General features: G+C 37.5%; 2 protein-coding genes and 1 pseudogene across 2 annotated transcripts; 1 reads left to right on the top strand and 2 right to left on the bottom strand.

Annotated features, from left to right (window-relative positions):
* Nucleotides 1-15,647: 15,647 nt before the first annotated feature.
* Nucleotides 15,648-16,573, top strand: LOC149254222 (alpha-mannosidase I MNS5 pseudogene; annotated as a pseudogene).
* Nucleotides 16,574-24,770: 8,197 nt separating this feature from the next.
* LOC149254223 (uncharacterized) lies at nt 24,771-25,247 on the bottom strand. Its single transcript, XM_089454725.1, has one exon. It carries the CDS (start codon nt 25,245-25,247, stop codon nt 24,771-24,773), a length of 477 nt encoding a protein of 158 aa, XP_089310851.1.
* A 2,326-nt stretch (nt 25,248-27,573) lies between these two features.
* On the bottom strand, nt 27,574-28,335 carry LOC149254224 (uncharacterized). Its single transcript, XM_089454726.1, has one exon. The coding sequence runs from the start codon at nt 28,333-28,335 to the stop codon at nt 27,574-27,576; it is 762 nt and encodes a 253-aa protein (XP_089310852.1).
* Between the last annotated feature and the right edge of the window lie 43,754 nt (nt 28,336-72,089).

Here is a 72,089-nt window from a genome sequence, read left to right on the forward strand (position 1 = left end):
CTTCACCAAAATCTTCATTCCTGAATTGTCGAGTCAGAGCTTCAACTGAGAATAAGGTGGCAGGAGGCACATACCCTTTATTAGGAGGCTTCTTTGATTCAGCAGGTCCTTGCTTCAAATGTTCTGTTAACAGAGATTTGTACATATTCTTTATCTGAGGCTCAGTATCATTTATCATTTGTGAAAATGTATTCCTGTTGGTCTCATCATAGTCAGACTTCATCATTCTGACTGCATTACATTTACAGACATCAAGGTCACTGCAATCACAATCCCTACATTATGTGCAATGAGGGTCTCTGCAATATTCATCTTCAGAAGTATCTTCAGAATCAACAAAATTTAAATCATTTTTTGATTCTGAATCAAAAGATATTAGTTCATCATAGCTACTTGGTAAATCAAAGAAATTTATTTTTCCTTTTTTATTTCTATATTAGACTTTCTTCTTTGATTTGTCTTCCTTCTTGTTTGGAAAATTTGGAGCTGTGTGGCCTTTCTTGTTACAATTGTAACAAATGATTTCTTTGTTTTTAGAAAACATCTTTGTATGCTTGTAAGGTTTAGCTTTGTGATGTTTTCTTTTTGGTTCTTCTTGGGAAAACTGGGAATTCTTTTTGAAATTCCTTTTCTTTCTGCGTTTATGCCCCTCATAATTGGCAGCTTTGCCAAGGTGCCATTTCTTACAGAGCTGCTGATAGCCATGCGGCTTCTTAGGATTAGTAACTGCTCTAGCAATCTTCATTTGTGAGCATAATTCAACAATGATGGCTTTTACAGCTTGCCAGATTATACCAAATTTGTAATCACCAACCTTCCCTGGTAATTTATTAACAATGGCAGAAGAGACCCACTGGGGAAGAGATGCTACAAAAATTTCCTTCCATTTTGGCTCAAGGATGGGATCTGGGGTCAAAGTGTGGAGCCTGTGGAGAAACTCATTGAAGTATTCTTCAAAATGCTGCATATTATGTAGTTTCATGGCAAGCAAAGTAATTGCTGTAATGTCATTGGTTATTTGGGGAAAACCAATGAAATTGACTGTAATGCCATAGAGGAGACTTCCTATCATATTGCTGACAGGCATATGGGTGACGGGATCCATGTGGGTAGTTCCATCTTCATTAAGGACAACAGTTTGTTCCCAAGATGTCAAAAGATTTGGGTGTTTGAGGGTTTCTGCTTTTAACCAAGAATCCAAAGTGACCTCAAATCCTCCAATAATCCTCCTTGTGGCATTAATGGGACCTATATCATCTGCAAGATAGGTCCTATAACAAACAAGCATGGAATGCAGAACAGACATAATTTCAGCTTCAGTGCAATTATCTATATTCCATGAATATGTAGCATTAGCAAACCAATCCTTATGATATTCAAATTTCATAAGATCTCTGCGATCAGGAGCAGGATTCCAGGTGGTATCCCACCGCGATCTGGAGGAGGTAGCATTTACCTGGTCTTCATTATCATCAGACTGTTCTTTGTCTGAGATAGAAAAATTGTTGATACAGGCTTCAAGGTCTTCAATTTCTGGTTCAACATCTATTTTATGAATACTTGTATCAAAGTCTTCTTTTTCTTCTTCATTTTTAGAAGATGAACCAAATATAAAATCAGAGGTTTCTTTGTTGGTTTCTTCAGGTTCTTTAATTTTGGAGATGACTTGGCTAGGACTGAAGAAACTGGGATTAGCAAATAAAGAATAGGGATGAGTAGAAGTAGGGGGTGGAAAGGTTATGGAACTGGGCGTCCTTATCAGGCTTTCCACAGAAGGAGTAATAGAATAAGGAATGGAAGTCTTGGGTTCGGAGAACAAGGTTGCAGACTTGTATGCTTCTACCCGGGGCTTCTTTTTCAGAGATTCTACTCCTTTAGATACTTCCCATACCTATTTCTTAACAATATCCAATGAAGTGCTGATTTTGTCTATTTCTTTTCCATGAGCAGAGGCAGCCTCATGGATCTTCCTTTCTGTTTGTAAAGACAATCTATCAAGACTCTGAGCAAGAGCCTTATCATTTTCTGCTAGAGTGGTTACACTGCTATTCAAACAAACTGTGTTATAATCTTGCTTTCGCAAAATACTTTCAAGCATAATCTTCATTTCAGAATTAGCAGTTTCAATACTCTCAAATTTAGTTCTAACAAATTTTTCAAGACTGGACAGAGCTAGATTAGTCCAGTTGGTAGCAGCAATTGAATCTCTTGCTGCTAATGTAGGATCATCAGAATGTGATGGAAGTAATTTGTACAATTTTCCATCTTGTCCTCTTATCACAAAATTTTTCCAAGGGGGAAATTCTGTGTCTGTCTCCAAGAGATTACCATCAAGGAGTTCCCACTTGTGTTTATTTGAAGTCCCAGTCCGCATCATATTTACATGGAGCTGGGAACAAATCTTTCTTAGTAATTTCTCACCTTCTGTTTGAACAGCAATCAGAGACCTGGGAACATTTGGCTTATTCATCATACTCTGAATTTTTGGTTGGAAAACATGAGCTTTCAAAGGTGGAGGAATTACTACCGGATTTTCTTTTAATTTTTCTTCTACAAATTTTTCTGGATCCTTGATTCTCTTTTGCTTGGCTTGGTTTCTGAATTGCTTCATCAAGGATTGTTCTACTATATTTTCAGAAGGATAATACCATTCATAGAATGATATCCATTGGTTTTCTGCCTTCATCCACTCTTTCCAATTTTCAACATTCTATTTGTTGAAGGCAGGGCGATCATATTTTGGAATAAGTCTCACTTCTTCGAGGTACAAATGTTCCTTTTCATGCATGAACATGTCCCAATTGAACATTTTCTTTTTCCATTGATCATCTGGATCATATGGACTAATACCTTTGGAGATTTTCAAAAAAGCAACTATCTCTGAATCAAAAGGAATTTCTACATGCTTTGGAATTTTGTCAATAGGATTCCTTCTATATTCAGGAATAGGTGAAGAGTCAACATAGCCTAAACCACAAGTAGAAGAACCAGAGACTGTATGTACAAGCAGTTCTTCTTGCGGATTGAAAGATACAGCTTTTTTATAACTTTCTTCAGAGGAGTCAGACGAAGGAGTAAATCTGATCATGTTGATTCTATGACGGTCTGATGACTCACCATGTGGTGTTGGTGGTTCTGAAGAAAATTGGCAGAATGTTTTAGAGCAGTGTGGATGGTCACAGACTGAACTGAAAGGCTGAGAAGGGCCTGGCTGTGAAAATAATCTTCTGATAGAATCATACACTGCTTGGTCAATTACAAACTGCGGAGGAGCTTGGGCTTGGGCAGGATGTAATTGGTTGATTGTCGTAGGGACTGAAGTTACTGTGGAGGAGGATCCACCACGCTGAACTGTGCTTACTCTGGGGAATCTGGTGATAACTTTACCATCTGTTTCAGTAATGATAGACTGGGCAGCAGCAACAGACCTTTTTGTAGGTTTTCCCTAGTTAGTAACCCAATCATCTGGGGGACACAGATCTTTTCTAGACACATAAACTGGGGCCACGAGATTACAGGAAGAGTCATAGGAGGATTATTGGAGGATTTGAGGGCACTTTGGATTCTTGGTTAAAAGCAGAAACCCTCAAACACCCAAATCTTTTGACATCTTGGGAACAAACTGTTGTCCTTAATGAAGATGGAACTACCCACATGGATCCCGTCACCCATATGCCTGTCAGCAATATGATAGGAAGTCTCCTCTATGGCATTATAGTCAATTTCATTGGTTTCCCCAAATAACCAATGACATTACAACAATTACTTTGCTTGCCATGAAACTACATAATATGCAGCATTTTGAAGAATACTTCAATGAGTTTCTCCACAAGCTCCACACTTTGACCCTAGATCTCATCCTTGAGCCAAAATGGAAGGAAATTTTTGTAGCATCTCTTCCCCAGTGGGTCTCTTCTGCTATTGTTAATAAATTACCAGGGAAGGTTGGTGATTACAAATTTGGTATAATCCGGCAAGCTGTAAAAGCCATCATTGTTGAATTATGCTCACAAATGAAGATTGCTAGAGCAGCTACTAATCCTAAGAAGCCGCATGGCTATCAGCAGCTCTGTAAGCAATGGCACCTTGGCAAAGCTGGCAATTCTGAGGGGCATAAACGCAGAAAGAAAAGGCATTTCAAAAAGAATTCCCAGTTTTCCCAAGAAGAACCAAAAAGAAAACATCACAAAGCTAAACCTTACAAGCATACAAAGATGTTTTCTAAAAACAAAGAAATCATTTGTTACAATTGTAACAAGAAAGGCCACACAGCTCCAAATTGTCCAAACAAGAAGGAAGACAAATCAAAGAAGAAAGTCCAGTATAGAAATAAAAAAGGAAAAATAAATTTCTTTGATTTACCAAGTAGCTGTGATGAACTAATATCTTCTGATTCAGAATCAGAAAATGATTTAAATTTTGTTGATTCTGAAGATACTTCTGAAGATGAATATTGCAGAGACCCTCATTGCACAAAATGTAGGGATTGTGATTGCAGTGACCCTGATGTCTGTAAATGTAATGTAGTCAGAATGATGAAGTCTAACTATGATGAGACCAGCAGGAATATATTTGCACAAATGATAAATGCTACTGAGCCTCAGATAAAGAATATGTACAAATCTCTGTTAACAGAACATTTGAGGCAAGGACTTGCTGAATCAAAGAAGTCTCATAATAAAGGGTATGTGCCTCCTGCCACCTTATTCTCAGTTGAAGCTCTAACTCGGCAATTCAGGAATGAAGATTTTGGTGAAGACCTGCCGCAAACATTGCCCGCAGTTCATCAGGCAATAAAGGAACTGAGAAGAACAATAAAAGAAAACAGAAGATTGTGCATAGAAAAACATGAAGAATTGAATGTGAGATTGTTGAATGCTCAATGGGCTTCTGCCTCGACTTCACAAGGTCCTGAACTTTCAGGGAAAACAGAGAACTAGACTTTTCATTTAGAACCAGTTATCACAAAAATTCAACAGCAAAATAGTCTAGAGGAAGAAGAGGGAGAGAAAAATAGAACAGATTTTGGATGCAATTCCATGAGCCGAGATGTAATGTAATGTGTCAAAATGAAAGTAAAAATTGGTGGATAGTTTGAGTATTGGAAAGTATTGTTGGACACTGGCTCCAGATTAAATATCGTCAACGATACTGTGGTCAGCATGCATCTACGAAGACCGACTGCCTGCCCCAGAGTCATTACTGCAAGTGGTGAAATTGCCACTAAACATGAAGCAGAGATAGGTGTATTCTTAACTGAAAATGTTGGAGTACATCTAGTTTGTCCAGTAGTTCCAGGTATAGATTGTGCTATGTATCTAGGAACTCCCTTTTTCGAGAACTTCAAGAAGCATGGTGCAAAGCTTGATGAAAATAGCCAAAGGTATGGTTATTTTTTCCGCCTAGAAAATAAAGAAATTTTCTTTCCATTCATAAACTCCAATTCGCCTAATAGAATAAAAAGAATTGAAAGACTGGAAAACCTCTTGGCGAAAATGGAAGTGAAAAAGGAAATTTTAAAGACAAAAGAACATTTGGATAATGGAAAATATGCTTCTGAAATAGCAGTTCTCACTGTTATATTCAAAGAGTGTTGTTCAGATGACCCAAATGCCTTCTGGCATATCAAGACGCAGGAAGTGGAACTTCCTCTAAAGAAGGATTTCAGTGGAAAGCTGAGGAGATCAAAAGTAGTGGCAATGAACGAAGACCAGATGAAAATGTGCAAGGCAGAAATCAAGGATCTCCTAGGAAAAGGACTCATCAGAAAGAGTAAAAGCCCAATAGCTTGTTTCGCATTTTATGTTAATAAACATGCTGAGATTGCCAGAGGTAAGCCAAGGCTGGTTGTTAACTACAAGCCTCTTAATAGTATTCTGGATTATGACGCCTATCCCCTCCCTAAGCCATCTTCCATACTTGCCCAAATATCCAAATCCAAAGTATTTTCCAAATTTGATTTGAAGTCTGGTTTTTGGCAAGTAGGAATCAAAGTAGAAGATAAATGGAAAACAACATTCTCTGTGCTTGAAGGACATTATGAATGGAATATCATGCCATTCAGTCTAATCAATGCCCCTTCAGCCTTTCAGAGAATAATGGATGAGACTTTTGAAGGAATGGAGGAATTCCTGAAAAAGTACATTGATGATTTATTAATTCATTCTGATAATATTGCTGACCATATCAAACATCTGAAAATCTTTCTATGCAGAGTCAAAGAAATGGGCATAGTATTATCAGGATCCAAAATGAAGTTGTTCTGGCCAATAATAGATTTCTTGGGTTACAACATACAACATGGATCTTATACTGTAATCCAAAGAAGTCTAAATTTTGTTGATCACTTCCCTGATGAAATTAAGGATAAAACTCAGTTGCAGAGATTTTTGGGAAGTTTGAATTATATTTCTAAGTTTCTGAAGCATTGTGCACAAGAAAGAAAGTTGTTAAATAAACGACTTCAGAAGGATCCAATTCCATGGAATAATGACTGCACTCAAGCAGTCAAGATAATAAAAGAAAAGGTCAGAAGCATCCAGCCACTCTCCCCTATTAGAGAAGAATGGGAGAAGATCATAATGACAGATGCTAGCCATGAAGGATGGGGAGCAGTTTTGTGTCAAAAGAACCCCAACAGCAAAAATGAGACAGAAGTCTGCCAGTACGCATCTGGACTTTGGGCCAAGAATCAACTGAATTGGTCCAGCCTGAAAAAAGAACTTAGAGCAATTTGTTTGGGAATAGCAAAATTCAGAGATTTTGTCATCTACACCAAGTTCACTGTTAGAACAGATTGCCAAGCATTAAAATTTGCTATCCATAAGTGTGACTTTGAAGACGCTGCTATGGTTAGATGGATTATGCAGCTCAGCCAGTATAACTTTGATATAGAATTTGTGAAAGGAGATAAAAACAGTTTTGCTGATATGCTCAGTAGGGAATTTCTAGCTACACACTCAATACTAAGTCTTCAATGCAATTATCTCAGGAGAAGAGAAAGCACTGTTGAAATTGAAACACCAAATGGATGGGTAAGCTATGAGATTGAAATTCCAGTACTTGTTCATGATGTAGACTGGTATCCAATCAAAGAAATCAGACACCGTGAAGATATTCCCAATCTATGGACAGAAACAATGCAAGATGAAATGAATCAAGAGTCAGTTGAAGCTTTAGAATACTTGGAACACATTGGCAGCATAATTTATACTCTTGAAAGAGATGATGACAGAATGACAAGCTGCCACATCACACTCCGGAGGTTTGATAACCATCTTCATAGAGAAGATTATAACCCTGACAGACAAAAAGAATCCTTCTTTATGGCTATGAACCTTCAAAACTGTTCAGCCAACCTATTCTACTCAATACAATCCTCATTTATATTTGAAGGAATGATAGCAAAAGCCTTAGAAAGAGAAGACCCCACACCAGACTGGTTCATTGAATGGTGGCAAATATATGGACTCTCAGCTTTGGTCATCAAGCCGTATACTCTGCATATGCTAAAAATTCCCGGTTTCAGCGAACCAAGAGCCCATATGAATGGTATAGTGTATAAGACTGTTGAAGATATTGCTGACATAGATGGTTTTTCTTTCTTGCAAGGAATCTGACGCTGTGGTCACGTCAGATGGTTTGTCACAAACCACTATAAGGCAAGGACAATATCTTCCAGTACTAATTATGAAGATTTCCACCACCAAGTTGACATCTCATCGAATCCTTTCCAGCCCATCAACTTTTTGGAACCTCCTGACAGAAACAGTTCGCAAATGTGGGAATCAAAAAAGGAAATAAGAGTGCAGTACTTTAACAATTACCTGGTTGAACAGTTCAGGTATCAGCATTACACACATCCACAGATAGAATATTATACAATGGATTAAGTGTTGTCTTTCCAACCAACGATGGTGTTGGACAAGCTTTCGTGGATTCCCTTGATCTGGTAATATCCACCTTGTAATTTGAACAATAAAGGAGATTTGCATATCTCCCTCATGAAGCTTTTGTGGGTTCCTTCACTTGGAATCTCCACTTTGTAGTACCAATTAGTAAGTTAGTACTCTATGATTCGGTCCCCACATGCCTCTGGCTATCCGTAAAAGGAGAAGGGACGAGATAAATTGGGACAGTCCTCCCATGCCCGAATCTAGCTCTCGGTGATCTGATCAGATTTGATCAGAATCCTTCTTTTGAGTCATCAGTCTGTACAAAGACCATTCACGGATGTTTGTTCCCTTCGAACCCTATAAATTTTGGGGGTTGCGAAGGAAGGCCCATTCGTGTTTTGGGAAAGGTTAGAGAGTCTAGAGCTCTGGTTCGAGTTTTTCTCCTGCTCTGCATCTGCGGACTTTTAGTCTAAACTGCTTGCACCACGGGAAGAGCTAAAGTCTTTGGGAGAATTGAGAAGCCTGTGCATTGGTGCTTGACGCCAGTGTGAACCTAAAGTGGTCGTTTCTTAGTTTGTCTTGTGATTCTGTAAGTCTGTTTTAATCTTGAGACTCAGTCTGCTTGCATGCCAGGTAGCCTGTAGATCTGTTATGCTTCAGCTAACTCATATCTACTAAACGCTGCAGCAGTCCATCTGAGGAAGAGATTTTCCCTCTGTAATATCCGCATCCATAATAATAAAGAAAAAATCTTGTTCGAATTTCCACAACCTTTTATCATATCTGTGTTAAAGGTCCTATAAAAATTCAACCACAGGGGATAATTCAGAGTTTTTGGAGTAAAATGGTAAAATCATAAAAAAAAAAAAAAAAATTAAAAAACTACTTTTTCAACTAGTACTTTCAACTTATCTCTCTATGTTTTTTCTCAAATTTCAAGAAAGAGTACTCATTCGATGTAGAATTTGATTTTTCATCCAAGGAGTACCCATGTTGAATACTTTCAATGGAGCTCACTACATGAAAAATGAGAAATACATGAAAAATGTGATTGCAATATTGATTACACCTCTACAACCATGTCACTGATCAAACCAATATACCGATGCAAACCCTTTCAATAACATTGTTAATGCCAAGCCAAATTAAATCAATCCTATCAAAAATCAAGTTAGCTAAGCCATAACATTGTCAAGCACCATGTCAAACCCTAACTGACCAACACTGTCAAATGCAAGGTTTCAATAACATATCCCAAGTGATTATCTTTCATCAGACCATAAAAATCCTTTGTTCATCATCATTGTCAATACTGAACCAAATACCAAGTAGAACACTCTTGATCACTAAGACAAATCCTTCTCTCAAAATTACCAAGCCAATATGATGCTTATCAAACCAAATCTACTTGTTTTCTCATCAATCGTTAGCATACTCATCAAGCAACAAAACATCTCAAATCTGTAGGTTTTAACCTCGTACAAAAATCACTTGCATATGAATTCTAAAAACATAAAATAAATAATAGCGAGATCATAGAACATAAAATAGATATACACATAGATTTTCCCCCGGATCCCAAAGCCAGTACTACCAAATTGATTTTTCATTATATTCCTTTCAATGTTACAATACATATATATACATGACAAGGCATCCATAAACCCCAATCCATTAACCCTGGATTAGAACATAATCGTAGTTCTCTTGACCAGATCTACAGAATACCATGGACAGAAAACCATCATGTCTAATACCATGTGTGAAATCCATGCACAAAACCATAAGTAGGTCCTCCCACCTAACGAGGGGGCAGCTGCCATAATGTACAAGGGGGCTACCACCCCCCCCGGCGCATGGGGTAGTCGTGGAAAGAATATAACAGCAACATTCTCCCACTTGTTGTTTTCTTTCCAAATGGGGCCAAAGGAGAGCTTAGTCATTGATCCACCCCTACAATGCCCATTATTTCTCTACACCAAGAGAAGTTCTTAGTGCTCACAGACTTTGTCAATGCATCTGCAGTATTCTTCAAAGTGTCCACCTTTACCAGCAACACCTTTTTGTCCTCAACCATATCTCTCACAAAGTGATACTAAACATTAATGTGATTTGTCTTTGAATGATAAGCAGGGTTCTTTGCCAAGAAAATTTCACTTTGGCTGTCACAGTATATCCTTATATCTTGTTGTACTAACCCCATACTTGAAAAAAATCTCTGCAACTAAACTTCTTCCTTGCTTGCATGAGTGGCTTCCATGTATTCTGCCTCTATAGTTAAAAGGGCCACTACAAACTGTCTCTTACTCATCCAACTAACTGCACCTCCAAATAGGTTAAGCACATACCCACTTGTAGATCTTCTCCGATCCATATCTCCAGTCCAATTTGCATCAACAAAGCCACAAATGTTCAAAAATATGTCCAATTCTGATCTTCCTTGGTAGCACAAACCGTAATCACTAATGCCATGCAAATACTTGAAAACCCACTTCAATGTTGTCCAATGCTCCTTCCTTGGTTTTGACATAAACCTTCTCAATACTCTCACTGCATGTGCAATGTTTGGTCTAGTACAGACCATTTCATACATCAAGCTACTGACTTCACTTGCATATGGAACACGAGACATGTCCTATTCCTCTTCTTGTGTCTTGGGACACTATTCAACAGATAACTTTACACCTACAGGAATAGGAACCTTCACCGTTTACTATCCTGCATGTTAAATCTCTACAGTATTGTCTCGACATACTTCCTTTGGTTTAACTAGAGCTTCCTCTTTTCCTAATCTCATTTAATTTCCATGCCCAAAATATAGTTTGCAGCACCAATATCTTTCATGTCGAATTTGGAGGACAATTGGGTCCTCAAATCTTGGATAATTTCTTTTTCATTTCCAACCAGTAGCATATCATCCACATACATGACCAAATAAATAACATGGTCACCAATTAATTTAAAATACACACAATGATCTTCTTTTCTTTTGGTGAAGCCAAGTCCCTGTATAAATGTATCAAATTTCTGATACCAAGTCCTTGGTCACCGTTTTAACCCATACAGAGTCTTCTTTAAATTTCATACCAGTTATTTCTTACCCTCCATGTAGATCTCTTATTCCAGATCCTCGTGAAGAAATGTTATCTTCACATCCATCTGTTCTACCTCTAAATCAAAAGCAGTAGCAATAAATAAAAGTAATCTAATAGAAGCTACCTTGCCAACAGGAGAAAAAATATCACCAGAATCAATTCCTAACACCTGGGAATAACCTTTTTCTACCAACTGAGCTTTGTATTTGTCCACCTTGCCTTCTGCATTATTCTTCTTCTTAAACACTCATTGTATTCCAATGGGTTTCCTTCCATCTGACAACTCCACCAAATCCCAAGCCTCATTTTCGTGAAAAGATGTCATTTCATCAACCATGGCCTCTTTCCATAGTTTTCCATCCTTTGAATCTACTACCTCCTTGACATTTTTGGGATTATGATGAGTAATAGATAAAGAAAAATTTGAACAGAAAGCAGATGGACTATACCTTTTTGGTTGCCTTCTTTCTCGAACTGATCTTCTCACAGCTGGAGTTTGTGGCTCCTCATCTTCTGATTCCTCTTCTGCTGTAGAGTTTCGTTCTTCCTCCTTTAGCTCAAACTCTGTCTTCTCGGGTTCCTTTGGTAGGAGTTCATGTTTAATAACATATTTCACCTCTCTAAACACCACATCTCGATTATACACAACCTTCCTTGTTTTTGGGTTCCAAAGCTTATAACCTTTTAAACCATCCTTATACCCAATTAAGATGCACCTTTCATATTTACTATCCAACTTTTTTCTTTTCTCCTTTGGAACATGTACATATGCATCACATCCAAATGCCTTTAGATGTGAAAGAGAAGGCTTCTTACCAGTCCAAATACCCCTGCATACCCCATGACAGGGGGAAACCACCCCCTCTGTGACCCCCCTGCTGCGCCCGATGTAACGTACAGGGGGGGCTACCGCCCCTATATGATACCCCCGTGCATGGGGTAGTTGTGGAAAGAATATAACACACACCCAACAATTGTTTCAAAATAAACAACTCAAATATGAGAAAAGAAGAAACAATTAAGTTCATAAATGATCCTTGTCCCAACCTATGTCACTATAGCATAAAAAATTTATGAATGCAAGTTGTTAGTCAAAACTCTATCTCTTATATCTTGGCCAACAACATTAACAACATGTGAAAAAAACCAAGCCATACAAAAATATAAAGTCTCTACAAAATCAAGTTCATAGAAAAACTCTATCACTTATCTAAGGTGAAGATCGTGATAAGAGGTCACTATTAACATACTCAATGTAATGAAAAACTTCCAGCCTCCTTTAACTGTGAGATCTAAGTGTAGTCCCGCAACAAACTCAATCTTGGAGGACAAGCAACAATTTCAACAAGAGACAAGCAACATCACTTATTAACATACACAACCTCTACAAATTTAGACCTTTACATACAACCTATGGAACTGTGCGTTGAACACAATATTTACGCACTAAATACCACCTTTGAAGGCACAATATAAACTCAATTCACCATAGATATTCAACCAAGACAATAAGATATTTTTCACCCTCAAATTGACCATGACCTCTTCATAAAAAAAAAAAAAAAAAAAAAATTCATTCTTTGCATACATTTATTCTGCAAACCAATTTTTGCAACATTAGTCAACATAAGCATAGAACTTCTACATTTGAGCAATCAAAGGAAAATCCAAATGGTAATTTATTGCTATTCCAATGAAACTATTCATGCTATTCTCTGCATACTACAAACCAATGATATATTACAACCTTTGATAAAATATAAACAAATCAATCAAAATAGATCCATTGTTCCAAATAGACCTCTTTGTCTCTACAAAACTATTTCAAATGTCACATTACGCAATTCATCAAGCTACATCAAAAAAATTATTACTTTGGAGCATCAATTAGTGAACAAAAACACTACCATTTCTAAAGAAAATAGGAAACTATATTGATATTTGAATGTGAGTGAAACAAGGTTCTTCAAGCAGACTAGTCATAAATAGAATGAAAATCTTATTTTTGGAAGAGTCACAATCTTAAGAATGAATCACAATAACCCACGTAGCTTGGCTATGCAATAACCATTTCATATCTATTCATATACATAATATTTACCAATCGTTTTGTCTATGGATTCACCATTCAAGAGATACTTTGATCAAAAGGAAAATAACTCATTACCCTGACCCATGTAACTTATGACCAGAGAAAATAATGCTTACCATTACCAAGTCCATTGGCCTCACTTGACCCTTCATTCACTAATGCAAGTAATTATTCATAGGAGATACAACATATCCAAATCACATACGAAACTGACTAACTTCAATTTATTTTTATAGCCCCTGCATCCGTCAATATCATAGACAAAAACAATGGTTTTAATTTACTATACGATTGACCGTATCAATCCCATCCGTGTGCACAAATTCCATGGGTGAAACCTTGTTTTCTTTTGTGGTTTTTATTTTTTACCACGTACAAGCATGGCCACAAGAACAGTGAATATACTTCTCGGTTGCATCTTCTATGTTAATATAGGCTTCCCTTCCGTTGAAGGCTAAAACCGCACTATTGAGGTATTCCTCCCAACAATTGTGGCTTGATGTAAGGAAAGCATTGCTCCCATCAATCCAACACTTCACATACTTCATATTCATGGTTTTCAACACCTGTATGGTTGATTGTAGCCTCTACAATCAATCATAAAACCTCTTCCTACACTACAATTGATGGCCAACAATCAATTCAAGTAGTCATACTGAGATCAAGTCATACAAACAATTCATGTAGACAGTAGGCATACTGAGATGGAATCCATGTATACAAACAAATAACCTTCCATGTAGACATACTAAGACATCAACATCCAAATCCAACATCCAAGTCAAACATCCAAGTTGAAATCAAGGCCAACACATTAGCCATAATTACAACAAAAAAATCCCATACCTATCACATTTACAATCCCATAGGTTGAAAACTAAATGCTAAGAAGAAAATATCAACATTTTAGATTAGTGTATGGTGTTCATATGCAAGTGTTCAAATTCATTTTCACACTAACATGGCCAAGGTTCATGGATATTTGGTATAAAAATTGTATTTCCATTTGATATTTTTTTGAAGTAAGTATTCTCATGCTTTTGTTATTTGAACACAAGTTTTGACTATATGGATTTCTTGGAAACTGTGAACATATAAGGGGCATAGTATATCAATCAACTTAATTTGTGGCCTTTTTAAACAAAAAAAGCTCATATCATTTAACATTTTTTGTTTTGTGCAAAAGGAAGCCTTTTTTCCGTTATTAATTCTTTTGAAGTTAATTGATGGCTTTTCCACATTCAATTAAAATTCTTCATTCCTTAGAAAAATTGTTTAACTGTTTGTTATGATGGTGTGCATCTTAATAAATTTTAGCACTACTAGTTTTGTATTAATTTCCAACCTAATTATCCATGCTATAAAATGGTCATGTGATGGTTTTTGGAATAAAACCTATTATGTAATTACTTGAGGGGGGCATGCTATTATTTTCTACATTTTTGCAGTTGCTACAACACCCCCCCCCCCCCCCCCCCAAAAGTTTCATTATGTACATCTAAAATTTTGGGTCCCCCCTTTCTTCTTCAAGTTTGCATGAATGTTCCATTGCATTTCTTAGGCATACTCTTCACAATGTCCATTGAATGCTTCTCACAAAATCAATCATGGTCACAATGATTTCCTCTGTCTATCTAGATTTTGTACACTATATTTCAATGCAAGTTCTTTAAGTCAACAAAACATGTGAACCTAATACTTATTCATATCTTTATATGCCTAGGGTTTGGTTGGACGAGAAGACTTACCACCATTAGAACATTTCGTAAAATAAAGTTGATACTATCAATGGGATCTTAATGGAAGAATACTATGGTGGAGAACAACCTTCAAGATTGGAAGATATATCATGGTTCATTGGTGATTCAAAGACAACATATTGGTATTCCAAGTGTCCCTGACAAGATAAGTCTTTGCACTGGCCTCACCATTGTTCTTAGTGTTACATATCAAAGGCTTTATATTCTCCATATCAGAAGTAGGGATCTACTTGGATTCATCCATATTTGGTTTTATCTTAACAATTATGCTGACAAATAAATTCTACATCAATATTTATTTGATGTCCCTTGGTGGTTGAGAGGATTGTGTTTCATTCTCTACAGGATGTGGGTGTTGTTATTTTGGTGGTATGGCAATTTTGTTGTAGGAATTATGGGAGCTCAAAACTTCTAAGTACCAAAATAAAGGTGATGATAGATACAAATCGAAACAACTTGTGCTATTGGGATGCCTACAACTTAGAAAAGGGGGCAACCCTCAAGCATACAATGATGAAAAAATTGCTAGACCCCTACAAACAAGCTTGGACATTGGCCCCCCTCCACGTTCAAATTAGATTCATATTTATCCTTCAATATATGTTTATTATATATGACACAATAAATGATCCATACCATAAATCGTGTTGCAAATAACTAGACTACCATTAGAGAAGTGATGTATGTAACCATCTTATACCAACAAAATGAGATGGCCTAATTGAGTAGAGTCTATTCATTTTGGGGACAAAGGCCCTTGTTCTTCACATAAACATGAAAGGACTCCTTGATGTTATAGTTGTGAATGTATGGAATCATGGAGAATGAGACAACAAAGACAACCATATATTTTTGTAGTAAGGCTCACTCATACTCAAAATGAGGGTTCTCTCACAATCGACAGGAAATCCTGAGTTTGAGGTAGAAACGTTGCATGATTTCTATAAACTATAAAGAATGGGGAGTCCTTTGTATCTGATGGGAACCATGTTGGATATACTAACTAGGGAATGGATTGAACATTCATCTGGAATTGGCGCTGGTGTTGATTTGTTTTATGAATACCTCCTAAATGCATACATATTTTTTTAAAGGAACGAGTATTGGGATATGTTCCACTCAGCATATGTTGTTGCATAGAATAATTTTTGACATGGTCCATGGTATCATGAAGTAGATATGAGGATAGGGAAAGAAACTTAGTGGCGGCTCACAAGTCTCCAGTTGATCTGGCTTGGTCTACAAATTTTAGTTGGTGATATTTTAGTAGCAAATTCATCACATCGTGATTTTTTAATGTTTGGAAGAAATATGGAGTGATACCAAAAAGATACTCATTGGATATGAACATATTTCAACCCACAAAGAAATAATACCCATTGTGTCTTGAACTAGTAGAGTCTACTTTATCTCTATGTCAGGAAACCAAATATATATGATACCTTGAGGCTGGTTAGATAAATGTTAACTCATTGAATATTTACGTCCATGTAAATGATGGTTTTTCTAGTGTGATAGATGTGACTATAACATAATTGGAAGATCATCAACATAGATTCTTTCTTTTTGAAACATGAAAATATCTCTATATACTTGTGGATAATACATTTCTATTAGAAAAAAAACTATATTTTCACAACTGAGGGTCATCCTTTTCAAGTACAAAATTATTGGCATGAGTGGGTTCCATCAATCTATACGGGAGGTGATGCATTTTCATACAATAAATGAAATAAATGCTTAGATCAAAGTGCATTATCATCAATGTTGTTCCATGGTGTAATCATCTCAATAATTAAAGGCAAACTCTTGGTTGAGAGTATGCTTGGTGGAAAAAAATCAAACCAAAAATGCCAATCAAATAATGAATGTGGAGTGGATGCAAAAACATGCATGTGGAGAAATTGTAGCATTGTTGGATGAGGTTGTAGATGAACACATCGTTGATGTTCATGCCATTATAATCACATGAGCTAAGAAGAGTCATTTCCACAAAATTAATAAGTGCCATGATAAAAACATAATATCTAACAGAGAGATTTGGAGTTCTATTTTTCCCAAAATATTGGTTATCTAAAGGATAAAGAACACGCAACAATGAAGGGAAAATGTGAACTATGAGATCAAGATGCACTACAACACAAACATAAAAGTAAAGACGTGCAGTTGCGACGCAATTCATGGTAACAATGCACATGAAAGTGTTGTAAATCCCTCCTCCACTCTAGTCATTTACTCCTCATCCATCATCGATCCCATCATTAGCTCATAGAACTTGTCTTTACTTTCATAGTACCTCTCTGACAAATATTTCTTCCTAAAAAGTCTCTTGAATTCATGCCAACTCAACTCTTTTGTCATGATATCTCTAACCCGCTTCAAATATTCCCACTAGATGTTTACTTTCCTTTTGAGGCTAAATATAGCTATTTTGGCCTTCATGTTCTCTATGTAATCATGCATCTCAAAGAACTTCTTCATCCCAAGTAACCATGCCTCTACATCTTTTATTTTCTTCAAATATCCATCAAAGGTAGGTGGCTTTGATTTCATGAACTCATCTAGAAAATATGCCATGTCATTCCTCCTGTAAGGATGGTAACGATGATGACCATGATACCTGTCAGAACCAGAACTAGAATAGAACTTGTGTCCATCACCTCTCCTATCTGGTGTGTCCAAGAACCTGCCATCTCTGATCGTGTCATCTATATCTGACATGTGCCCACCATGATACCTACTGCCATATGCCCCATTAGTCCTATCCTCCTTTCCATGACTAATCCTAAGCAGTCCCTTTCTCTACATATATGACAAATTTCGAAGGATAACCGCATTAACCGCTACTTGTTTCTCTTGTGCCTGAATGATTCTGTCATTATATGCTTTGCAACTTCTTATTGATTCCTTCAAAATTCTCAATGTTTATGCTATGTCAAGAGAGTACCTATCAACATGCTTCTCATCAGATTTATAGGGAGAATCTCATAAACTGTATTTTACCATCTTGCTAGTCATCTTTGATCTTCTTCCTACAAGTATAGTATGTCAGCTAAACCAAAATATAAACATAATCAACTTACCTCAGTATAGTTCAGGGGAGGATATGTTGTCTACAAGATCAATTAGATTAACAAAATACATGTATAAACATAATCATATTAGTATATAGACATATTTTAAACCATTATCCAATTATCATACATGACTATACCATAACCATTACAATGCATGCATACTGACATATAGACACTGACATGCATAACATATGCATAACTGACATGCACTCATGATGATCTCATCCAAAAACAATCACCATCATCTTCCACATGGCAACACAATTACAATAATGACCACCACCATGCATACACAATAATCACATAGACCACAAGCATAAAGAACACATGTACAACTGACATGTATTCATGATAAACACATTCTGCCCATCCAGTCCAAGGGGTGAACCATGCTCTGATACCACTCTATAACACCCTCCTCCCACATTTATCCAAGCTAACTGGTCCATTGAGGTAAACATGTGATGAAGAGTTACTATGATATGATCAACTCACCAAGTATAGTTGAGGAAGTGGAATTGACAAACCAAAACCAAACTGACCTTCCTCAAGAGCTTCAGAACCTCTAGGAACCAACCAACCCCTCTAGGTGTCCAACCCCTAAGAGAACTTGCATCTTGATAGAACTAGACCCCTAGACACTCCCATGAAAATCCCTCCATGTGACTGAGACCCTCCAGTTGTTTCCATGGCAAGGCCTCCATGCGACTGTGGCCTTTTTCAGTCAGTTTTGTGCCAGTGACACCGTATTCTGAGCCACTTTTTCAAGGCCAGGACTCAGGCCTCTACCCAAAACTTCATGAAACTTACAAAAATAATAAATAATAAGATGACAATGCCTCTAATGCAAAACTAACAAGGACCTGAACTGTCAAGTCCTAGCCATGACATACATTTCGTCAAACACAACATGAACATGTAATCTATAGGTCATATAAACACATATGAGCATAGGGACTTCATTCTTATCTAATATTTTTCAAGAAGGTCTTATGCCCTCTCATAATAGTTGCATTATCATCTGTTAGGTCATACATTTATCATTCATTCATTTACTAATCAAAACATGATGAGAGGCATGACTAAGATTTGTCATAAAACCAAGCCTATAACCAGCATATATCCAATAGAACAACAATGATATAACAACCATTATCATCACATAATAACAAACATATTCACACATAATACACAAGAGGAATTGACAAACCAAAACCAAACTGACCTTCCTCAAGAGCTTCAGAACCTCTAGGAACCAACCAACCCCTCTAGGTGTCCAACCCCTAAGAGAACTTGCGTCTTGACAGAACTAGACCCCTAGACACTCCCATGAAAATCCCTCCATGTGATTGAGACCCTCCAGTTGTTGCCATGGCAAGGCCTCCATGCGACTGTGGCCTTTTTCAGTCAGTTTTGTGCCAGTGAAACCGTATTCTGAGCCACTTTTTCAAGGCCAGGACTCAGGCCTCTACCCAAAACTTCATGAAACCTACAAAAATAATAAATAATAAGATGACAATGCCTCTAATGCAAAACTTGAACAAGGACCTGAACTGTCAAGTCCTAGCCATGACATACATTTCGTCAAACACAACATGAACATGTAATCTATAGGTCATATAAACACATCTAAGCATAGGGACTTCATATTTATCTAATATTTTTCAAGAAGGTCTTATGCCCTCTCATAATAGTTGCATTATCATCTGTTAGGTCATACATTTATCATTCATTCATTTACTAATCAAAACATGATGAGAGGCATGACTAAGATTTGTCATAAAACCAAGCCTATAACCAGCATATATCCAATAGAACAACAATGATATAACAACCATTATCATCACATAATAACAAACATATTCACACATAATACACAAGAGGAATTGACAAACCAAAACCAAACTGACCTTCCTCAAGAGCTTCAGAACCTCTAGGAACCAACCAACCCCTCTAGGTGTCCAACCCCTAAGAGAACTTGCGTCTTGACAGAACTAGACCCCTAGACACTCCCATGAAAATCCCTCCATGTGACTGAGACCCTCCAGTTGTTGCCATGGCAAGGCCTCCATGCGACTGTGGCCTTTTGCAGTCAGTTTTGTGCCAGTGACACCGTATTCTGAGCCACTTTTTCAAGGCCAGGACTCAAGCCTCTACCCAAAACTTCATGAAACTTACAAAAATAATAAATAATAAGATGACAATGCCTCTAATGCAAAACTTGAACAAGGACCTGAACTGTCAAGTCCTAGCCATGACATACATTTCGTCAAACACAATATGAACATGTAATCTATAGGTCATATAAACACATCTGAGCATAGGGACTTCATACTTATCTAATATTTTTCAAGAAGGTCTTATGCCCTCTCATAATAGTTGCATTATCATCTGTTAGGTCATACATTTATCATTCATTCATTTACTAATCAAAACATTATGAGAGGCATGACTAAGATTTGTCATAAAACCAAGCCTATAACCAGCATATATCCAATAGAACAACAATGATATAACAACCATTATCATCACATAATAACAAACATATTCACACATAATACACAAGAGGAATAGAGCTCTTATTAACATATGCAAAATCCAACCAAGCCAGGGACTTCCACATACCACCCGACCATAAATTGGGTTGAACCAAATCTTTCTTTCATGCGATCACTCCTGTGCCATATTCCAAGCATGAATGTGGGACTCATAATAGAACCAATTATGACTTCCTTAGGCTTTACTGTGTATCCCACCAAGGTATTCCTAGGCCTAAACAATAAACATACAATATAGGCTTTACCGCAATCCTGCCATGCACCAATCAAGGGATCGCCAGGCCCTAAATAAGCATGGATGCCTTGGAATTTCTCCACCTAAACCATGAGGAATTTTTCTATCTCCACCCTCTAGGATTTACTATGTATCCTGCCATTACCGGTCAAGGGATTCCTAAGCCCAACGAGGGTATACACTTCTATGATTTACCATGTATCTCGCCATTATCGGTCAAGGGATTCCTAGGACTAATGAGGGTATTCATAACCAATATTTATCGTGTATCCCTCCATTACCAATCAAGGGATTCCTAGTCCTTGTGATTTTTTCTGAGATCACCCCACTCAGTTTCGAAACCATCTGACAATCCAACTCAACCAAGTAAAAGAACCCCATCACACCATGGCTATTTGGATATGGCAAGGCAAGGCTGAAATCCATTGTCACACCTAGAAAGGCCCATGCCAATGACAGAAAGAGAACCAAGTACACACGCATGTACCATGCATGCCAAAACTAGTAAGGAAATTATACATCCAACTTGATACCTGCAGGTAATCTCGTTGTAGTTGCTTGACCCTACTCTTCCTTGCTTGATCTTTGCTTCCCTTTTTCTTTCTTGTCTTTCATTTGCCTTCCTTCTTCCAATGCTAGAGTGCTCCAAGAATACTAGTGTGCAAAAGTATGAGCGAGAGAGAAGAGAGAGAGAGCTCCAATATTGAACCGACAAAAGGTTGTGAATTGATCCTCATAAGCCTTTTTATTAATGAGGCCTCTATTTTCTTCATTTTCCATTATTTTCCTTCATTTTCATCCTCAAATGCAACCTGTGACCTTTCACCTTCCTTTTCTCCTATTTTCCTTTATTTTCATAAATAGAATGCTAATTAATGTCACTTTGCCTTTTCAATGCTTTTGTCATTGCCTTTGCCAATTTTCTTAGCCATAATAAACCAAATGAACACCCACACTAGGATGTTTTTCCTTACATTCAGCTTGTAATAAGTGTCCCATGACCTTGGCCTTATTTTGCCTTTATTAACTTTATTACATTGATTTTTAACCCGAGCTTGTTACATGAGTGAGCGACCATTGTAGATTATAATTCTCGTCCATGATGAAAAGGTGATACAGGGCATACATCCAGTTGCAGGAAGAGAAATCTCATTTCACTTGAACCTTAATTGCCATGTCCTGTCGAAATGAAGAAGGTAATTGGCGAGCCAGATGCTGATCCCTCCACCTTTCTGCCATCATTATTATGAGTCATAGAGAATAATCATCTGTCAGGTGGAATTTCATGCTCTTTAATTTACTTTACCTAATTTAATAGTTTTTTGATTTTAAATTTACAAAAAAAATTATAATAATATATTATAAATATTTTTAAATTAAAAATACAAAATTATTAAAAAACAAAAAAAAATTATAAATAAAAATGAAAATAAAATAAGGTATACTATAAAAATAAACTGAGTAATAAAAATTTAATATATAATTTATATAATATAAAAAAAAACAACTTTATATATATTTAAAAATTACAATCTTAGAAATTTTAAGTTATACAAATTTTTATTTTTATTTTTATGTTTTTGACTAAAGGAATGGGATACTCGGTCGGTCTCATACTCATGTGACATAGGATCTATTCCAATCGTTATTTCTTATACTCATGTGAGATGGAGTCAATTCTGTTTGTTATGGGCTCGTACTCATGTGACATGTGGTCGATTAAGTATGCTACCACTATAACCCCTACGTAAACCATGTGGCCCCATGCACGTGGCCATGGGTAAGCTCGAAAGATTTGAACCTAAAATCTCACGTTACATACACTTTATTATCATGATGACCATCAACTAAACTACCTTGAGAAATTGTACAAATTTTTAATATTATCTTAATTAATACATTTAATTCGCTAATAAAATTCAGATTTACCGTTATTTAAAAATTATTTTTCTTATATTTATAATTTTAAAAATATCTAAAAATATATTAAAAACTTATGATTTTTTTTAAATCAACTAAATTACTTACATTATTATATATATTTAAAAATACATATTTTATATATATCTTAAAATTTTAAAAATTAAAAAAAAATGATATTATTTTAGTTAATAAATTTAATTTATTAATCAATTTCGAATTTAACATTATTTAAAATTTATTTATTTCATATTTATAATTTTAAAATTATTTAAAATATATTAAAACTTAAATCCCTAAAACCATTCAAATTATAAATTAATTATAAAGGAATTTTCTTTTTTAATCACTATATACGATTTTTTTGGGAAACAGCTTCTTACATACACATTAAACATACTTCTCACTTTAGCTTTATATATAATATAGTAGAAGAGATTAGTTGGTTTATAGCATATATTAAACATATCTATATAATAATTGGTTTGCAATATGTACTAAGAAGATTTTGCTCCGTATAGTTTTACATAGGGTATTTTTATGAAGCATTTAATATATATATATATAATTTTAAGGTTATTGTTAAGCTAAATACTATATTAGTAGATGAGATCTTTTTATTTGTTATATATTAAATAAATTATTAGTATTATAAATATTGAATATTGAAGTGATTGTTATTTTTAGTAAACAAAAGATTGCATAATTATATAGGAAAACATTATATTAGTGTATGAAACCTCTTTGTTTATTATAAACTAAATATTTATATTAAAGTGATTGTTAAATCAACTACCATTATAAATATTAAATATTAAAGTGATTGCTATTTTTAGTAAACAATAAATTGCACAATTATACAGTGACTTTTTCTCTCTTTTTTTTTTGGATATCATCACCAGCCCTATAAAGAAAGATCATTGATATGAGCGAGGGGAGCAATGGGTAGTTATGCGTTAGTTGTTTTGGATATTGAAGTTGTTTGGGTAGTTGGTGTCTCCCTGGTGTGTCAAGGATATGTTAGATTGTTTCATACAAAATCCTTTACATGCATTAGAATAATAGAAATAATGATAATCTAATGTCCAACATGGAATATTTTTGGGGCCTTGTGATCTTCTATATCTATACATATAAAGGGTACAAGTGGATAGATTTTTTGGGGCCTTGTGATCCTCTATAAATAATAAAGGGTTCAAATGGATAAATGTGATTTGTTTAAAGTAAGATCTAAAGAATCTATGCAAATTGTGCAACTTTTATCCAGGGAATTTGAGCTGGCCCTCTAAGGGGATTAATTATAAAGTGTATTAGTTATACTTCCAGCCTAATTATAAAGTGTATTAGTTTTACTTACCTTAATTAAGTGAAGCATATTATTACTTGATAAAAAGAAATTAGCAAATAGTTGATGCGAAATAAATAATAAATAAACATTGTAAAGCATTGGGTGTAGTTCACTGAAAAGAGTGAACTACAAATAATGACATTATAATACATATTTAATGAGAGATAAAAATTGCAAATTCAACGAAAAAGATAACAAAGTCATACATCTCTTGGAAATTAGTGTTTTTTAAATTAGCATTTTATTTTATTAAAGTTGGCATGGACTTGGTTAACTTCTATCATTGGAAATGGTGGGTATGTTAGAGTATGAGAACAGTTTTGTTAGAAGAAATTATGAAAATGGGATTTACTTAACTAAATAATTTGTTCCGATATAAAAATGAGATTTATTTAATTAAATAATTTGTTATGATTATTTTAATAAGGTTGGTTTTCAAAACTAAATAATAGCTGTTTTTCTGTTTTGTTTTGTTTTTTAAGTACGAAAAAAACATGATTTATATTAATATGAAAGATAATTACATATGAGAGGTACTATAAAGAGCAATAACATATTTCTGTAGTTGGAATATTTTGCTGAGAGATAAAAACCAATCAAGGCCATATAAGCATAGGAAACAAAATTCTCTGGATCAAGATTTGGATCAAAAAAATAGACAGATAGCGAGGAACCAAAAAACACATATATATACTGGACCCATCACTCATAAGGGTCAGGGGATAAACAACATACCTATATGTGAAAGCAGAAGGCGATGATTCAAAAGAAAGCAGAAACCAGTAGAAAACTAGGTACCTGGAAGGGTGAAATCTTCTATCAGATATATTGAGTCTTGTATTTGTACCTCCATTTTCCATATACCAAGATATATTGCAAGGCCCTTCTTTGACAAGATGTCCGCCTGAGAATTCAAAGACCTGTCCACATGGCTGATTGTGAAAGACAGATTACTGTTCCATAGCATTTTTATCCTATTAATCCATCCAGTAAGTATGGGATTCTTGTTTATTAGCTTCCCTGAAGCCAATCCTATTATGTTTTTGGAATCCCCATATATCTGCAGCAATTGAATATTCAGGAAAGAGCTGAGCTGAAGAAGGCCCACTAAAGCCATTGCCTTGGCCTTATTGTTTGTACCACGACCACCATGCCAATATATGGAGTAATGTAGATCTTCGGACATCGATATAAAAACACCACATGCACACATGCCTCTTTGTGCAGCTCCATCAAAAAATGCCCTTGGATAACCCATCAACCGCATTGTATGGTTCCCTGGAATGTTAGATTTGCCTGAAGACAACTTTTTAGGAATGGAATAATACATCGAAGTGATTTGTACTAACAAAGGCAAATTTGTATCTTTCCCATCTCGGAATATGGCATTGTTCCTTTTCTTCCAAACTGTCCAGAAGAGCAAAAGGGGAATTGATCTATGAGAGACTTTCTGCGAGCTCCACCAGCTTATAGCCACTTGGACATCTGAGTGATCCACCAGATGAAAACCAAAGAAAACTGCAAGTTCCTTCCACAACTGATAAGTATATCTGCAAGTGAGAAAAATATGATTGCTGCTATCTTCCCCATTTTTACAAAGTAGGCATATACTAGGACTTGACCAATTCCTTTTTTGGAGATTCTCCCAGGTTAGGATTTTGTTATGAAATACGAGCCAGGAAAAATGGATGATTTTGTTAGGCACCCCAATATTCCACAATGTTGTGGGAAAGATGTGTTGAAATGGGAGCGGAATAGACCTTGTCAGAACTAGATAGATATCTTTGACTTTTAATTCGTCCCATCTCTTTACACCTCTCCATGTAAGATGATCCTTTCCTTCAGAATTGCATATTCCAGAGCCCCTGATTGTTATCATAATACTGGCCCACTACTGTGCATAAACTTCACTAAGGCCCAAAGAATGAAAATTCTTCCATATAGGAATGCCCCCCTGCCAGTCTTCAATTAGTTGATTCCAGGAAAAGATCCCAGATCTATGCAGAGCCAAAATGATAGATTGTGGAATGTTAAAATCCTCCCCCAGGCCAGTAATATGATCATAACCTATAAACACATCTTTCCCATTTTGGACATTCCAGAATAAATTCTTAAGGAAGAAGGATTCAATTTTGCGAAAACTTTTCCAGATAGCGATCCCTGTAATTTTCCAATTGTGCCTTCTCTATACCAGAATGTAAGGTCTTTATTCTTCATGTACTTCTTTCTGATAGTGGCACTCCAAAAACTGTCCCCATTAATGCTCCTCCAAATAGATTTACATAAGAGGGCCTTACCAAAGTTCCTAATATTCATGATGCCCCATCCTCCCAGGATCTTTGGAAGGGAGATTTTCGAAAGACTGGTCAGATGATATTTGCTTTTATGTTTTCCTCCTCCCCATATAAAATTTTCCATGAGCCTATTCAGATTAGCAATGATACTAGAGGGAAAATAGAATAAGTGGGCCCAATAAACAGTAATCTGGGCCAGAACCGCTCTGCCTACTATGGAAAGGCATTTAAACTCCCAACCTTCAATTCTTTTATAAAACCTATCTGACAACCACATCCAATCAGCCTTATTGTAACCTGTAGGTCTGAGATGGTATTTAAAGCCCTCCTTTAAAGACTTAGTTCCAATATTAAACAGAGCCGACAGAAAGTCCAATGATTCCCTATCTTCAACATAAAAAAAAGGAAGATTTTCCTTCATTAATAAAGATTCCTGAAGCTTTTTGAAAATTTCTAAGAATGTCATGAATGCATTGCCAAGATAGTCTACATATCATACCAAAAATCATGATATCATCAACAAATAGGCTATGGGAGATATAGGAACCACGACATATCCTGATTGGTCTGTATTTATTTTCTTTGACCGCCCCATTGATATGTAGACTAAGTGAATCCATTGCAAGGATGAACAAAAGTGGAGACAAAGAACAGCCCTGTCGAAGACCCCTGGCAGCTGCAAAAAAATTTGTGGGGAGGCCATTTATGAGGACAACAAAATTAACATTCTCCACACAGGCCATGATCCATTCAATGCATTCATATTTTAGGCCAATCTTACAAAGAATGCATCTTAGAAATCCCCAATCTAGGCTATCATATGCTTTCTTCAAATCCAATTGCAGAATGGCCGCATCGAGCTTTTTGTGATGAAGGGAATGTAAACACTCTTGAGTATTGGCCACAGCCTCTATGATATTCCTATTCTTGAGAAAACCATGTTGTTCTAAAGAAATATGATTTGACAGGATGCCTCGGATTCTATTAGCGATTATTTTAGAGGAAATTTTATAGATAGCATTACAAAGGGAAATCGGTCTAAAGTCTGAAAATGTAATTGCTTTCTTCTTTTTGGGAATAAGGGAAATATAGGTAGACGTGAAATGGGGATGGAAAGACCCCCTCATCCATGATTCTTCCACCATTGCCAGGATGTCTTTCTTAAGAAGATCAAAGAAATGGATATAAAATTCAATAGTCCAGCCGTTAGGGCCAGGACTTTTATCTCTTTTGAAAGATTTCATTACTTCAAAAAGTTAATTTCCAGATACAGGTTGGAAAAAGATATTTTTTTGATCATCATAAAACATAGAAAGGAGAAATTCCCCATAAGATGTCCTCATTGTTAATATTATCATTCCTTTTATAGAAATTTCCAAAGTATGACACTGCTTCCTTTGAAATTTCCTCTTGAGAGAAAAGCTTGTTTCCACTATCAGCCTGTATTTCCCAAATAGAGTTGATATCTCTCCTATTATTCGCGAATCTATGGAAAAACTTTGTGTTCCTGTCACCCTCTTTCAGCCACAATGCCCTACTCTTCAACCTCCAAGTGGCTTCCTCAATTGCAAGTAATTTGTGCCTTTTCTTTTCCAGATCATGTATCTTATTACGGACCAAAAAAGAGATATTACCTCCTTTTAGATTTCCAGCTAATACATCCAAACTAGCTTGAAGCTCTTTCAAAGCAGCTCTATTTTCTTTTAGCTTTTTTCTCTGCCATGCCTTGACCTTCACCTTTAATTCACGCAGATTATCCAAGAGGTGTTGTGAAGGAGAAATAATCTCTTTGGAACAACTAGCAGACCAGAATTTTTTTACAAGGTCATTAAATTCCTCGTCCTCCAGCCAAACTCTATTAAATTTATATGGAAGACCTTTCTTATATCCTCTTTTACCCCATTGTAAAGTTATTGGTCTATGATCAGATATGAAACTGTTAATAATATGGGATATAGGCCTACCCATATGAACCAACAGATTATCAGAGATCAGTAACCTGTCCAATCTTTTAGCCAGATAGGATGGACCAATTCTTCCATTATCCCATGTGGGACCCATGGATTGGGGAGATATGTCTATCATATTGTGATGTAAAATGGCCTCTTTAATATGATCAGCTAATGGATCCACCTTCCTACCCCCTCCCCATACTTCGTCACTGCATAAGGTACAGTTTAAGTCTCCGCCAATAAGTAGGTATTCTAGTTCCAAACACTCCGAGGACAAAAACCTATTCCAAAGCTATATCCTATGTACCATTTGTGAAGATTTAGAAAGCTCTTCTCATGTACCCATGGGATAGAGAGAATTTTCTTCAGATCTTTCTCATCTAGGAAATGAAAACTGTACTAGTATTTCATTAATCTCACAATTGTTGGAATATATCCTTGCAAATGGTTCCACCGTTTCCCAATCCACAATCGCATCTGTGACTCCCCCATGTTCGGGAAATGCCACTGTCCTACCAAGGCTCTCTTTTGTAAGCTTGTAATTCTATCGGCAAGGAAGGCGTTGTCGAGATTACATGCAGAGGGTAGCATAATGGTCTTCATAGGCTGTTGTTTCTTTCTACATTGCGGGAAATCCTCCCCGCCACCTTCTTCATCATGTGCCAACATGGAAAAAGGAGGAATAATTGTATTTGCCACCTCGGATTACCAATCCTTTTGGAATGATCCACCACCGAAAGTCTTTTCACCCTCAATAGTGGCCTGCACTAAGGCTGACGAAGCAGACACATCAGAGAGGATCTCCATGTGTACCACGAGGAAAAAGGCTATAGTGTCAACATAGTACAATAGGACATAATTTCAAATAGGCAAGACACATTTGGGTGCAGAAAGTTAGGAAGAATTTAGATCTTGTACAGGTAAGATAAAGTATAAATGAGGTGAAATACAGAAAGGTTGGATGATAGGAGAAGCGTGGATATGGATCAGATTCACCTAAAGGGAAATACTTATAAAAATTAAAAAATCTTCGAAAAAGTACATATGGGCTGACTATATGTCATGTGAAATATTAATATGAGGATAATGTAGATAATGTGATGGGAAGAAATTCAAATCATATAGAAAATCGACGGCTTAATGAGTTATCCTATGCGTGCCAGCCGTACCAAACAACAGACTTCTAGCACGTTCCTCTCCATAGATAATTAGAGCAAAGAATCGGAAAACAGAAAACGACATCGGAAAAACCAGACAATCCAACCGACCTATGGAGCTGAGACAGAAAACTAGAAACTTAAGGACTATCCATGATACCATGTACAGTCAATGGCTTAAGAATTCCAGGAAACCAACGACTCTACTAAGGAAATATATAACCATAGCTTCCTTATCATTAAACATAGAATTTAGGAAAAATCAGGACAACAACAGATACAACCATAACACTTACACCAACAATTTCCTAATCTACAGCAAAAATCTATGCAGTGACGAGAGATTATGCAAAAGTTTAAAAAATTGAACACAGGTATTTCAAAGAAAAAACCTCCTTAATTAACAGAAATGAGCCCTGTAAGAAATATTCTAGTCGAGCAAAAAACATTTCTTTTCTCCCATGGAAATATGCTAATTAGGAAAGAAAGAAAGATTCAAGCCCAGCCCCCACTGAAGGATAATGTAAACAGTAAAAACTGAGAGCAATTCCTAGTGGGAGTTTCGTTGAAAGATTGATTGTAATTTTCTCTTAAATATTAAAAAATATTGCTTTCCTAGTGGGAGTTTCTTTGAAAAATAGTTAAGATTTTACTATGTAGAATCATGTGTGTTTTATTTAATTTTGTTATTATTTATTTGTCTTATATGTATTTACAGACTCTGAATACCAACAAGTGGTATTATAGTATAGAGTTAATGTTTAACTTTTATAACTTAAGTTATTTCAGTTCTTGAATTGTGAAATTGGAACATCCAAAGGATCAACGCAGAGGAGGGAAGTAGAGTTAAGAAGTTGTGTTTTATTGAATAGTAGAGGAAACCTTAGCCATCGTTGTGAGATCCATTAGAGGAAAAAAATATAGAGTCCAGCCACAATTTTAGCCACCTTAGTCACCAAAATATTTAGTTGGCCATCTAGTTTATAGAGCCATCGCTGCAGAGAAAGACCGCGTCAAACCATGTAGCAAGGAAAATCACCAAATCGTGAAGCAATCTGCAGACCCGTCCACATAAAGCATATAAAGCACAAGCTTGGTGGCAAAGGAAAAATCATTAAATATTCTATAAGGACCCAAGTTGTGGGAAGAAAAGGTTGAGCGAGTCTGCGACTAATAGGAAGGGCTCCAAGTAGAGTATCGATATGCAACCCTAGCAAACACCATGGTTGAGTAAATCAGGTGGAATTTTTTTTTAAATATGTGACGATATATAAAAAAAAATTAAACTTTAGTTTTTTGAAGTTACACACACACAAAATTAAACTTTCAAGAGACTAAATCAAGAAACAAGGTTTCTGGGATTCTTAAGAAATAGGGTTTCTAAGGATGAGTCTAAAATAATAATAATAACAATAATTGGGGTTTCTGAAACTGGTATTTCTAAACTAAAAATTGAGGTCATTGAATGAATCTTTTTGAAAGTATTTATGTATCCAAATTGACATATTAAAAAAAATCGATTTGGGTGGAGAGTCTATGTATGGAGGGTAATGGAAAAAGTGACGAATACTAAATTCTAAATTGAAAAATTTAATGGCAAAAACAACTTTGAATTGTAGAAACTTAAAATGAGGGATTTATTAGTACACCAAGGGTTGTAGAAGGCATTAAGGGGTAGGAGGAACATAGAACAAACCTGCAACAATGACGAATGGAGAGTGGGAGGCCCTGCATGCCAACGCCCTCAGTACAATTTGGTTATGTCTAGCTGATGATGTCTTATTTAACATCATTAGAGAAGGAATAATTAATGGCTTATAGACCAAGTTACAATGCTTTTATATGACAAAGTCCTTAACAAATTAGATTTACTTGAAGAGGAAACTATACAGTCTGGAAATCAAAGAAGAAATGGATGGTCTTGGAGAGTAACATACTTGGGACCTAGTAGAAATTCATAAAGATAGAAAGGTTGTTGGGTGTAAATGGGTTTGAAAATTGAAGAAAGGAGTTGACGGGAATGTTGAAAGGTATAAAGCTAGATTGGTCACAAAAGGATTCTCTCAAATGGAAGGTATAGATTTTCGTGATTTTTTTTGGCCAATTGTTAAGACTGTATATGTGTGTATTGTGTTGGAGCTTGTTGCATTACTTAATTTGGATTTAGGGCAATTAGATGTTAAAACAACTTGCTTCCATGGATATTTGGACGACGATATTTATATGGAATAGCCAAAAAGTATTATGTAGCATTGAAAAATAAGATACATTTGCAAGCTCAATAAATCAATGTATGGTCTAAAGTAGTTAGCTAGTTAATGGTACAAGAAATTTGATTCCTTCTTGTTGAGCCAAAACTACAATAAACGTGAGTATGACCATTGTCTCTACTTCAAAAGTTTGAATGTCACATTCTTAGTGTTATATGTTGATGGCATGCTTGTTGCAAGCAAAAGCATGGACGAGATCAACAGGTTGAAGCCTCAGACCGCTGGGATCTTTGATATGAAGGATCTAGGAGCAACAAAACAAATCTTGGGCATTGAAATACACAAAGATAGAGAAAATGGTAAGTTGAGGTTTTCAAAATAGAAGTACGTTGAAAAAGTACTTGTGAAATTCAGGATGAGTAATGTGAAATCGGTCAATATCCCTTTGGCTTCCCATTTCAAGCTTTTTTCAGGTTTATGTCCTAGTAGTAAGGAAGAAAAGGATTATGTGTCTCATGTACCTTATGCTAATGTAGTAGGAAGTCTAATGTATGTGATGTTATGCACAAGACTAGATATTTTACATGCAATGGGTGTTATTAGTAGGTACATGACAAATCCGAGAAAAGAACATTAGAATGCAAAGAAATGGGTGCTTTGGTATCTTAGAGGCACCAACGATTAGTGCATCACCTTTAATGGTTGTAACCAACATAGATCCATTTTAAGTACGGATATAACATGAGCCGAGAGGTATCAAATTTCTTCACGTGCAAACTTCTTTAGAGTGCAAAATACAATGTTATTTTTCATTGTTTAAATTGTATTTTTGAATGCTAAATAGAGTATGTATAGGACAAAATAAACATTTTAACCATAAAAACTTATTTTTTCATGATATATACATAATTTTTTTAAATGATATATATACATAATTGAGATTACAATATTTTACATAACACGTGCATAGAGACATTTTATCCCACAAATTAAAATGGTTTTTTATTATTAATGTATTTTTAAGTATATGTCAATATGAATTTGTATTAAAATATTTGATTGATAACCCACATTCAATATTTTTGATATACAACATTAAAATATTTTATTTTAACATTTCTTCTATATATAGATATATATGAAGTTGATATTGACATAAATTAGTTAATATAGATCTTCAAATAGTTTATCTTTTTTAAATCTCTGGTTGAAATATTTTTGAAAAGTATAAGATTTAAACATCTTACTACATATTTTTTTTACTTCTAATTACTTTACAACATATTTTTTTTTTATTGTAGTGAACATTATTTTTCTATTAAGAACATAATTTTTAAGGGGTTTGGACGTACGGACAGACTTACACATCCCCCTCATACTAGGTTGTAGAATGAGCCTCTCAGCTCAATGATTATCTATATTGATTCCAATTTTGTAGGTAGACTTACACATCCCCCTCATACTCGGCTGTAGAATGATCCTCTCGGCTCAATGATTATCTCTACGGTTATATTAATTCTGATTTTGCGGGTGATTTGAACAAAAGGAGATCCACTTCAGCTTATGTCTTTACTCTTGCAGGGGAAGCGATTAGTTGAATGGGAAAACTACAAGAAGCTATTACTTGAATGTGAGAACTACAAGATAATGTTGTTTTATCCACCACAAAGGTAGAGTATATTGTTGTCTCACATGCTTGCAAAGAGGGTTGAATGTGAAAACTACAAGATAATGTTGTTTTATCCACTACAAAGGTAGAGTATATTGTTGTCTCACATGCTTGCAAAGAGGCAATTTGATTTAATGGCCTCCCATGAGTGTTATATATTTGACTACAAATCTAACATATCGTTGAAAGACTAAGCATATTGATATAAAATACAATTTTGTAAGATGCCTCATTGATGGAGGTGGTGTAGATCTTAAAAGGTCCACATTCAAGAAAATTGTGCAAATTTTTACAAAACCATCTTGTTAGAGAAGTTTCCATGTTGTTTGGCTTCTCTTGGCTTATAGAAGAGGTGATGAAAGGACTTTGTTGAGATCAAAGTATTAAGAAATTATTGTGAATGTGGAGACTCTTAGAATATAACAACAATTTAATTAAAAAATATTGTATTAACAAACCTAACTTTAATTTAAAACTCCAAACTCTAAGTCACAAGGCAACTATTATCTCATATACCATATACGTTTTCAAAAATTTTATTTTTAATTACGCTCTACAACGCAGTATGGGGATAACCATCACATAAACATGTAAACATAAACGTAAAACACAACATAATTCTAAAATATAAAGAGGTTCAAGAACACTCAAAAAAGAGGTATGGTAAATAAATAAAACCTTTTTATATAAATATCGTTTTAATACCATGGGCTAAATACCATGGACCAAATACCATATTTATAAAAGAGGTATGATAAATAAATAAATATAAAAGAGGTATAAAGAGGTATGGTAAATAAATAAAAATATATCAAATAGGATTAGAAATCAACATCTAATAATATACCAAGCCTATGGGCCAAATACCATGGTAAATAAAAGAAGTATGGTAAATAAATAAAAATATAAATAAACGAGAGGTATGGTAAATAAATAAAACCTATTTTTATATTTACTCCATAATCCACTTTATATTTAAGAACACTCAAAAGCCTATGGACCAAATTATTATTAATACCATGTAAAAAAACATTATTAACCTTAATATTAATATTATTATTTTTATTAAATCTAATATTCATATTAATATATTATAATATTAATATTATTAAATTTTATAACTTTGAATTAATGCAATATTAAATTGTGTTTTATTATAATATATATTAATATATCATGATATATATTAACTCTAGATATATATGGGAGGGAAGAACAAAGACATAGAGTGATAGAGGTGGAGAGATAGGGTGAGTGACAAGGGAGAGATGGAGATAAACTTAAGGAGAGGGGATTCATATTTTCTATCATTCAACACTATTACATTGTCATTTTGCATTCAAAAATTTTAATTTATCATTTTTCATTATTGAAGTTATTAACAATATTTATCATCTCAACAAACTGAAGTAACTAAGCAAATTTAAAATTAAAATGACCAGATTAATTAATCTCAGACATATTTAGCATATTAAAATGATTATATTAATATTAAAAGTATTTGGGGATTCACTTTTTCTATCATTCAACACTAATAAATTGACATTTTGCATTCAAAAATTTTATTTCATCATTTTTCATCATTAAAGTTATTAATAATATTTATCATTAAAGTTATTAACAATATTTATCATCTCAGTAAGCGAATTAAAATCAAAATGATCAAATTAATATCAAACATATTTAACATATTTAAAATGATTATATTGATATTAGATGTATTTACATATTATTGATAAAATGTAACTATTATGTTCTCTCGGAGCTTTTTGACTTATTTATTTCCGTAGTACCAAAATAAATACAAAATCCAAAGCTTCACATAACAACATACGCACTAGATAATCACATCCCATGGTATATTAAAACGTTCCCGTGGAATGTTCAAATTTTTGGGGTTCCAACGTCAGCAAAGCCTCTGAGTCCGACGTGTACCGTCGGTCGAGGGTATACTTTTGCCTCCATGTCCGCGTGGTCAGAGTCGTGTTTCGGAACATCGTAGCCACGTGTCGACAAACTAACCCGCATTAAACGTGAGATAATCAATTTTTCCTGTGTGCGAAGCGTGGGGAGGTGGACATTTGGATTTAGAACATCCCGCCAACTTTAGGCAGCGCCTACGCGCTTTCTATGGCCCTTGCTGGCCTAAAAATGGGGATCTGGGTTACTCCCACCACCGCCAAAGTTGGCAGTAGTAGGTGGTAACGCTATTTTTTTCTTAAATTTGGGGAATGGTCATAAATAAATTAGGACCTAAGGAATCATGGTCGGTCGTCAGTAGATTCAATGTCAGTCGAATGTAAGTCGAAGGGGCTGGTTCCAGTATGTCAATGTAAGTCGAAGGGGCTGGTTCCAGATCAGACCAGAATCATCAAGTCTCACCAACTAAATATGACCAACTTGATATGACCAATTTGATGAGACCATGAAATCATGAACTTTTTTCTTTTGATGAGTGACACTTGGTGGTGAATATGCATGGCATCAACACCCAGAATCATCAAGTCTCACCAACTTGATATGACCAACTTGATGAGACCAGGGAATCATGAACTTTTTTCTTTTGATGAGTGACACTTGGTGGTGAATATGCATGGCATCAACACTCTAGGTATGCATTGGACCACCATGAAAGTTGCTTGATGTGACTAGATTTATGTTGTTAGAAGTACAATCTTCCCTTGGTTATCACTGCATTAATTGACTTTTATGTTGTTGTTCCCCCTTGGGATTACCATGAAGATTGAGTTTTTATATGCCCCCACTAGGGCCACCATGAAGATTGCATGCTCAAGATAGAGTCCTCTCTATACCATTCCATGTATGAACTTTTCTTCTATTCCACTAACTACCTCTAGGTTTTAAACATGGGAATTGTGAAAGTGTCTTCACAATGTTGCACTTTTTAATTAGAGAATGAGAATTATTACTCCATGATACCAAGAAGTCATATGTTCTAGAAGTTTGGAAGGAAAAATTATTGAAGCAAAATTAATATGGTAGGTTTACAATATTTTTCTATCATTATTTTTAGTTTGTGTGTATGATACGTTTGAGATCATTTTCTAGCATTATCTTTAGTTATGTGTATTGATGAGGATGGTTTTTTTAATTGAAAAGATTATCGATGTTCTTTTCTATTAAAGTAATTGAATTATTTTTATAAAAAAAATATTACTATTTTAATAATTATTTTTAAATAAATGAATAAAATATTTGTTTAAAATATGAATATTCTTTTTAAAAATAAAAAGAAAGAAAAAGTTAAAACATCAATAAATAAAAAATTATATATATATTATTTTTAAAATAATTAAGTGGATGTAATTAAACAACTTCAAATTCATGACAATTAGTTAGGATATTATCAAAATGGTTTAATATATATATTCACTAGGAATTTGAATGGATGACTTTTTAGCATGGAGTATTTTAACCATGCATAAATTTAGTATTAATATCAAAGCTCGTGAGCTTTTTAAAATTTGAAAATAAATAACTTTTAACTATATTAATCTAGTAAAAGAGATAGATTTGAGTTTCTTTGCAAGATTGATGAGGTGAGTGGCCCTGAAAATCTAAACTTACAGCAGACGCCCTACTAAGCCACGAGAACTCAAATTTATTTTAAAATCTAGAATCTTGCACAATTGGGGATTGGTTTGGAGTTGATTCGATCTGTGGCCTACCTCTTGATAGGTAGGTTGGGATATCAAACACCTTAGGTGGCTCTGGCCCTCGCCCACCACCCACTTCACTGAATGTCGAAGCCTTCAACCTTTTGATTTTGAATGGACCCAAATATCAGAAATCCAATCCTTCTTGCTTTGTTAAGAATTTTGATGGGATCCCGAAAGTGGAAGTATTTGCTCCTTAGGCTAGATCAAGGGCTTTACAACTAGCAAAGAAAGCCTTAATTGGCTAAGTCACGGGTCTCTAGCCATCTCCATAGCTCGCCAGTGGGTAGAGAGAAATTGGAAATCCATAATAAAAGGTGAGATCTCTTCTTCTTACTGTGGCAAAGGATATTTTGCATTTTTCTTTGAAAATAAGCAAATCAGGACCCGATATTCCAAAGTGAGCTTTATTTTATGGGGGCTCAAGGCCTATACCTAGATCAATGGAGCCCAAAATTCAATCCAGATCGATGCCCCTTTGGCTATCCCTGTTTGGGTTAAGCTTCCTTTCCTCCCTCTGCAGTGCTGGAATGATGCCACTTTCACAAGCATTGGAAATGCTCTAGGTAAATACATTGATAGAGCGAAACCCCATGAAGGTTTATTATCATGTTCATGAATTTGTGTAGATGTAGATCTAGATAAAGGCCTTCCAGCAATAATCAACCTAAATATAGATAGTTGGTTTTTTGGCACAAAAATAACAATGGGGTCAAGACCTTGAGTTCGGGCGCAGGGGCCAACAAGGCTTGTTGTAGTCTAGCACAATGCCGACATTTTCACCTTACTCGGGAAGGGTAACGAGTCTCACCCAAGGTGCTGCAAGATTAGTTAGATGAGGGTTAGAGTCCAGTATCAAGGAAGACCATATCAAAGTATAAAGAGCAGGGAACATTGAATCATTCTTCGAAGAAGTTAGATCACAACAATCTATACGTGTTGTAACAGAAAGACTACCTAAACATGTGCATACATAAAAATGTTAAAGAACCAGGATAACACATAGTTAATATGCTATGATCCCAATAACAATCTTCCTCATTAATATCAAAGGTAAGTACATTACATTAGGCTCAAGGCCTATTCCTTAACATCCAAAACTCTAACAAGGCAGAATACAAGCTTATGGAAGGATAGAGACAAAGTTGTTCTGATAGCTCCGCAATAGAAGAAGAACAATATCACTAGTAACCACTATGACACAACAACCTAACCCCTTCTCGGTTCTCCTTTCTTCCTTTTATCTTCTTCTTCCCTCTCTTTGAACGGTAACCTAAACTGTTATTTCCTTCTCCCTTGCTCGATTGTCTTCATTCCTCGGTTTCCCTTGCTCTTTTCCCGTTCGATTGTATCTGCTCCTTCCCGCCACCCCTTCCCAACTACCAGTCTTCTGCTAGTTCCTTCCCTTTCCCAGATGTTATTTCCGCAACTTCCCGATGGTTATTTTTGTCACTTGTTTCCAGCCTCCTTCTCCCCAAAACATCCTAATTTCTCCAAAAATGAAGGCCCCAACAGGCCCCAACCATAGTACGTTGACTTGTCCCCAAGTCAATCTTTCTTTAGTGTCGTCGATGTTGTTGATGCTTTTGTTGGTTCTACTACTAATGCTTTTGTTAGCACTTCCTCTTGGCTGGTCTCTTTAAACAAAGGCCTCAGTTCAGGGAAAATTACAATGGTCAGCTAGCGGAATTGATTGTAGTTATTGAGCATTTCCTTCCAGGTCTCTGTGACCGTAGCCGCTTGGGAGAGGAATTCAAATGTTGTGTTGGACGTCAGTTGGGTTGGGTGTGTCATCAACAAGGAAGTCCACTATGTTTCCATGTCCTCACTTAGCTACTACAGTGTCTCTAGGTGTATTTGAACCAGGGGCTGGAGATCTCAGAGTATCTGCTTTGTCCTGGACGACTCATCTTTGATATGTTGGATGTGGGCCTCCAGAGCATCTATCTCTTCCCTGAGTGCCTTCCTTTGATCTTTGTCTCTCGTGTCTCTTATATCGATGAGGAGCTTATTGACTCAGTCTCGAACTGGGTAAACGAGCTGGTTATTCTTTGCTAGGCTTCTTGTCTAGTCATGAACTTGTTACAAGAGGGTGTAGGTGTTATTCGCGACATTGACAATGGAGTAATTGAGGGAAGTTGCAGTGGTTATTTGTTGTTCAATCTCATTGGCATATTTCATGACAGGGTCTAACAAAGCACTCCTTGTGGTAGTGAGGGTTTTCTTGAGCTCTCAATTGGTAGAGATAAAGTCATGGCATGCGACCTGGATATGGTCGCAACATTCAACTAGTGTGCAAGCTATGGAATCTTCCAGGGAATTAGTTACAACATCAGAAATGGATGGCCACAGTACCTGAAATTTTGAGGTGATATGCTCTAACTACTCCTAGAGTTGTTGCTTATCTTCATGGAGCTGATCATGTTCAGTTGTGAGTGCAGCGATTTGTTGTTGTTGTGCTCATGGTCGGCAGGTAGATCATTATGCAGCGTTGTGACCTTATGTGTGGCTTGTTGAATAAAAGTAAACAATTGGGATCAGGACCAGCCCTGAAGATCATCCTGGTGCATAGTTGATGGATCTGGGAACCATCTCTGCAACGGTGTTACACAACATTTTGTCACTGTCCCTGTATTCCCCGTTCCTTGATCTTGGAGGACCTCTACAGTGAACCTCGCATGATTTTCCTTCATGAAGAAGCTCCCATTGTGTCCCTCTTCACGAGCAGATCAATTCCCTTTCGCACCATTTCCCCTAAAACTTTTGTTTTTCCTAGTTTACAAGATCAACACTAATGACCTTTGTCTTCCCCATGCCAATGTGTAAAGTTTAGCACTATCCCTAGTGCTGACCAGAGGGATTGAGCTGTGTTCCAGTCACATCGGTCCTGTTATGGAAAGTTTTTTAAATTAGGAGCCGAAGCTTCCAGCTCTAGAAGCTTCATAACAGATGTCTAGTAAGTGGTTTGGCTAGATGGGGTTGAGGATGTCAATTTGGGCTCCTTTCCCCTAAAATGATGGAACTACCTTAAGGGATAAGCCCTTCTCCCATGAGAAAAGGATCCATCTCCCATCCATTCATCCTATATGAACCTCCCTTCTTCCCAAGCATAGGCTAGTGTTTAGTGTTGATATTGGTGTGCTAATGCTATTTTGGTTTGGAGTAGACAACAAGCTATTACTAGTTGTAGCTATCTAGTTGTGTGAGGGAGAAGTGTGATTTGGTTTGGAGTGAAGCCTAAAGGGAAGAGCCTTAAAACTATTGTTGATTGAGGCCATCATGGAATACTAGTAGAAGTGTGTGGGAACCTGGTCTTGTCAGAGGAGGACTGCAACGTCAAGACAAATGGTTGTAATATCTCTTTGATATTAATATATGCAACTATTGATTGATTTCCTACATGATTTGTCATCTTACATATTCATGGCTTAATGTTTCTTGACTTGTTAAGTAGGTTGAATTACAATTTGTCTATTATCACGTTTGTTGTCTGCTATTGTTTACTTGTTTCAGGTGCTTGAAGAAGGAAGCGAGAGATAGCTGGAGCAAGCAAGCAAGGACATCATCAAACATGATAAGCAGACTAAGAGGTAGGACCTCTTAATTGGTTCTAACATAAGGAAATCTTCCATAGAATGTATCTATTGTGGATAGACCCATTATCGAGTTAGAGGAATTCGTATGTGTCCGCACTTATAATTTTACTTCACCACAAATTGGCGACTCCACTAGGGATCCCAATCCTTTTGTTTGTCTTTGGTTTCATGATTTTGTGAGAACTTTCCTACTTCCACTTTCTCCCTTTGGTTTTGTTTCTTTTCTCTTGCTTACTGGCTTGAGTATGAAATTCATAGTAGCATATTTGGTCCCTATTTAAAAAATAAATAAAAAAATCTCTTGGCTCCCTCGATCAATGCGCTTAATCCACTGATAGTTGCGTCGATCAGTGCAAGTTGCTGAGAAACAATCACGTCGACCAGCCTCTGGTGCTTGTTGTTAGTTAGGCAGTCACGTTGATGCTTGTAAGTGAAGATTAGGGCTTGACCCCAATCTTGGCCAATGTGTTCTGTTCTTGTGATTGTGACCCTGTAAGCTTTTTAGATTTCCTTCTCCCTGACTAGAGAGATTCATTTAGCTTGGTTTGTGTGCTTGCTTGGTTTAGCCCACCCTATGATGTGTTAAGTCTGGCCCTGTGTGAAGTTCTTTTTCATTTTTTCTTTGAATCCCTCGATCGGTGCTACTTTTGGCCCAAAAGTTGCTCTGGTCTCAGGGGTAAGAAAAAATTAGAATTTCTCCCATTCCAGTGCCAGTGTGTCTTGACCCTCAAACTCTCTTCTTCCTCCCAGAAGTGACTAGGATGCTTTGTTTTCAATTTAATGAGTGAAAGAGTCTTGTTTGTTCTCTTATTTCGAATGTCTCTTTTCTCTTTCCAAGCATAGATTACATTGCTTGGTTTCTCAATTGAAGCATTTATGTGTTTGGTTGGTTCGATCTAAGGAGGAAGTTTTTTTTGGTTTCATTTATCATGTTTTGGATTTTATTGATGCTTGTTTGTTCGGAATTGTCAAAATTTTTATTAAAGTGCATTATGTGAAAGATTCATTTTGCATTTTATGAAAAGAAGAACATCATTCTAGTTTACTTAAGAAAAAATATTGCATTAGTAGCATCATTGAGAAGCTAGAATTGCATCATCATAAGCATAGGAAATGAAATGAAACTTATTTTGTTGTTATAGGAAGATTAAGTGCATTTAGGAGATTTATTAGTGAAAGATTTCATTCTTCGATTGTTGCATTAATTTTGTGTTCTCTATCTCTCAATTAGTGACAAATTTCATCAAAGACAAAGATATCTTTTCTCATATAGCCGCATAGAGGAGTTTTCAGATGACAACGATAGGGCCTTGGAATTGAAACCTAATTCAAGATCAATTGTTAAAATTTATTAAATTAACCTAAGGAAGCATTGAAACTTAACGCTCACATTTAGAGGTCTAGGCTAGAGACGTGTTCCAGTGTCTTTAAACCTAGCAGCTGTTATTCGCTTCAACACTAGACAACGCTAGTACGGACTTATGCTCCCCATACCATTGTGTATATAAAGGGAGACCCCACTAGGTTTGCAATCCTTTATCTGTTGGAAGCCGAGTTTTCTGCCTTGTGAACGTGATACACCGAACACAGCATTTGGGGAGATTTCTTCCCCGTACTTCTCGGTTCTCTGGGAGGTATTCTGCAGTTCACGGTTACCTGGTAATCATTTTTGCCTAGAGTACCCCTAGTAGTCATTTTGATCTTTTTGACTCCCAATATAAAACATCACTCGAGAACTTGTCCTTTCGAGCTCATTTCAAATTGAAAGTGATAGATTCAACTTTCACTCTTTTCTTTACTCTTAAAAAATGAAAAGGCAAAGTTTTATTTCAGTGTCTTAAAAATTAACTACCCACAAAATATTCCTGGTTAAAGTTATCTTCCTTAGTGATTCTTTAGGGTCGATTCCAATGGCAACATTTCCAAAGTCTACCAATCAAGGATTCCCCTCAGATGGGAATCCTGGTCCTTTTCCTTCTTTTGGAAATGTTTGTGCTCCTTATATGGCAACGTTGTCCTCCCTGGGTTAACCATTGGTTTACCTGTCTGGTTGTTTTCGACCTCGGTGATCCCGAGCGTCCCGACTCTTGTCCAAACATCTCCTTCATTCAAACCACATCACGATGATTTTGAGGTTGAGCCCTCGCCTTCTTCCCCAATTTCTTCACCTTCCTCTTCTACTTCGCCTGATGAAAGTTTGAAATCCAGTAACCAGGAGGCTAAGAAGAAGAACAAGAAGACGAGGAAGAAGGAGTCAAATAAGCAAGAGGCCAACTGTGCAACTATTACTCCAAATGCACCCCCCGTTGACAAACCTTCTGATCCTTCGCAGAAGGTATGTAGGCTGTGTAAGGGTGACCATCTCCTTCGAGATTGTCCTAGCATTCCCAGAGTCTTAGAGGTATGGTCTCAAAATCTAGATCAACCATCCCCATCGACCTATGGAGATCATGTCGATGCTACACGCTCAACTGATGACAGTAAGAAGAAGGGAAAGATTAGATTCCCTTGTAGGTTATGTGAAGGGAAGCATCTTCTTCACCTTTGTCCTCTCATGGATAAAGCTTCCAAAGTTTTGGAAAACCTTACAGCTCCTCAACCCCAACTTCCTGGTGGTCATCAGAGGCTTTTTTCTGAACCTCTACCGGTTGGGTAAAGAGATTGAATTGGATTCATCTCTTACCCATCATGCTATTCCTGAGCATGACTATCTTGCATCTGTTCTCGACCAACCATTGGTCAGAAAGAGTGACAACTTGGATCCGCCTTTAGTTGTTCACTCTGTTCCCGAAGAGAGTAGTGATCATACTGCTCATGTTCTTCTTGTCTCCTCAAATTCTCATGAATCAAAGAGTGACCCTCCCATCCCGGTTCTTTAGGAGAGTCCTTCTCCCCTTCCTATACAACATGGGGGCAATCATATGATGCCCCCACCAAGTAGTTCTATCGTTTCTTTCGATTGGAGTCACTTGACTACTTTCTGCCTCCCATCTTATGTGCCTTTCTAGATCACAGTACAAGCCTATAATATGGTAGTACATGGCACTATTTTAGATGAAGGCTCGTTAGTTAGCATCATGTCTTCAGGTACTTGGCAAGCTTTTGGTTCCCCACAACTTGTTCCTGTCACTCAGAATCTGCTGGCTTTCAACAGAGGAACCAATCAACCCTTAGGGCTCCTTCCGAAGTTCCCTATTACTTTGGAAGGGAAGACTATCTATATAGACGTGATGGTAGTCCAATGTCCTTTAGATTTCAATCTCCTCCTTGGATGAGACAATGTTTATGTCATGGGATCTCTTGTTTCTTCGCTTTTCCGTGTGGTTTTTTTTCCGCATGAAGGGAGAATTGTGATCATTGATCAATTGTTGTTCATTGGTCACCAGGCACCTCCTTTGCAACCATCGTCCCCTATTGGCTCTTGTTTGCAAGCAGTACCTTCCCTGCCACAGGTCAACTATGTGGCTACCCATTCTGTCTCCACATCTGTTGATGATCACACAGATGGTATTGTACATTATGTACTAGGGGCACTGGAACTCGATCTGTCTATGGTACCAATTGACATGTGTTCCTCCTAGAGCGTGGTTCTTCCATCTAGTGAAGACCTCTTTGGAGCCCTGTTCTCGTATGGTTCATGAACATATCTGGTGAGGATAGCTCTTGCTCTTGTGTTAACCTTGTTAAAAAATGAAACAAAGGGTCTGAGAATAGTTCCTTGTCTTGTGTCAAGCTCATTAAAAAATGAAACAAGGGTTTTGAGGATAGTTCTTCTACTGTGTCAACCTTGTTAAAAATGAAACCACTCCCATTTCCAAATCGAGTCTTTGATTAAGATATCGTAAAATCCCAGTCGAGTCTTTCTAAGATCTTGAAAGTGAGCCTTCATTCCATCCATCTAGTTGACTGAAATGAAACTTGGGGGGCATGTACCTTGATTGAGTCATTATGCTGGGGGCATGTGAACTTATAACAAGCATAGTTTTTTGTTTCAAGCTTGTGTAAACATGAAACTGAATCTAACCAGAGTTCTCCATGGTTCAAGCTTGTGTAAAAATGAACCCATGCCCAATTCACATCTCGTGATTGTCATTTTAATCAGTTGATTTCCGCTAGATGAGCCTTGGTTGTTTCATTCCATCGCCACCATCTCTTTGGCTTATCATATGTTTTCACTTGGTTGTTTTTCCTTTCTTGAGGGACCGCAGCGATGAGTGATTTTATTAACCAGCCTCTTGACCACTACATGTTTTGAGCAGTTCCATCATTTCCGGAACCAAGTGCTACCCTTCATACCACTCGTTTCTCCGAGACGAGTCACCTTTAAGCTATTTTCTGAGTCGTAAAAAATGAAAAGATTGCCGAGTATTTTTCCCTTTTGACTCGTAAAAGAGAATAAAATGGGGGTTCCGCTTTCAAGCTCTTTTCTGACCCTTTAAAAGTGAAAAGATGGTCAAGCCCTTGTCGTTTCAAACTCATTAACGGATGCGAAATGTCATGCGCCCAGTATAAGTTTACCCCTTTTTCGAGCTGGGAGGCACTATTTACGAAAAAGGTATTCCTTGACTGAAATGGTCAAGCAGTTCTCTCAAGTATTATTTTCTACCTTTCCGGGCCCGAGAGACACAAATGTACGAAAAGGGACCATGTGGAGTTTTATTTTATGTATCTTTTTCAAACTCTCTAAACATGAAAAAGATGTCGAGTTACACCTTTATCGGACTTGTTAAACTATTAAACGACATCGGATTCGTCACTATGACGAACATGAGCTTCTCCTTCCTAAGGTTTGTTAAACTTACTAGGTTGGATTTGTCCGAAGGATTAACATACAATGCAAGCATATGCTATCCCCTTCAATCTTTCGATTACAAAATAATTGGGCTACCTACCAGAAATGGTGGGGGGAAATTTGGAAATCTATTAGTTGTGTCGGCAACTCACTCTTAAACATGACACTCTTTTCTTCGTGTCGGGTTAGGATATCCTCCTTTGTATCATTGACCTCCCTGGATTTGGGCCGTTTGTTTTTGCCTTCCATTTGATCCCTGCCATGTCATCATGACCACCGATCCTATGGATCCAAAAGCTTCCAAACTTCCAGTTGTGTCGCTGATATGTTCAAGAGTTGTCCTTCTGCAGTTACACTTACCTTTGATTCTCTGTATCATCCAAAATCATTTTGCATCCTTTCGTCTCGTTTCGATGATGTGGGATTCATTATGGCCCTTCATCAACACAGTTGCTTTTCGTTGAATTCAACTCATTATTTGGGAAGTTGACCGAGAGACTCCTTTTTGGTACCTTAGAGATTGCATGCCCTAATGGTAAGTTCTTCGCACTCGACAACAAGTTCACATCATTGGCTTTTGATTGAGTGATTTCATGGGTGTTCGACTTCAATTCCTCTATTCACATTCCATGGATTGCGTTGATAGTACCTTGAGGACCATTGTCATTATTGGTGATTTCTCTCGCTCTTGTTAATAGTTTACATCATCGATTGGTAATCAAGCGACTTTCTAGCATGTTCGACGTCAACACATCTATTCACATGTTAGACTCTGTACTTTGATCGGGTCGTGTTGGAGCCCAATAACCTGGATTCAGATCACAAAAGTTCAGGTTGCGAAGTGGTGTGATATGGTTATGATGATATGCATGTCTCTTTTAGATGGCTGGCTGTGACCAGACCATGAGTTATCATATGTGATCCTTCTCATTATCAGCTAGCTGTGACCATACCTTGGCTTCATTATGATCCTCTTTGACAGATGGCTGCGCCCATACCTGGATCCATTTACATGATCATTCTCTGGATGGTTGCGTCCATGCTACAATTCATGTATCATTTGACAGAGTTCTCAGTTACGTATATGTATCTATACTTTCTTGCAGATTTTCCGATCGCAGACTGGTTCCCCGCACTGATTCATAAAGCATTTCATCCCTCGCTCCAGCTTGGCCTTCACGCTTTAGGGGGCATCTGTTACACAACATTTTGTCACTGTCCTTGTACTCCCTATTCCTTAATCCTTGAGGACCACTACAGTGAACCACGCATGCTTTGCCTTCATGAAGAAACTCCCATTGTGTCCCTCTTCATGAGCAGATCAATTCCCTTTTGCACCATTTCCCCTGAAACTTTTGTTTTGCCTAGTTTACAAGACCGGTGCTAATGACCTTTATCTCCCCTGCGCCGACATGCAGAGATTAGCACTATCCATAGCACCAACTGGAGCAACTGAGCTATGTTCTAGTCGCACCCGTCCTGTTTTGGAAAGTTTTTTAAATTAGGAGCTGAAGATTCCAGCTCTAGAAGCTTCGTAACGGAAGTCTGGTAAATGGTTTGGCTGGATGGGGTAGAGGATGTCAGTTTGGGTTCCTTTCCCCTATAATGATGGAACTACCTCAAGGGATAAGCCCTTCTCCCATGAGAAAAGGATCCATCTCCCATCCATTCATCCTATATAAACCTCCCTTCTTCCCAAGCACATGCTAGTGTTTAGTGTTGATATTGGTGTCTAATGCTATTTTGGTTTGGAGTAGACAGGAAGCTATTACTAGTTGTAGCTATCTAGTCGTGTGAAGGATAAGTGTGATTTGGTTTGGAGTGAAGACTAAAGGGAAGAGCCTTAAAGCAATTGTTGATTGAGGCCATCATGGAATTCTAGGAGAAGTGTGTGGGAACCTGGTCTTGTCAGAGGAGGACTACAACGTCAAGACAAATGGCTGTAATCTCTCTTTCATATTAATATATGCAACTATCGATTGATTTCCTACATGATTTGTCATCTTACATATTCATGGCTTAATGTTTCTTGACTTGTTAAGTAGGTTGAATTACAATTTGTCTATTATCACGTTTGTTGTCTGCTGTTGTTTACTTGTTTTAGGTGCTTGAAGAAGGAAGCGAGAGATAGTTGGAGCGAGCAAGTAAGGACATCATCAAACAGGATAAGCAAACTAAGAGGTAGGCCTTCTTAATTGGTTATAACCTAAGGAAATATTCCATAGAATGTATCTATTGTGGCTAGACCCATTATAGGGCTAGAGGAATTCGTTTGTGTCCGCAATTATAATTATACTTCACCACAAAGGGCTTGCCACTGGTGACGGGCTCGTTTGAGTGTCCATGGGGAGAGGTAGCTTGTTGTGACAATTCATCCAATGGAGGAGTGGTTTGGATGGAGACAGGGAGTGGTGTACTGGAGGAAACAGATGAAGTGGTAGTGAAATTGGGTTGATAGTGGTGGTGAGTGACTGTGTAATGATGGGTCTCATGCTTAGTAGCGAACCCTACTCTAGTAATAAATACATCATGGAAGTGGTGAAGAGTTTTCCGCTTAAGACTGTTGTGATGGACTAGATAATGAAATCAACATCCATGTCAATCTTCATGCCCAACGGTGTCCCAGATGGTATGGTGTCTGAGAGGGTGGCAAATGTGGATGTAGTATGTGGTGACGGGTTATGCGAGCTAGGTGACACAACTGAAGTGAAGGGTGGAATCTCTTCAATGATGGATGAGGCGGTATTGGATTAGGGCTCTTCAATGGTGAGGCCGACAATGTGACTAGCAGGGGTTGATTTCTGTTGTTTGTCCCTGAATGGAGGTTTAGTATATTTTATTTATGGGGTTTTTGGATGGTGGATTTTCACTGTGAATGAGGTCCTACTACTGGCATTGCAACAACTAGAGGGTGTTATCTCAAAATCAGGCCCTGGAAAGCTGCAGACCAGGAAGACTTCAAGTAACTATTTCAAACCAATCTTTTAGCTAAGGCTTAGCCTCCTTAGCCTGTGAGGGCTCTCTCAAAGGATTAAAGGTTTTTTATTATGATCAAGATGGCTAACTCTTTGTGAAACAAATAAAAATGAAAATGGTGGAAACAAAATTAACAAGTATCCATTGGGCTTATGGAGTCATATGTGATTTAGTATTAACAGTAGGATGGCTTTGCATAAAAGTCAAGGCATTCAGGTTTCAATATAAGTAGGGCACACCAAACACAAAGAAGATAGTTTACGAGTATGTGAAGGAAATTAGAACACTACAATGGATTTCTAAGTAATCAAATACTCATAACACTGTGGAAAACATGAAAAGACAACAAATGAAACTCATACATTGAACTCTCTATGATTCTTGAGAAGCAATAAGCCAGTACTGTATTACCAAAAAAACAGAGTCTTTACATAAGCCAAATATCATAGCATTTTTACATAAATTTCCAACACTTATTACATTTCCCTTTCTCCTATTTATAAAGTTCTTCTACCTGACTGAGATTCCTCCTCAAACTTGAGGGGAACTCGAAATCTATTTCTAATGACACCTGTTCAACTTTTAACTACCTATTAAATGTAACAAACTGTAACTAGACTTTCTAGAGATCTAAATCAAGTAGGAGTCTAGCTCCTTATTATGCTAATAATAGCCTTGATTACAATCATTCTCGTTCTTTGACATCTGGTCCCTTTTTAGTTTGGCTGTGGTGAATGTTCAAAGCTCCATGCTGGTCTTCAATGTCACATCTTCTCCATTGCCCTGAAACATAGGAAACTACCCCTGTTTATCGGTCTTTGGTTTGCCTCAAAATGTTCGAATCCAAAGAACCATGCCCTTTATCTTTGATTATCCAAAATATAACAGATTTCCACGTCTTTGATGTGCTGTCAACCTCTTTTATGTGTAAAGGAAAAAGCTCTTCCATGATGTTTGACATATCTTGGACTGTAGTAAATGTGCTCACTTTATGACAAAAAGTTTAGAGTTTGGATTCGAATACATGTTTCCTCCACCTGTCTTGACCTTGTTGAAAGCTGATAGCTTCAGATGATCCCTTGTAGATATTCCCTTTTCAAAATTCCCGCTTGTATTTCAAAACCGGTTGACTGATATTAGATTGTTTAGCTTCAGCAGTTTCGTAGCGCGCTACGAAACTGCTGAGCTTTAGTCATCATCTTCAGCAGTTTCGTAGCGTGCTACGAAACTGCTGAGTTGTTCCAAAAATCACAGTTTCAACCCAAAATTTTTCTATTTGAGCCTTTTGCTGTTTAAACATTCTTTCAACTGCTCCAAGGCCTTCCAAAACTGAATGGAAATGTAGGATTCTTCAAGAAAGATTATACCAAGCAAAATCATCAAAATTTGAAACATAGCCTTACTTGAAGTGGGATTTCTTTAAGGAGATTCCTTCAGCTGACTTAACTGTATCTTTAAGTCTTCAATTTGTTTCTTCATGACCTTGATCCCAGATCTGAGGTTTGTATTGACCTTTCTGATAAATTGAGCTTCCTTTATTGCAGGAACAGTCCAGCTACGGAATTGAACACTAAAATCAACCACCTCGGGAATTTGAAATGTTTGGTCCTCCCACCGAGCTTGCATTTGGTTAAAATAAGCCTCCTTAACTACAAATTTCCTGGCAGCTTTCTTCAATCTAGCAATTTCAAAGTTGGTAGATTCCAATCTCCTTTTCAAGTCTTCCACACTATCTTCTTCTTGAATGGCAACTGCTTTGCCTTTATCCTTTCTTTCATGATGCCGTGTCACCTCCCCTGTTTCATCTGCTCTTGGCAATACCTCCTGTACTTGTTTAAACTTCCTTGTTATGGGTCTCCTGGGCTTAAAAACGAATTGCTCAACCTGATCATCAAACTTTAGTTTTTTCGAGGCTTTGACCCTCTTAGCCTTCTCTTTTCCTGACTCTATCAAATCAGCTTGAACTAGTGGGGACTCTTCAATGTCAATGGCTTGCAATAAATCATTTAAGTCTCCCTTTGAAACAGGGCTTTCTTCAATACTCACTGACTTACCCTTTTCTTTAGCCACCTGGCTCCTAGTTCTTCTTCTTTGAACTCCTTCACCTGTGCTTGATTCATGTGCAATTTCTTTGACCTGAGTTTTCTCTTTAAGGGACTGCTAGGGTGTATCCTGAATAGTCAGTGGCCTGGTAGATTCTCTTACTTGTTTCCTTGCCTTTAACTTTGAAAACCTCTTGGATCTTGTTTCTGCCTGAGGACCGGTTGTTGTTGAAAGATCTTTTGCAGCTTGAGGGCTGAGACCGGTCTTGCTCTTGAAACCAGACATGAATATGAATGTGTCCCAGTCTCTACCTATCCTCTGGAGTTCATGCAGAACAATCAACTTAACCAAGCCATGGTGGAACAATGAAGTCTCACAGGCTTCTTTTCTTAGCTGCACCTTGTCACACATTTTGCTTAAGTTGTGGAATAAGTAAAAAGGTAGATCAATAGATGTCTTCCCTGTGAAATGCAACAGAAGTTTAAAATGATATGAATACACCTTGTTATATCTCCCTTCACAGGTAAGGTACTTCTGTATACATGTAAGCAAATTGGCATATGACTCTTTGACATAACTTCTAGGAACAGACTTGCTTAAATCTGAGTTAATGAACTCCTGCTTTAGAAATGCTTTGCACAGGGACATATCAAATTTGAAATTCTTGAACCAACTTTCTTGCCCTCTTGGAATCTCCGTAACTGTGGATATCATGTCTGGTGAGACCTATAATTCTAGCATACCAACCTTTGAGTTTAGTCCTGTGAAATTCAGGGCAAATTCCTTAGTAACTTGTGCATGACCTCCCTGGAGCTTCTTGCAAAAATTCCAACATCCAACTTGTTTAAATGCATGCTCGACTTCTCTGTTCTTCAAGGTTATGTCTAAACCTTCAGGCTCGTTTCTTAAACATTTGCCAGTTCTGTGGTCTTTCCTTTCTGCCGATCCCTCCATGAAGGTTTGAAACACTGTCGCTGCTCAAATTTTGCTCTCTCCCTTGTTTGAATGGCTGCCTCACTTGATAACTGCCTCGCTTGATACCTGCCTTGCTTGATAACAGTGTATTCAAATTGAAAACTTGCAGACTTGTTCATTATGCAAGGAATACGATCATCATTAAGACTGTGGATACCTGGCTTTTCTTGGAACTTGTAATCCGTGTGTGCCAACGTGCCTAGTGGTTGTAATAATGGAGATAAGCGGTTGGACATGATATGTGGAGTGCATAAACTGACAATGAAAGACGCAACCATAGATTAACTTGACAGATTTGACACTTGGGAAAGATTCGTTGCGGAATGCACGAATCTCCAATTTCGCAGCACGGTCTGTGTAAATTTTGAATTATGCGCTACGAAATCACCTAAGACGTGTTGCGCTGCGAAATCACCTAAAGGGCTTTTGCGCTACGAAATTGCTAAAAGGATTTATGCATTGCGAAAATACTTCAAAATGATTACATGTGCTACGAAATCACCTAAAAGGCTTTGTGGCACATAGTAATTTCTAAACCAAACTGACACATGGCTATGAGACCGATGATGAATGAGAATGACCAGTGGTGAATGAGAATGCATATTTGACTCAAGACCCCCTAAGACTCAGACTCTAAAGAAAAACAAAAATCAAACTTAGACTAGCACCGACCTTTATCATGAAACTAGTATGAGAAATTTTGGCATTAGAATCCTTAAGTGATAACAGAGGGGAAGTAATCAAAGGACCCTGATGTATTAAACCTTGAGACTCGGGAAAGTTGGAAACTGAACCTACTGAGATCTCGATGTTGGCAATGGTTTCCTTCAAGGGGCTCATTTGCTTCTTCAACTTTTTGATGACCGGTTGCAACTCATCCTTGGCCATACGCTTTTTGGAATCCGTAATTGTTTCTCCTAGTATTGGTTGAGGTACCATCTCATCAAATAAATAGATGCATTTACCTTCTCGAATTTCCCCTGCAAGTCCTGGCCACGACCTAACCTCTGTGTGGCAAGCTTCGGCTAGCAGCATAAAATTTTGGCGCCGCATCTGGAAAGTATGGGGGTGAACACAGTGCGGCCTCACCCAGGTGCTCCCATGACTAACATCAAACGAAATTTCTGTTGAATATTCGTCAAGTAGGGACTTGGGAACTCGTTTTGAAACCCTGATTACTGCCAACATTTTTATGTACCACCCATTGAATGAATCTTTGTTTATCTCTTTTTTTCTTGGGTCCCCTAAATTTCTCCAAGGCACATACCTAAGAGACAAATGTTGGTCTTCTGTGATGGGAGATAACTCTCGGCCCTTTGGTGGGCACCGTTTCCACACTGCCATGGAAACAGCAAGATAGCCATAAATAAAGTTGGTGGACTGCTTGTAGACATCATGCTTTAAACATTTCTTGGAGGAGGAAAGCACACCAATTTAGTTGCGCGCCTATTGCGCAATGCTCTGTGACTGAAATTGTATCTAGCGTACAGTCATTCTTGGAAAATTGATACATCAACTTCCCCGCAATAATGTGGCAAACGAACTTAATTTTTGGAGAGCTGATCGAATTCATGTGTGCTCCCTTTCCTCCTCTCTTTGTATTATACTTGGTGTAGTAGTCTTCATCCCCTATCTTCTTCGCTCTCTTGGAATTTGTCTAGAATGCGATTGAAATTGTGTCTCTTGCCACTAATAAACCCATGAGCCTTTGAATTTCTACTACATGAATTGAGTATTCTTTGTCGAGCCAGATTTATTGTCCATGCATTATGATGACCAGTAATTTTGTGCTTTACATTGCTACCAGAGTCGTTCCAAACACATGAGAACTCCTTAAATTTAGTAAGGTGGACCGTTGGATTCCTCTGAAGTTAATTAATTGACTTTGATTGTTGCACTCCCATCTTCCTTTGTGGTTGATTCTATGTAGACATCACGTTTCATGGCTAGAAACAGGAAGGAGTTTGAAAGATAGTTGTCGACTAGCGTAGCCTTATCATACTTACCATAAAGCGACTCCACTCCAATTCTTTCATCCAACCCAAACTCTGGAACATATACAATTGTCTTTATCATACTAGAGTGACATTGATAAACAAAAGTCACATGGGGTTGGTATCTAATCTTAGAATGATAGAACTTAGAACTAGACTGCAACCATAGCGACTCTACCACCTTAGCTTCAGAATCTGAGGAGTTCAACATTGCCATGCAAATTAAGTAGACCGGCTTGGTACAACGTTTCTGACGAGACCTCCTAACTAATTACTACAAAAAAATTCCCTATGCGTACCTAATCGTGTTAATCCTACAGTCGACTGAGCTGGACCTGACTTGGATGACGTAATTCTGAAAAAGGAAAGGTGGAGTTGATGGGTATTTATGTTATCATGATGGAATAAATTTAGGAATTACTTATTGTTATAATGGGAAACATTTAACAGGATTCTGGGCTGACACCATAATTATTGTCTAATTATTACGGAAAGGAAGCTTAACACATGTGACTCCCCCCCCCACCCCCACAATTAGTTGCGGTGTGGTGGAATAAAATCTGCAACTAAGACTAACTCGGTGGAATTTTTATTTGGAAACGTAAGGACTAACTGACCAGTGAAAAAAAAATGACTAACGCAACTAGTGACGATGCGCTAAAGGACTCCTACCAAATCATACCTACTCCTACCTATGGTATCCTTTCAAAGATCCAATCAATTCTAAGTAACATTGATTGATTTGTGGAAGGGTTCCAAGCATGCACTGTTCACCGAACCTAGTAGCAATACCCATCTAGTTGCGTGAGCTTTACTGCTCTAGACTCCCTTAACTCCACAGCAACAAGCGGCCCTAACCAATGCATTTGCAGTTTTCCAGGAAACTTCAAGAACTTGTTGTCATATAGCAGAACATGCCTATCGTCTGTGAATGATTTCGTCTTAATATGTTAGTGGTGTCATGCCTCCTGCCTTCTTGACCATTTGGTGGAAATTTTCCATAAACCTTGCCTCATTGAACTCTGAGAGTTCATCTAGCTACTTCTGAATTGATTCCTATTGTGTCATGTGAGTGGCATAGGCAATGAGAAGGTTGGGATAAGAAAATTTAGTCGGAACCATAGCTTCTCGTCCATACACAAGTTGGAAAGGTGTATGTTTGTGTAACTGCTTCAAAGTTGTGTGGTATTCCCATAGAGTTGTTGGCACTCTCTCATCCCAATCATCCCAGTTTGTTGAGCATATCTTGGTTAAACCCTTCTCCAATATCTTGTTGAATGCTTATATTGTACTATTGGCCTGAGGGTGGTACCGGTTGCTTTTGTGGTGTTGTATCATGAAATTTTGAAGTAAGGAAGAAATTGTTTCATTTATGAAGTGGGTCCCCTGATCACTGGTGAGACTCCTGGGGCACCCAAATTTGGATATGGTATTCTCAAGTATGAACCTAGCAGCAGTATCCACAGTACAGTCCTTTACCGGTGTCGCTTCGGCCCATATGGTGAGATACTTTGTTGTGGTGATTATATACCTAGAATTAGAGTGACGCGCCGACGGATTGATAGGCCCAATGAAAATGACCACCCATTTCTCAAATATCTATAGTGCCCGTACTGGTTGCAATGGTAGTTCATCTTGGTGTGAGGGCCTTCCAACCCTTTGGCACACATCACATCCTCTAGCATATTCTTTCACGTCTTTGAAAACCACTAGCCACCATAGTCCTTCCTGTAGCACTTTCCTTGTGGTAGATTTTCCTCCAACATGGCTACCCTCGACTCTTGAATGAAATTCTCATAGCACATTGTGTCTCTCATGGTGAAGTGCGCATCTATGTAACATGTGATCAAGGCCAAATTTATATAGTTTTCTGCAATCAATTGATAATCAGAAACTTAGGCAACCATATGTCTCCTTTGTGTGGATGTGTACTCATCTGGACATTTTCCTGTAGCTGAGAAGGCTGCAATATCTTGTAGGTAATATGGTACTACTTCAATCTGGAACAGATCTGCGTCTGGTAGCTGATCATCCAGGGATCCTCCACTTTCTCCTGATTCCATCCGTGAGAGCTGATTAGGTCCCACATTCAATTGGTCGGGCTTATCAATTACCTCAAAAGTGAATTCTTGAAATAACAACAACCACCTACAAATTCTTCCTTCGAGAACATGCTTGTTCACTAAATATTTCGAAGCAGAATGGTCAGTAAAAAACTTAAACACACCTCCTTGCAAATAGTGTTTGAATTTTTGAAGTGAGTATACCATTTCCAGTGCCTTCCGCTTAGTCGTGGTATAGTTATTTACTATTGTGGATGAATTTCTTTTGGAAAAATAAATTGGGCGGTTGAGACTCCCTTCCCCCGACTAAGCCAAAATAACCTCCATAACAATGCCCGATGTGTCAATGTGGACATGGAACTGTTTGTTCCAGTTGGGATAGACTAGAATTGGTGCACTTACTAATTTTGCTTTCAATATGTTGAGTGCAGCTTGACACTCCTCCGTCCACATAAATCGTTCAGCCTTCCTTAGCAGTTTCTCCATCGATGTAGTAATCGACACGTAGTTTTAGATAAATCTTCGGTAGTATCTTGTATGTCCCAAAGTGGATATGAATTGTTTTACATTTGCATGTGGGTCCATATTCACTATTTTCGCAACTTTAGCAAGATCTACGCACACTCCTTTGCACACTATGTGGCCCAAAAGCATGCCAAAAGGGACTGCAAATATGCATTTCTTCAAATTCAGTGATATCTATAGTTTTCTACATCGATCGAACATGATATTGAGCATAATGGAGTGTTTGTTTTGTAGAATATAGACCTTCCAGTTATCCATGTAGACCTATGGGAACCTATGGATATAATCTCTAAAGGTTGCAATTACAATTCTTGAGAATGCTGAAGGTTCATTCTGGAGACCGAATGGCATAACATGATAGGAATAGGATCCCCATTCTATAGTGAATGTAGTTTTCTTCTTATCCTCCTTGATGATCCTGACTTAGTGATAGCCAGAGAATCTATTTGTAAAGGAGTAGGCTTCATTCCCCGCTACATTATCTAAAACTTCATCATTGAATGGTGTAGGAAACAGGTCATGCACACAAGCATTGTTCAAGCTGTGGTAGTCCACACATACCCGTATCTCTGTAGTGTATTTCTTGTTTTGTATTACAATCGGACTCACCCATTCTTCCTCATCCACCGGAAATATAAGCCCTGTTGCTAGCATATTGTCTATCTCTTTCTTCACTTTCTCCTTGACCCTCGGGTTCAATCTATAAGGTCGGTGCTTTACTAGCTTTGCATCTAGTTTTAACATGATTTTCATATCCCCTAGGTCTCCTTTGATCCCTTTTAGTTACGCAACTGATGAAGGGAACAAATATTCATGTTCTATCAAGAGGTCAAAGATCTATTTTGTAGTTTTTTCATCCCAATAATCTCCAATTGAGGCTAGATTTGGTTTTCATCAGTCCTAATGTTATGCTTCTGCAACTTCAATGGGAGTAAGTGTGTTGCATCATTTACAGGTCCATCCTTAATGTCCCTTTCCCCTTCATTTTCGTGGAATGAAAAATTTCATAATTTCTCCAGATCATCCATATCCAGCTCTTTGTCCACCTTTCCATAAGCCATTGCTTCAGGATACCATGACTTGTATATATGCTCTAAGGTCCTTTGGTCTATGCACCCATCCATTAGCTGACCCTTTGTGAGTAGAATCTACTTGACAGCCTGCAATGCCTCAGTCAGCCTCCTGTCGTTGTCTGAGAAAAAAAAGTTGCTGACAAACTGATCATCCAAACTATCCTAGTTCCTCATTTGTCTCCTTATTTCTTCTTGTACACCAAGCTTTTAGAAAAGTTCCTAAGGTGTGTATAAAACCATGCACCCATAACTCCTTTGGAACTACTTCCTGATTCCATCTGTCCTTACAATTTTCTAAATGTTGTCAAGCATCAAAATCCCCATGTACTTGGAGAAATATTGAGGGTACTTTCCTGCTTGTCTGAATCTTACGTCCATGGTTATTTTTATCTTCTTTCATTCTTGGAGGTAGTTGCAGTAAACTCCCCACCATCTCATCGGTGTCGCTTGTAACACGAAATTTAGTAATGGTACTTTATTTTCTTCAATAAAAATTTCGTCAATATTGTTGAGAAATGAATTTACTGAATCTATACCATTATAGATAGTGAAGTGCTTTACCTCAGTGCCAATCCAATTGACTCGAAAGATTGTGGCATAATGTCTAGTGTTGATCTCACATCCACTCTACTAGAAATTGTCCCAAGAAACCTTTGAGCCAACCTTTGAACTCTAAATGCTCCTCCAACTGATAGACCCTTTAGTCATTGGGTTAATGTATTCCTCCCTTCTTCCTGCTATTAGTCTATATAGTTGATTTAACACCCCTGGCTCTTCTTCATCGTATGTTGGTTCTGTGAACCTCGGTCCCTGATATGGGTCTAGGGGTTGAATCACCCTAACCCCTTCTACCTCGAAAGTCATCAGTAACTTCTTCAAGTCGATTATAGCATAGTTTTCAAATTCCCAATCTATCCTGAGCAGTGCTGGGTAGGGGTCGTTGTCTCCCATGATGTATATTACTTCGAAATTGGCATGCGTCTTCACCCCAACTACATCCACTTCTACATCCACCAGTCTCCCAATCAGAAGGGTACAATATTTTTTTTCCATCTACAATTGGATTGGTTTTCCATCTTCATTCCCCCTACTAGGGAACTCGGGATACCTTGTTAATGATCACGCCATTTTTTATTAAGTTCATGCTAAGAGCACAAATCCTTGCAATCTTGGTTGCAGAGATCCTTGTAAACTCGTACCACCACTACTAGTTCCACTACTACTAGCACTAGCTTTGTAATTAACATGCACACTATGAACTCTTGTAGTTTTGATTAAATTAGATAGGAACTTGTCAAGATTGTTATAAAGTAGTAAGGGAAGGTTGGGGGAGACACTACCTGATCTTCGGGGAGACAAATCTTTGATTCCTTTAGACGCATCATCTTCAACAAACAATCTCTGTATAACAAAATTCATGTCATCTTCTAGCACTTCCCCCAAGCCCACGTGGCCCTTTCGATTCAATATATCCATCTCTACTAGCAAGGGTGGATCCCTATCACCTTCCAGACTCACGGTGGTTGTGGTTGTCTCTACCTCTCCCACTGAGCTTCCTTCCATCCTTTCTCCTTCTTTCAGATCTCTCAACACCGCTATATCTTGGTGAAATCCATTTTGCTTCCTTTTAATCGTTTGTATGGCCCTCTCATACCATTTCTTGCTATTCGTTCTCTCCTTTGCGCTCTTAGATCCATACCTTTTCGGGAGTCATATGCATCCATCCTCTTAACAGTCTCATAATTCCCCGCTTGGTAGCATCCCCCCCTTTAGCTCCTTCCCCCAGTACTAGGTGTTTATGTTGCCATGCTCAGGCTTTGGAACACCAACAAGCCCTCTTCCACCATTAAAACCTTGATCCAAAGGGCAACCACTTTTAGCAGCTTCCCTCGCGACCCTGATTGGAACATAGCTTCAGCCTTTGAAAATGGTTGATGGCTTTGAGTTGCAAATTCAATAATATACATGTCCAGCGTGGTCTATACCTAGAAATCTACTGCTCTCGTCAGATATGTGTCAATACGATATAGCGCAGTGAGATATGTTTGAGTCCAGTCGTGACGACATGGGTTTTATCCGCTGGACCACCATTTCACCTGTAATCTTCGCAACTTGTTGTAAAGTTCTTCTAGGAACTTACACTAGAATATCTCGTACTGGTCACTCGCCGGTTCTGAATATAGGTTTTCCTCCTTCATCTTCCTAATAGTTCATCGATGGGGTTGAGCTTGCTGAGAAACAAATTGGTCCACTTGCTCATCCCACTAGTTTCACAGTGCATTCTTAAAGATCCTTGATACCATATTCCAAACCCCTTTTTTGAATTTTAGGTACCAACAACGAAACCATTTGTTGGCGAAAAAATAACAACAAGGTCAAGACCCTAGGTTTGGGCGTAGGGGCTAGCAAGGCTTTGTTGTAGTCTGGCACAACGCTGACATTTTCACCTTCCTCAGGAAGGGTAAGGAGTCTCACCCAAGGTGTGTCGCAACCTTAGATGAGGGTTGGAATACAGTGTCAGGGAAGACCATATCAAACCATAAAGAGCAGGGAACATTGAATCATTCTTTGAAGAATTTAAATCGCAACAGTCTATACATGTTGTAATAGAAATACTACCTATTAACATGTGCATACATAAAAAATTTAAAGAACTTGGATAACACATAGTTAACACACTATGATCCCAATAAAATTCTTCCTCACTAATATCAAAGGTGAGTACATTACATCAGGCTCAAGGCCTATTCCTCAACATCCAGAACTCTAACAAGGTAGAATACAAGCTTATGGAGGGAAAGACACACATTTTTTATCATAGCTTCACAACACAAGAAGAACGATATCACTAGTAACCACCACGACACAACAACCTAACCCCTTCTGGGTTCTCCTTTCTGCCTTTTATCTTCTTATTCCCTCTCTCTACATACCAACCTGAACTGCTAGCTCCTTCTGCCTTTCTCGGTTGTATTCATTCCTCAACTTCCCTTTCTCTTTTCCTGCTCGGCTATATCTACTCCTTCCCTCCACCCGTCCACAACTACCAGTATTCTACTAGTTCCTTCCCTTTCCCAACTATTATTTTCGCAGCTTCCCAACGACTATTTCCACCACTTGTTGCCAACCTATTTCTCCCCAAAACATCCTAATTTCTCCAAAAATTAAGGCCCCAACATGGTCACAGAAAGAGAAGGTCGATTACAAACAATTTGCTTTCGAATGAAAACAGTGCCATGAATATGGCCATTTTGCATGAAATTGCAATAAGCAACAAGATGAGCAACCAAAAAAAGGAGATGTAGGAAAATAGTGGAAACAAGCCAAGAAGAGAAGAGGAGCACCATGAAAACAACAAAACTAACCACAACAAAATGATCAAGTGTCAAACAAAGGGAAAGGCCCAAGCTCTCCAAGGAAATCAAGAAAAAGTGCTAGATAAGGAACCAACAAATCAATAAATGTTGGGAGATGAGGAAACAACTCTGAATTATTAAAAATGGAGGTTGAGGAAGGTGAAATCCCACAATCGAACCCCCCTCCATCAAATTTGATGCAACCTAAAGTGGAAGGTTTGGAGAAAACTGATGGGCATATGCCACCCTTGAATATGAATGGAACAAACTAAATCGAGAAGAACCACCAGTCGAGGAGGATGAATTATTTTCCCCAAGGGGCACTAAATCTAGCTTAGGCTTTGGCATCTCTAGGGATGAAAAATTGGAGAATGAAAAAGAAAGAGAACAAGAGTAGAAACATAAAAGAGTTGGAAGGAAAACAAACAAGGTAATAAGAATGGAGAAAATTGGCACCCAATGAATTCTAAAAGCTCAAGTACAAGGACTCAAAGCCTCCATAAAATGGAATAAATTTTCCCCGTCCCAAGGGGAAATCCATAAACATAATAAATGATGAAGGTAATTTTCTATAATTTTAGGGGCTTGGGGTCGGAAAAAAAAATGGCAGAGGTAAAGTGGCATTAATCAAACAATAAAGGCCTTTAGTGGCTCTGCTCCAGAAAACAAAAATGGAGGATTAAAAACTCATACAAATATAGTGTAAGTTATAGAATGGAAGTGAGATATTATTAGTAAGTTCAAGAGGTGCCTCAGGAGGTGTGTGTACAATGTGGAATTCCACACAGCTCTAGCTTAGTCATTTTTCAACATTACATTGGTCGGCAATACTATTTTTAGATATTCCCACAAATCAGGTATGGAAAATTATAAATATTTATATGCCAATTCAATTCAAAGAGAAGAAAGACTACTAGGCCTCCATAATGGCTTTAGAAGAGTCTAATTATAGCTCAAATTTTGGGAGAGAATTTCAATAGCACAATGTATAAGTGGGGAAAAAAGGGACCTCGAATTAGAGATAAATTCCTAGAGAACATGGAAGACCTCATCCAAAAAAGAAATCTAATGGATATCAAACCCATCAATAAAAAATACACATGGAATAACAGAGACTCCAAACTAGGGCACATTACCACACTCCTCGGTCGATTTTTTTATCTCTGACAACTTTTTATCGCATAATGTAATTTCCTAGACCCTTATCCTCCCTTGAATTGGTTCATATCATAGACCAATATAACTAGACCTCATTGAGAGCGTCAACTATGGGAATCTCCCATTTAGGTTCATTTCAATATGGATTCAAAAACCAAGATTCATTAATTTGGTTGCAACATCTTGGGAATAATGGGTTATAGGCAACCCCATCAGGATTTTGGATCAAAAAATAAAAAAACTAAAGGAGAACATTAGAATTTGGGTTAAAGAATTAAGGATGGAGTGTTAGGAGACAATTCAAGAGTATGAGGAAAAGATGATTTTGCTACAATCTACAATTAAGGAAATTCCAATAGCTCAAGATCTCTACGAAATAGAAAAATAGTTTTTTAGAAAATATCCCACTCTCCTAAAAGAAAAAGAAGAAATGTGGAGGCTCAAAGAAAGAAGTACATGGCTATAGGAAGGGGAAAAGAACACAAAGTTCTTCCATAATCAAGATAAAAGTAGAGAATTGAAAAATAACATACAAGAAATAATGGTAAGAGTTAACCAAATAACTGGGCTCACCAAAAATGCATTCAGGATAATCTGACATTAAAGGAGGCTGAAAGGGTCATTTTAGAATTTGAAGAATCATCAAATGGGACTTTCCCCTCCCCTGAAAGCAAGGAGAATTTCACCTCCCTTATTGCAAAGCGCACTCAAATCCTGAAGGAAAGGGAAGAAAGCTGGAGACTTAGGAGCAGAGCTATATGGCTCACCGAAGGAGATGCAAACACCAAATTTTATCACAAGTTTGCAAATGGCCGCAAAGTAATAAACACTATTTGGGAATTAAAGAATGATCAAGGGGTCACTGTCTCCTCACAGCGGAATCTGGCCAGATTGGCTACAGAGCATTTTAGAGGCATATATAAGGCTCCTGTAGAAGCTAATATCTTGGAAATCATGAGAGTGGCTGAGCTCTTCCCCAGATATATTGAACAAGAAGATGCTGAGGAACTGCAGAAGGAAGTGACTATGGCAGAATTGGAGGCTACTCTGAAATGGTTCAAAAAAGATAAGAGCCCTGGTCCAGATGGATGGACCATTGAATTTTATCTTGCGTTTTTTGATCTTTTGGGCAATGACCTCCTGAATATAGTCGAAGACAGTAGAAGGAGAGGTCGTATATCCTCAGCCATTAAATCCACTTTCATAGCTCTCATCCCTAAATCGAATGCCCCCAGCACTTTTGATGACTTCCGCCCTATATCACTCTGCAACTGCCTCTACAAGATTATAGCTAAGACCATTGCCAACCGTCTTAAGCCCATTCTATCGCATCATATATCCGCTGAACAATTTGCTTTCCTGCACCATAGACAGATCCATGAGGCCATTGCTACTGCCCAAGAGCTCATGCACACCTTGCAGATTAAAAAACAAAAAGGAATGATCCTCAAGGTGGATCTGTCCAAGGCATTTGACAGAACCAACTGGCTATACTTACGGCTGTTGCTCACTCACCTGGGCTTCCCCTATGACTTCATCAAATGGACCATGAGCTGTATCACTGATGTATCCTACAGTGTTTTACTAAATGGGGAAGCTACCTCTTTCTTCACTTCAGAGAGGGGTCTCAGACAGGGATGTCCACTCTCCCCTCTGTTGTTTTTACTCATTATGGAAGGGTTGAGTAGAATTATTTCATCTGCACGGGATAGACATCAGTTATCTGGTATCAAACTTGCAGACAACCTATTCCTCACTCACCTATTATTTGTTGATGATATCCTTATTTTCCTGAATGGCAGTGTTGGAGACTCCACTGTACTCCATAACTCATTTCTACTCTTTCAGCAAGCTACTGGTATGAAGATTAATGTCAATAAGTCCACCATCACTACCTTTGGCTGCTCTATCAATGAAATAGCTTATGCTAATCAGCGATTCCCTTATATCAACTTGACCTTGTCAGAAGGTATTAAATATCTTGGTTTCAGACTGAAACCTAATGGATACAGAATAGCTGATTGGTTATGGCTAATAGCCAAGGTGGAAAAGAGACTTCAAGTATGGTACCACCGATACCTCTCTCGAGCTGGCAGACTGATACTTATTAAAGCTGTGATTGAAGCCACTCCAGTATACTGGATGGCTCTCACATGGATACCCAAGGGCATACTCAACAGATTACAGCATATATGCAGTAAATTTCTTTGGAAGGGCCACCAGCCAGGCAGAATTTTTGCCTGGGTGAAATGGGACACTATTGCAAAACCCAAGCGCTGGGGGGGTTGGGGTATCAAAAGGCTCGACCTTTTCTCCAGGGCTCTGGCTGCCAAACTTGGATGGCAACTCCTCACCACTGATGGACTTTGGACCAGGGTAGCATATGCAAAGTATATCAGGCCCTTGAATGTGTTGGATTGGATATGCAGTCAACAGGGAACTAATCATAACATATCCATCATATGGAAAGCTGTCATCGGTACACTACCCTTATTACGAGAAGGATTAACTTGGCGCATCAAGGCTGGTAATGCGGTCCGAATAGGACTGGACCCATGGGTCGGATGTGGAAACACTCACAGACTCTCAAATGGCCTCATTGGACATCTTAATGACAGAGGTATCATATACATAATGCATATTGGCGATCAAGCAAACTCCTCCTTCCTCCATCAGGCCTGGACCAGCGCACAAGTATTAGATATTCCGGCACAGTGGCACAATGAATGGGCAGAGTACACGGATGCGCTCACACAAGCTCATATCAGACTTACTGAAGGACCTGATGAAATCATTTGGGCTTTTGCAAAACATGGAGCATATACCCCGAAGCTTGGCTATCTAAAACTCATGGAGCCTCATAAGCCTCAAATTATCCATCCCACATGGAGGGCATTATGGAAACTCAAATCAGCCCCGCGTACTCGACTGCTCATGTGGAACATACTCTTCGATAAAGTACCTACGGGCACCAATCTTATGAAGCGATCCTTCCATGGACCCTTCCGCTGCCATCTCTGTCACCAGGAGGAAGAAAGCACTTTACACTTATTTTTGAACTGCAGCATCACATTACATTTTTGGCATGACCTCACTTCTCACCTCCCGCAACTGAATAATTGGCATGGTCATAGCTTAATGGAGGCATGGGAGAACTGGAACCATGAACACTCGGGGAAGGCCATTAATATTCCGCTTCTTGCATGCTGGGCAATCTGGATTGCCCGGAATCAGGCTATTTTCAATCTTAGAGCCCCCCACTGGCCTACTATCCTTCTTCATACCATTGCGGATTATAACATGATACCTGATGAAGAAACCATAGGTCCTGTTCGCATCATTAAACAATTGGATATTGACAAATCCAAACCATGGGCTTTTTTTGATGGTTCTGCACAAGAGGTGGGCTGTGGGGGAGGAGCAGTACTATATCTCAATGATACACACAGCTACAAAATTCAAATAAACTTAGGCAGAGGAACTAATAACTATGCTGAACTGTGCACTGCCAAGCATCTCATTCACTTTGCCATACAAAAACAATGCAGACATCTCCAGCTGTTTGGTGATTCTAAAATAGTTTGCAATTGGTTGTCTGATGCATCTCATTGTCATGCATTTTCATTGAGGCATATATTAGATGAGGCAAAGAGACTGACTACTTCCTTTGAATCATTTGCTTGTCGTCACATCTACAGGGAACAAAATACCATTGCAGATCAACTCTCCAAAGAGGCAGCGCACAGACAAGGAGACAATTGGCTGATACAGGAGGAAATCGAAGGGTCATTCTATCAGCATTATCATAGACCCTTTGATGATCGGATGGATAATGGGCTATAAAAGCCCACTTACAGATTTTCACTTGTTTATTTTTGTTGTCAATAGTTGTATATATCTCTACATATTTAGCACTATACAACACTTTATCTTTGATATATATGGCTCTCTGCGTAGAGCAATGGACTCCTATTTTGAACACTGTTAGTGTACAGTTTTGGACTGCTCCCTGCGAGGAGACAACCTGCTTTAATTTTGTTTATATAGTACCACAGACTGATCTTGTTAGGCACTGATGCCTGTATATGAATGCTTCGGCATATGCAAAATGTAATTTCTTAACTTTAATAGAAATTACGACTTTTTCCCAGGGGAAAAAAATAAAATATTTAACTTCTAATAAATTAAGGAAGAGGTAGTTTTTCACTTTTGCAAATTGTACAACTAGATAATGATCTCCTCAATAGAATCCAAGACATTCATGCTAGACCATGTGTCTAAACTAATTTTGGTTGAAGATAATCAATGGCTAAAAAAGCCCCATTGGAAGAAGAAATAAGATAAGCAATGTTCTCCTTTAATTTGAACAAATCCCCGAGACCAATTGGTTTCTTAGGTCATTTTTATCATTTTTTTTCTCAGATATGATAAAATATGATTTATGTAGGTTGGTGGGATACTCTTTAAATAGGAACTACATGGGACGATTAATCAATACCCCCCCTTCGATATTTGATGCCAAAATAATCTAGTTCATCATCATTTACATGTTTCAAACCAATTTCCATTTGCAATATCTCTTCTAAAATCATCTCAAAAATTTAGCTCGAAGGATTCAAAAAATTTCTTCCAAACATTCTCTGAAAACCAAGGCAGGTTTGTTCCTCAAAGGAAAATATTGGATAACATAGTGTCTTAGTCCAAGAAGTGATTGACTCTAGTCAAAGTTGGGGAGACAAGGGAATGATCATCAAGTTGGATATAGAGAATACATTTTATCAAGTTAGGCACTCCTTCCTCTTTAAATTCATGTCCAAACTTGGATTTAATGACATATTATGCAATGGGTGGCCCTATGTATTAGCTCTCCATGGATATCTCTGTTGGTGAATGGAATAGTAGTTGGGTTCTTTAAATCATCATGGGGGCTTCGAAAAGGGTGCCCATTATCACCCTTCCTACATATTCTAATGGATAATACTCTTAGCCAGAGGCTAGAATATCAACGAAGTGTTGAACGACTCATAGGGATCATATATGTCTAAGGAGTTAGAAGTATAAATCACTAGCAATTTTCAGATAACGCACTCCTCTTAGGTGGAGCCTCAACAATCATAGCTAGTTGATTTAAGGTGGCACTGAACCATTTCCTTATGGCATCTGAAGGGAAACAAATTTTGATAAGTGCTAAATTTGTTCATGGAATATATCAATAGTCAAATAAGGAAAGATAGGTGTAATATTCAAATATGAATGGTGGAAACATCGAAAGGTTTAAAATATTTGGGCATCCCCATCTATTTGAAAACACATTCTCCATAGGATTAGGTGGGTATCCTCTCCAAAGTCAAAAATAAATTTAACATCTGGGGAGCAAGGTGGGTTAATATTGTTAATTTTTGAAACTAGGGTAAAATTCCACCTTGGACAACTTAGATGACTAAGATGATGATTGCATTAAATTCCTCTTTTCGAGAGGATCAAAATCGACCTTAATATCACCCCATTTGCACAAGCAGAAGTTGATTTTTGTATTATTTTATTCATTCGAATGGGTCGGCCCTATGCACATATGAAATTGGTTAGGTCGGCCTCAACCCCAAGTGGACCCTCATTGAAGCCTATAAATAGAAGATACCTCGAGCTCATTTGGATGCATTCATCAAGCTATCTTCTATTCTCTTCTTTTGTCTTGGTTCTCACAGGTCTAAGAGATGAAGTTCGCACAAGGGTTTGAAATCTCAGGGGTGAAGCTCACACGGATCTAGGGTTTCTGTTTCTCAGATACAGGCACATAACTGAGATTTTTCATCCTTGAACACACACACAGAGTGGCTCAGGGATCATCCAACAAGTCTCAGATGCTCGCACAGAGGCTTCAAGGGAGCATCCAGGGTTTTAGAGGCAAATCGAACAATATTACTCCCAAAATGCTCGCACAAATTGGTTATGGGAGTGTCTAGGAAGTTCTGGACATGCACAGTAACTAGAAGAGAGTGTCTAGGGTTTTGGAGTAGATATGAGTGATATTGACTCTGGACGCTCACCTAAAGTCTTCCTGAGAGCATCTAGGCAGTCACAGGTGCCCTCACACAGTGGCTGAGGGAGCGTCTAGGGTTTTGATCTAAGGTTTGACATTTGAATTCAGTTGGCTTCAATGGTCTAATGGATCAAGGATTTCTCTCTGCCTTTATGTAGATCTGCAATCTATTTTTGTAATTCTCTGCTGCAAATTTAAGTATTTGGCTTATTGTACTCTTTGCTGAAAATATTTTATGACGATCTAATAAAGAAGAAGATTTGAAAGGGTTTTCCCCCATGTGGGGTTTTCCCCTGGTCTTGGACCAATCTTTTGCCTCTTATGGTTGTGTTGTTGTCTTCTTTGTCATTACATATATTATTCTATCTTCAATTACAGTTTATGATTGGTTACATTACTAATAATTGGATGAATTGTTAATGAAGAAGTAAACTGGGCCAAAGTAATTGATACATCATAAAACAATCTGAAAAATTAACATGGTATCAAAGCTGAGGTGAAGGATAAGTTCAAAAGAAGACAAGCATTGAAGCCCTCATTATTAGAAAGAATATTGCCTAGTCAAGATCAAGATGTCTTCCTCTACCTTCAAGGAGCATGAAAAGTTGGGTGATGCATGAAACTTTGTTGCATGGAAAGTCGAGTTGGAGATCATAGCTGACAACAATGATGTGTTGGAATACATTCAAGGAAGGATGCCTGAGTCTCTAGAAAATTCTTTTGTTCCCTAAAAAATAGGTACAAGAAAGGTGAGTCCAAAGTAAAGAAAATTATAGTTAATGGTTTACAAGATCATTTACTTGCATAGGTTAGGAATTTAAGAAAGTCTAAAGACATCTATGAAAATATAACCGACATCTATGAAATCAATAATTTGAATGATATCATCACCTTAAAAGATGAACTCAAGGAAACCAAGATGAGCAGAGGAGAATTTTTTCAATCGTACATTATGAGGATTTCTTGCATTAGAGATTAATTGTAGAGAGTTGGAGAAAATGTGCCTGACAGGGAACTAGTAGTTGTGACTCTTAGAGGTCTCCCTCCTAGTTGGGAAACCTTCATTACTACAATAAGCAACAAAAATGTCCTTCCTTCATTTGATGAAATTATTGGGAAGCTTACTTAAGAAGAATCAAGTATGATAGCAAGAGGAAGGATTCAAAAACATGAAGAGGGAGAGTGTTGAAAATAGCAACAAGAAATGTTAAATATAGAATCTAGAAATTCTAATTTAATTTTTCCTTGAATTAAATTGTGAGTTAAAATTGTAATTCTTTTCTCAGAGCAACTTGTAATAGTTAACTAAGCTAAGTTGACTTAGTTAACTTAGGAATTTCAAGTTGGAAGTATTTCTGAAATCATGTATATGTTCTCCCTAAGTTGTAGGGGTCCAAGATGAGTTTAATTGTGAGTTGTAATTAGGGAACTTAGTTTACTAAGTTATGTTCAGTGAAATTAGTTCCAAACTATTTGTGGAACTAATAGAGAGTTAACATTCAATTGGTGCACTAGTGCATCCAATAGTGCTACTCCAGTTAACTGAAGATTCGCTCATCAAAAACTCATGCATGCCAATTCAGAGAAAGACCCAGTTGAGACTAGAGTGTAGGGACAATGTACTATCAGTTGTATGATGTACTGAGTTGTAAATATCATGCATGCAATCAAAGAAGGACCTAATTTTGGATTACGCAGTTATGGATGAGGAATTTCCCTTTAAATATGGGCTAATTTTCTGAGGAATTGCGCAAAGAATTAGAAGCTTGGAGGCTTGGAAATTTGGCTAAGTATTGGCCAAAGGAAGTCATCAGGGAGAGGATAGGAAATAATTTTGCATGTTAAACTCAAGGTTGAATAGAGCGTATTGTATTCATCCAAATTCTTTGACCAAGGGCGCAAGGAAATAGGGGCTTGGAGAGCTGCAGAATTGGCTAAGTGTTTTCCATGAGCTTACTTGTGAGCTGGAGATTGATTATACTGAGTGTTGGGATTGTTCTTGTGAGAACAAGAATTGTATTATCATCTTGGATTTCTGATATATCCAATACAGATAGTGGGGTTTTTAGTTGAGGCTTTCCTTGGATATTTATTGTGTTATGTGTATTTGATTATATTCCTCTTCTCGATTATTGTTGTCATCAATCTATTAGCTTCCACTGGTTGAAAGTAGAAGTAGATTCTTGTCCTATGCTTTAATACATCGTATGAGCTTGTGACTATAGGATTTTCTACGTGGTATCAGAGCTAGATTTGTAGAAATTTTCTACATGGTATCAGAGCTGAATTTTTTTGGGTCGTAAGTTTGCAGAGAAGATATGAATTTTTTTGTGCAAAATTCTCAGAAACAAATAGCATATCTGGATTCCTTGTGAAAAAATACCTAAATTCAAAAAAACACATTGGCCAAATCAGAGTTCGAATGAGGGAGATATCGCTGAATTAAAATATTCTCTTTTTCTAGAAAATTTCATGACGGCGGGACAGATGAAGTAGATTGGTGTGCTAGCCAAGAACCTGTATGCACTTGAGGTACAAGATGCATGCAAATCCTTGAGGAGAAAGGAAAAGGTTATATACTTGGTGGTTAAGAGGGAGAGTAAATTACCTCTCAACATGTAGCCCCATAAGAAGCCTTAGAAGAAACTTCAAGAAGTTGTGGAGTAGCCACAACTAGAGAAGTTGAGAGGAGATCGAGTGGAGGTATCCACTCATGTAGAGACCTCCAGCAGAGGGGGAATTTCGAGACAAATGGGCTGAGGGAGCACATGCAGCCATACCTCCAGGTGTGAGGTGGGGCGATGTGAAGTGATAGTCCCAAGAGGGATGAAATTGGGCAGGGTCCATTGAGAGGTTTTATCTCATGGATCGTACCTTGCTATGGGAGCCCAAAGTACATAGTAGCGGGAAGAATCACTGAGATTGATGCAGTCTGAGATCAGAGTGATACAGGCTAGAGCTATCAGATATTGAAGAGCGTAGAGAAGGGTTGACAACAGTGTAGAAAGGTAGAGTCAATAGAATCACAAAGTTTTCAGTCGATAAAGGAAATAACAGTCAAATACTTTGATGACAGAGGCATCATTCTGATTCAGGTTGGATGTTTTTTGTTTCTAGAGCTGCTGGAGAAACAACACTAGAGAGAAGTTTTGCATGCAAAACATTCCAAAAGTTCATGATCGGGATCGAGTTGAATTCCTTTCTTGTTGAGAGGGAGTGTTGAAAATAACAACAAGAAATGTTAAAAATAGAATCAAAAAATTCCAATTTAATTTGTCCTTGAATTAAATTGTGAATTAAAATTGTAATTCTTTTCTCATAGTAACTTGTAATATTTAACTAAGTTAAGTTGACTTAGTTAACTTAGGAATTTCTAGTTGGAAGTATTTCTAAAGTCATGTATATGTTCTCCCTAAGTTTTATGGGTCCAGGATGAGTTTAATTGTGAGTTGTAATTAGATCACTCAGTTTACTGAGTTATGTTCAGTTAAATTAGTTCCAAACAATTTGTGTAACTAATAGAGAGTTAACAGATAGTTGGTGCACTAGTGCATCCACTAGTGCTACTCCAGTTAACTGAATATTCCCTCATCAGAAACTCATGCATGTCAATTCAGGGAAAGACTCAGTTGAGACTAGAGTGTAGGGACAATGTAATATCAGTTGTATGATTTACTGAGTTGTAAATATCATGCATGCAATTAGACAAGGACCTAATATTGGATTGCGCAGTTATGGATGAGGAATTTACCTTTAAATATGGGTTAATTCTATCAGGAATTGCGCAAAGAATTAGAAGCTTGGAGGCTTGGAAATTTGGCTAAGTATTGGCTAAAGGAAGTCATCAGGCAGAGGATAGGAAATACTTGTGTAGGTTAAGCTCAAGATTGAGCATAGCGTATTGTATTCATCCAAATTCTTTGACCAAAGGGCGCAAGGAAATGGGGGCTTGGAGAGCTGCATAATTGGATAAGTGTTGGCCAAGAGCTTGCTTGTGAGCTGGAGATTTATTATACTGGGTGTTGGGATTGTTCTTGTGAGAACAAGCATTGTATTATCATCTTGGATTTTCTGATATATGAAATAAAAATAGTGGGGTTTTTAGTTGAGGCTTTCCTTGGATATTTATTGTGTTATGTGTATCTGATTATCTTCCTCTCGTCGACTATTGTTTTCATCGATCTATTAGCTTCCGTTGGTTGAAAGTAGAAGTAGATTCTTGTCCTATGCTTTAGTATATTGCATGAGCTTGTGAATCTACAGGATTTTCTACATGGTATCAAAGCTATATTTGTAGAAATTTTCTTCAAAGAGCCCGCTACCTATATCACTCATGACAAAAAGAAGAAGAGAAAAGGAGGTCCATCAAGGAAGCCTCCTTCTCAAAATAAAAAAGGAAGGAATGACAGATCTTTATCTCATATTGAAAGCTATAATTGCGACAAGAATGGTCATTGTGCTCGATATTGTCTCGAGAAAATAAAAAGGGCACATTACAACACTAGAAGCAACAACAACAATAAAATAAGAAAAGACAATCAAAGGAAAAACCATGATAG

Source organism: Pinus tabuliformis, chromosome 7 (genome assembly GCF_031772625.1).
Source record: "Pinus tabuliformis cultivar Carrire ecotype Pingquan chromosome 7, CPIR1, whole genome shotgun sequence".
NCBI lineage: Eukaryota > Viridiplantae > Streptophyta > Pinopsida > Pinales > Pinaceae > Pinus > Pinus tabuliformis.

Bases quoted from the DNA above. Each gene is read 5' to 3' on its own strand.
- LOC149254224 (XM_089454726.1), bottom strand. From the start codon at position 28,335: ATGGGTCCCACATGGGATAATGGAAGAATTGGTCCATCCTATCTGGCT.
- LOC149254223 (XM_089454725.1), bottom strand. From the start codon at position 25,247: ATGCGGTTGATGGGTTATCCAAGGGCATTTTTTGATGGAGCTGCACAA.